The 72,089-nt window shown below is 36.5% G+C and overlaps 5 protein-coding genes and 1 pseudogene across 7 annotated transcripts; 5 read left to right on the top strand and 1 right to left on the bottom strand.

The window, feature by feature from the left end:
- The first annotated feature begins 301 nt into the window (after window positions 1-301).
- On the top strand, window positions 302-1,574 carry LOC133878131 (extensin-like). The gene is made up of 2 exons (XM_062316639.1): window positions 302-1,262; window positions 1,391-1,574. The coding sequence occupies exon 1, from the start codon at window positions 345-347 to the stop codon at window positions 1,224-1,226; it is 882 nt and encodes a 293-aa protein (XP_062172623.1). The 5' UTR covers window positions 302-344; the 3' UTR covers window positions 1,227-1,262; window positions 1,391-1,574.
- Window positions 1,575-12,393: 10,819 nt separating this feature from the next.
- Window positions 12,394-13,224, top strand: LOC133877696 (vegetative cell wall protein gp1-like). The gene has a single exon (XM_062316076.1). It carries the CDS (start codon window positions 12,394-12,396, stop codon window positions 13,222-13,224), a length of 831 nt encoding a protein of 276 aa, XP_062172060.1.
- A 13,356-nt stretch (window positions 13,225-26,580) lies between these two features.
- On the top strand, window positions 26,581-35,637 carry LOC133878266 (leucine-rich repeat extensin-like protein 3). Of its 3 annotated transcripts, none has more exons than XR_009901866.1 (3): window positions 26,581-26,864; window positions 31,175-31,209; window positions 35,417-35,637. XR_009901866.1 is itself a non-coding variant. In XM_062316798.1 (2 exons), exon 1 carries the CDS (start codon window positions 34,310-34,312, stop codon window positions 35,255-35,257), a length of 948 nt encoding a protein of 315 aa, XP_062172782.1. In that variant the 5' UTR covers window positions 34,081-34,309; the 3' UTR covers window positions 35,258-35,293; window positions 35,417-35,637. The 3 variants fall into 3 exon arrangements, 1 of the variants encoding a protein (XP_062172782.1); XR_009901865.1 differs by lacking the exon at window positions 35,417-35,637 and adding an exon at window positions 31,606-32,376; XM_062316798.1 differs by lacking the exons at window positions 26,581-26,864; window positions 31,175-31,209 and adding an exon at window positions 34,081-35,293.
- Window positions 35,638-41,151: 5,514 nt separating this feature from the next.
- LOC133877694 (uncharacterized) lies at window positions 41,152-43,917 on the bottom strand. The gene is made up of 5 exons (XM_062316075.1): window positions 43,631-43,917; window positions 43,372-43,469; window positions 43,163-43,275; window positions 41,991-43,093; window positions 41,152-41,716 (listed from the first exon to the last, which is right to left on the bottom strand). Exons 1-5 carry the CDS (start codon window positions 43,915-43,917, stop codon window positions 41,152-41,154), a joined length of 2,166 nt encoding a protein of 721 aa, XP_062172059.1.
- A 1,391-nt stretch (window positions 43,918-45,308) lies between these two features.
- Window positions 45,309-48,596, top strand: LOC133877693 (uncharacterized; annotated as a pseudogene).
- Window positions 48,597-61,044: 12,448 nt separating this feature from the next.
- Window positions 61,045-65,013, top strand: LOC133878076 (UDP-galactose/UDP-glucose transporter 3-like). The gene is made up of 7 exons (XM_062316567.1): window positions 61,045-61,269; window positions 61,827-61,924; window positions 62,042-62,172; window positions 62,412-62,442; window positions 63,221-63,324; window positions 63,486-63,607; window positions 64,329-65,013. The coding sequence occupies exons 1-7, from the start codon at window positions 61,166-61,168 to the stop codon at window positions 64,735-64,737; spliced, it is 999 nt and encodes a 332-aa protein (XP_062172551.1). The 5' UTR covers window positions 61,045-61,165; the 3' UTR covers window positions 64,738-65,013.
- Window positions 65,014-72,089: the final 7,076 nt, after the last annotated feature.

Raw genomic sequence — 72,089 nt, 5'->3', positions numbered from 1 at the left:
TTTTTTTTCTTTTATATATATATATATATATATAGAGAGAGAGAGAGAGAGAGAGAGAGAGAGAGAGTAATGTTGCTTGCATTGTCCATCTAGACTATTCTAGGCAGAAGTACATGATTCATTTAGAGGCTACTCTATCGATAGGAGCCCACTACCCTCAAACTTAGATTATAGATTAGTAAAAGGTTTTGAAGCTTCATTTACCATTAATTAAACAAATGCTACCGTACACATTGAAGGAATGATAGTATAAATTGTGACCCCTCTGTGCTTATTTACAGGCAGTCCAAATCTTTGAGGCATAGAAGTCGCCTGACTGTTGGGGTTTTCAGTATTGCTAAAAAATGGCCAATCTTTGGCCTCACCTAGTCTATGCATTGGCATTGTTCTTATTAGCCACCAATGTAGCAGCAGAAGACAAGCTACAACCACCACCATTATTCCCATCCCCATTTCCACTACCTAAGCCTCCCCCACCATCTCAATCACCTCCTCTTACATCACGTAATCTTCTACCGCCATTCTCATTCCCATTCCCAATTCCACTACCTAGGCCTCCACACCACAGGCGTCCCCTACCACCACCACCACCACCACCACCCCAATCTCCATCACCTCCCCCACCATCTCCGTCACCACCACCACCATCTCCATCACCTCCGCCTCCTCCCAAGAGGTCACCTCCTCCTCCTCCCAAAAAGTCACCTCCCCCACCATCTCCGTCACCACCACCACCATCATCTCCATCACCTCCTCCCCTACCATCTCCGTCACCTCCGCCTCCACCCAAGAAGTCACCTCCTCCTCCTCCCAAGAAGTCACCTCCCCCACCATCTCCGTCACCTCCTCCCCCACCATCTCCATCACCACCACCACCACCACCATCTCCGTCACCTGCTCCTCCACCATCTCCGTCACCTCCGCCTCCTCCCAAGAAGTCACCTCCTCCTCCTCCCAAGAAGTCACCTCCCCCACCATCTCCGTCACCACCACCACCACCATCTCCGTCACCTCCTCCACCTCCCAAGAAGTCACCTCCCCCACCATCTCCGTCACCTCCTCCTCCACCATCTCCGTCACCTCCGCCTCCTCCCAAGAAGTCACCTCCTCCTCCTCCTCCTTCTCCCAAGAGGTCACCTCCTCCTCCACCCAAGAAGTCACCTCCCCCACCACTTTCATCACCTCCTCCTCCTTCGAACGAGAATCCGCCACCACCTCCCAATTAATGTTGACTAAAACAAACATTCTCCGTACTAAGTTGTGTAAGTATATCGTATTGAAGCACTTTATCTAATATGCCTAGTCCCCTTTTTTTTTTTTTTTTTTTTCCCGCCTCATAATTATCTTATCATTATGATTTGTTTTCTTTTTTTCTTTGTTTTTTTGGCAGCTAATAAAGTCATAAAAAGAATAATTGGTGCTGAAGTAATCAGATGCCATCGTCGGGGACTGGTTTACTACTACTGTTCAATGCCAAACAAGGCAACCTACTTGAGACAAGTGGGCATATATAATATACAATAAAGGACGTACATGATGCCATGCAGCTCATGTGCAAAATATGATTTTATTCTCTTGAGTTGAGATATAATAAATTTGTGATTCCTATAACTGGACCCTACTTGTTCATCCATGCACATATGCTTAAGTGTCTTTTATTTTTCTGTAATCGGATCATGTTCGTCCATTCCATTTGTGGTTAAGCCGTTGTCTTTCACATTTTCACTTACTTTTCTATTTTACCAAAAATAATGTGACATACCTTTATTCCACAAAACTAATATAGGAATATCTACTAACCATTTTATATATATTAACAAAGGTTAATTCAATGGCTATTAGACCCTACCATGTCAGCTTAATTTTTGAGATATTCATAACATATTTGTGTAGCATGTAGCATTACTCTTTAAGTCACAAACTCTAAAAAATCACTATAAAAAAACCGGTGATTAGTGTCGTTTTAGAAAAAACGACTCTAAATTCTGCATTAACAACGTTTTCGTTAAATGTCGTAAAATTAGTGTCACTCTTACGTAAAAGACGCTAATTAAGAAATAATTTTCGTTATTTGATAAATAATGCCGTTAGATTATCAACGTTTATACATAAACGACGCTAATCTAGGAATTTTTTTATCGTTTTGTTTGAAAGAAATGTAACCAACGCTAATGTAGAAATATTTGACGTCACTTCCACAATAACGACGTTGAATATCGTTTTTTCCACAGTAACGACGTCATATCTCATTGTTTCCGCACATCACTATTAGGAAATATACCCTATTTTTCAAGACTTGGGAGATGCGAAAAATAAGAAGAAAACAAAAAAAAACAATCATTTAAGACACCAAGATTTAAGTGGTTCCCCCAATGCAAGGTACATTTACTGGTGAGCCAATTTGCTGAAATATCTTAAAATGAGTCCCAATAGCCTCACCAATTTGGTGAGTGAATAGTACTCGTCAACAATAGTGAGCACTGTTCACTAACCAAAATAATAAAAAACTATTAACATTTTATCTTTCTTCATTTTCTTGTTCTTTTTTTTTTTTTTTCAAAAAAAAAAAAATCTCTCATGCATCACATTCACTCATACGCAACCTCCCTCTCGGTCTATCATCTCCCTTATGCTCACCTCCAAGCTTTTTCCTCCATTTTCTCGGTCTCTCCCCTATCACCAAGCACGACGCCGTCAAGTCTCGTTGTCACCGTTCATCGAGTTCCACGTCGTCATCGTCCGTCGAGTCTCATCGGTACCTCTCTATCCCTCTCCCCCTCTGGTTTGGCCGATAAATGTGATGGTGATCTTGGGTTGTCTTGAATGGTGGGTTGGATTCTGTGTTTCTGAGAATGGTGAGTTTGGGTAAGGATTTCTCCTTAAATGCCGATTTTAGATTTGGAGTCATGGATATGGTTGTTTTTTATTTTTCTATTTCTGAGATGGTTTTTGAGATGGGTTTTGAATGGATTTTCGATTTCCTTAAATGGTTGAGTTGTATTGTGGTCTTGTGGTTGCGTTCAGACATCTCTGTTTTTGGATATGCAGCTATATGTTGGAAGAACCAACATTATATTGAGTTGCCCTTTTCACTTAATAATTTCATTCCAATTCCTAATATATAGCTCACAAGATATTGCACTTATTATATATGTAGAAGAAACCATATTCTCCCCTAAAAGGAGCTAGAAAAAAATAATTGCTCATAGGTTTCCTCCATAACTTTACATAGAACACACTTGGCCCATTGGCAATCTCAAGGTCGACTGGCTTCTCCAAAGGTTCTGATCAATTTCCTCCACATAGCAAGCCACATAATAAATAAATAAATAATAATATACCACGTCAATACCCCACCATGCTTATGTGGCATTGTCAGTCCATCATTTGATTTTTTTTTTTTTTTTTTATAAAGTTGATTCAATAGCGAATTGACAGTGTGAAATCAACATACTGAAACATAGTGGAATATTAATGTGGTACATAACATTACTCATCAATAAATGGAGCCAAACAACCTTGTGTCAAGCCACAATAGGCCCAAGGCAAATACAATCCCAAGTACTCCTAATAAAAAAGGAGCCCAGGGTCCCCCCAGCCCGGCCCCTTCCAAAGAAAAAAAAAAAAACTGCCTTCAAATTTGTTAAATATTTTAGGTTTTACGTTCTTTTCTATTTTTTTTCTTTTTTCTTTCTATTTTTTTTTCTTTGTACTTTTGCCCTTAAAATAAAATAAAGTAAATGTTGTCCAGCCCCATAAAGTTAAAATTTTGGTGATGCATGTCGCTACTTGCATGCATAGGGAGACTTAACCCAGACATCCCTATGATCAACTCTATATATATATATATATTCTCCAAGACGCCTCAAAAATTCATTCAAATCAGTTTGGAGGAATTTCCTCCAAGATGTTAGAGTGGTGGCTGTTAGAAAGACCATCTGCTCGTTGTTTTAAGTATAAGACCCATTTAACAGTCACTTTTAAACATGTTTAGCTTGTCATTGACAAACAATCACATAACCCAGTAAATAGTTATGTGATTATGTTCTGAAAAATCAAAAACACACATGGATGATCTTCTCAATTGTCACTTTAACAGTTTTGAAATATATAATTCCTTTAATATATAAGATGTTTGGAGGAAAGCTTTGTGCAAGGAGACATGACCATTAATTATTTAGGCCTTATACTGCATACCGGGAGAACTACCTAGATATTAGGAATTAGGATCCTTTACAATTTTAAAGAAATTTTAGATTCTTATATTATGTGAATTTCAACTATTTTTTACATTGAACGGCGTGAAAAATACTACATATTAAAGATATGACAATTATCGAGGCAAAAAAAAAAAAAAAAAAAAAAAAAAAAAAAAATTAAAAAGGCTAGCTTTTTCTTCACTTTCGAAGAGATGCTTTTTATTTACTAAACCAAAAGACGGTGTTTTTGCTCAATGCTTTTATACGACATAAAGTATAAAAACCTAATAAAAATATACTCAATTCTCATTGTTACATTTTTAATATGAAGCATTTTTCATGCCGTTTGATGCATGAAACGATCTAAATTTACATAATTTGAAAATCTATAATTCTATGGAAATTGTAAAGAATCCTAATCCATATACCAAACAGCCATTTTTTTTTTTTTTTTTTTATCTATCTGATTCACACAAAAAAGCTAGCTTGAAAAGCGATCTATAATGAATATCATGCATGTGCTTTTGGATAGTTTATTAGGTACTCAATGATGCTGTTCTAAAGAAAAATCCTTTTCCTTCACTCTCCTGCAACTTGGAGATGATATCAATCCCATTAGTTTAATGAAAAACTAAGGCATGATACCCATATATAAGGTGGATCCTCTTATTTTATGACATATCATAGGAATTTATCCTTGTTGTGTTTATTTGTTCCATTGAGGGTGGATTATTTGTACAAGGAGGTTAATTAATATTTCTATGCTATATGTATAACTAATGGTTGTATCTTACTTTTATGCAGTAATGCTAATGGGTTCTTTTCTAAAAGTAATGATATTAACCTTCTATGCACATATCTATGTATTTGATGCAGATGATGAATTGTGACTGCACAAAAGGGTTGTAAGTATAAATTATTTACTGAGGGTAGTACTGGATTTCAATAGTGTTGTGTTTATGTTTTCTTTTAATTGGATGCGTGTGAATGATTATTACATACTGTTAATAATCAACCTATAAATATTGGGTTTTAACGTAGCTCAAGAGGTTCAGGATGGGAATAGTGCCTAAAACCGGAAATCATAATTATTAATATTGGGAGTCAATGTCTTCTAAAGTGCTAGGAGAGTGACGTGGAACGTACTCTGCTAGTGTAGAAATAAGCTAATCAAAACGTAATGTAGAGGGAACGGCCTCGAGAAAGACGCTAACCGAGTAAACGGCTTCAAACGAGTGCAGTGCAATGAGTATATTCAACTGTTTAAAACTTTGCATGGAAAACTGATCTCATCATTATGTTATCTCTATCCTTAAAATAACGTATAATCCATGATATTATTGATTGATAGTTAGCTCACTTATAGAACTATGAGGTTGTGGTAATAACCACCGTCTCATAGATTTTTGCGCAGGTTCTGAAGATTATGGATTGGATTAACTACTAGCTTAAGAGATTTAAAGCTATTGTAGTTAGGTTTTAGTGCTTTGTACCTATCAATGTTTGTACTTTTTTGTAAATAACATGTTTAGGAATTTACTTGTATTTAGTAAGTTTTCATGTATGCTTTTGTGTCATTTGTGACACGTATTTTATTGTAATTAGTGTAAAGAACATTAAAGGACTTTTAATGTACATCTAGAGGAATTTCAGTTAAAGCTGATAAGCATCGAATGTTGCACATTCAAGCCCCTTAACTTATATATGTTAATTCCATAGCATTGTTATTTGTTTGATTTTGTGTTGTTTTATTGTTTTCAGGTTTTAAATAAAGATACAATTAATTCCATTAATTTTGGGCTTAAAGCACACTTTGAGAAGACCTAGAAGATATGTTTAAGCTTAACCAATCATATAGGATACCTATATGATGTGGTTAAGTTTAATCAAATCAAGTGAAGGATTAAATCGGAATTTCTCTACTAAGAGTCAAAAATCGGATTGGATTCAAATTTGGATTCTGCATATGTCTCAGTGTTTGAATCATAAATTTTGCGTCAAATATCGGATTACAATGAAATTGGTGGCGTTGGAAAGATAATAAAATATTCAACAAATATGTCAGAAATAGCTTTTCTCTAATTCGAACATTTACTATGCTAAAATTGCCTCGCAATAAAAGACCGCAATTCTGGCCGAATTTGGAATCCTTTTCCTACTTGGATTAAAGTTTCAATTTCCTACTTGGACAAGAAGACTCAAGAGACGATTTTTCTGGAATTTCAAGGGCTTCTAGGACTTGTGAGCTCCCTATAAATAGACCCATAAGCTTCAAGAGAATGTGTGCTTGGTGCTTGGGCTTGTGCTTAGCTTTAGACAAAAATTCTTCTTGGAGGCCTAACAAGTTGAAGAGGAGAATACCATGGCAGGAGGCCATCCCAGTACCACAATGAGCGGTTAAATTCCTAAAAGGGTGTTGATGTAGCCCTTTCCAAGTAACGATGGTTAATTGTATTTTAAATTTGGGATTTTCTATATGCATGATGGTTGTATAACTGTGAGAATTGATCTTAATTTTATATTCAATCATTATGAATTTCTTATCTTGTCTTAGAAAGTCTTTTAAATTGATTGAACTCAATCCTTCATATTTTCTGTGATTATGTGAATGATTGTTATACAACGGTTTTAATTGATATATGATCAAGAGGATTAGATAGTCCATGCCTAGGAAAGACGGATTGTACAGTTTAGTGTAATTTAGGTAGACAGTCCGTGCCAACCGAAGATGGGTTATACTATTCCATTGATTGTGTGTATATCCTATTAAAGACGTAGCTAGTCCATGCCTAGGGAAGACGGGTCGTACCGCATCTTAGTGGTTAGGTGGACGGTCCGTGCCAACCGAAGATGGATTATACTTATTCTTTAGAGTTTATTTCTTGACTACTCGAGTGAGACGAGCCCTATATCATGCATAGTATGAATTTCCCTTGTTAATTTATGATTGACCATTTTTATGCGGTGAGTTGTGAAATCAATCCCCTATTCTTTATCTCATCCCTACTATTTTTACTTTTATGTCTTTTACTTTTATGTATTTCTTTTTATAAAACAAAAACCAAATCAAACATCTTTTTAATTAAGTTATATTTAATCTCGATAAGCTTGATAATAATACCTACGCAGTCCTTGAGGTTCGACACCCTCAACATAGCCCTATCCTATAAGGATTCGTACTATTGCGAGTGGTAATTTTATTATTGATATATTTTGGTAAACAAAAGACCACATCAAAAGCTCTGAATGTATTGTAAGGGAATTGTCCCTGATGTTTGAAAAAGAAAAAAGAAAAAAAAGATATTCGTATTTTTCTACTGCGAGATTTATCGCCTCTGAAGTAGTAATGACACATAATTACTTACGCCTTTTTGTAAAAATCGGGTTGTTACAAGAATAGTGGAAGTGGAAGTTTCTGGATTAGAATTGATGTGGAGAGGGGATTATCGGGCTTGGTGTAAGTTGGGATTCGAAGAGATTAGAGTGGGCTGGTAGAGACGTGGGAAATGATGTGATGGGCTGAGTGAGAATAGGTCCAATAGAATTAGAATCAGAATTTTATGTGGCTTTGTTTTGAAAGGGAAAAATTGTATACTAAAAACACACATCGACCTCGACGAGGTTAGAGTTTATGAGAATTATATGGACGTAAATTTGGCCAACAGGCACACCCAAAAATGCGTAGATGAGAGTAATCTGGGGAGGATTGAAAAAAAATTTCATAAGCGGATGAATTCTTTAAGAGAGGAGCGGGTAGACGATTTATTAGAAAGCCAGCGGTTTAAAAAGCATCATCCCAGTGAGTTAAGGGAACATAAGCATGTGAAAGGAGAGCGAGTCCAGTTTTAACAATATGGCGATGCTTGCATTCTATGGCACCATTTTGTTGGTGTGTATGGGGACATGAGAGACAATGGGAATACCTATGTTCTGTAAAATTTTGGAGGGGGAGCAAAATTTGCCTCCCCTATCAGATTGAATGATTTTGATTTTTGAAGAGATCAACCGCTCAACATTCTTTTGAAATTGAAGAAAGATGTTGCACACATCACTTTTATTGGACATTGGAAATAACAAAGTATATCTGCAATGAGCATCCAGAAAAGAAACACAATATTTATTTCCTTGAGAAGAAAGCATAGGAGATGGTTCCCAAACATCAGTGTATATCAACTCTAACGGATTATTAACACGTGTTGAGGATAAAGGAAAAGAAAGATGTTTGCTTTTTGACAAGTGGCAGGTAGAGCAACTCACGTAAGCATTATTTTTAAGAACTGGTAAATGAAACTTAGAGATAACTTGGAAGCAAACACGGAGTGTTGGATGACCAAGCCCTGAGTGCCAGTGACCGAGTGAGGTGCGTTCTCCAACCGAGGCAGAAGGTGCGCTGGAGGAAGAGAGCACAGAAGAGCACAAGATGCGATTGTGAGGAGGAGGAGACGGACAGCAGTGAGAAGACAGTGGATTGGGTGAGACGGATGAAGGGAGCTTGTACACGTGGCGGACCGTTAATTTTTGGACATAAAACTTAACTGAGGTACTAATTTGATCTTTTCCCAAAATTGAGATACCATTTGTGATGCGAATTGAAACCCAGGAACTAAAAAATAAAATTGTCAAAATTTAGGGAACAAAAATGTGTTTAACCCTAATTTGTTTTGGGACTTTCCAGAACATGGAAATATTGAGTAGAAATTAAATAATTTGAAATAAAAAGTAGATCGAATTCACATTTTGCCTTAAAGTCTCCAATTCGTTTAGGACTGAATATCTGACCATAAACTTTTAATACATTTTTCTAAAAGTTTACCTAAAAGTGTGTTGGCGGTAGGGACTACATCTGAAAATTCATTTGTGTACGTTGGGAATGAATTCCACTCAACCCAGTCTAAAGAGGAGACAGTAGGACTCTGAGAAGTCTAATCTCGGGAGATAGATGCTTTGCAGCTATTTCCGAGAAATCAGGTATCTTTTATCTCAGTAGATATGGATTATAACTCTACTCTAAGTTGAATTAAAGTTAGAGTCATAATCCGATTAGCAGTCATATCCCTCTACCTGGATAGAACTTTTAGTCCAAGAATAGTTTGATCAGTAATCCTATTCCTGGTGGAATTGGGACTCATGGTCTAATCAGATCAGAAGTCTAATAAGGGATCAAATCAGAAGTCTAATAAATGATCAAATCAGAAGTCTAATAAGGGATCAAATCCGGCCGGTGTGCATGGATTTCTGACCGGATCTCTCTTCCTTTGTCTTTCTCTGTCGTCGGCCGGTGTGCGTGGGTGCCGGATCTCTCTTCATCTCTCTCTTTCTCTGTCGCCGGCCGGTGTCCGTGGGTGCCGGATTTCTCTTCGTCTCTCACTTTCTCTGTCGCCGGGTGGTGCGCGTGGGTTGGAGTGGGTTGACAGATTTCCGGCCGGATCTAATTTCCTCTCTCTCTCTCTGTCGCGGGCCAGTGTATATTGTTGTAGACCTGCTATGTTTGATGTTGTTCTCAGTAGTCTTTGTTTAATGTTGTAGATCTGCTTTATTGCTATTGTTCTGAATGTTGTGGGTTTTGAATATTTGTTTATTGTTGTTCAAAGAGTGAAAAAGGTTTGAGTATTTCTGATTTTTGTTCATTTTGTTTTAGTTAATTGGTTTGAATTGTTTGCAATTTGTTGTCTGTGCAGAGTGAGACTAAGCAAGAATGTGGTTCATCAAAGGGGTAAGAAACCGATCGGTTTGTGTACTGAGAGAAAGAGAGAGAGAGATTGTGGAGCTGAATATAGGGAGAGAGAGATTATTAATTCTGGACTAAAACGAATATAATACCATTATATCATTAATAAAAATAATACCAAAAAAAAAGTTGTTAATTCTGGACTGTTTTGCCCAAACCGTCCAAAGTCCGACTTCCCAACGAAAAATTCTAGACGGTTTTTTAATCCGTCTGGACTTTATTCCAGATAGTTTTTTACCATTTCTAGACGGTTTCAAACTGTCCAGAAATGGAGATTTTTTTTTTTGTAGTGAGAAAAATAGTCTAAATGTTACAAGTTCATGCTACTTCTATATTAATAACAATAAATCTAATTTATCATCTTGTAACTCTTGTCTCTTCAGTGTTTGTAACTCTTGTGACATTGTCTCTTGAGTTCTTGTAACCCTTGTCTCAATATGCCTCCGCAAACACAACGGTAAATCACGGATGTTGAGGTTTGATCTCTTGAACATCTAAGGGCTAGGAAAAAAATGGCTACTATGGCCGGGATTGGAACGTCGGTTTCTATAACCGAAACTTGGAATGCAGCAACTTTAGCCAGCATCGACTACTATGGCCAGGACTTGAACATCGATGACTTTGGCCGGCTTCGGCAACTTTGGGTGTCTAGTATTTGTTGGTAGAGGAAACAATGGTAGTGCGACATGTCATCTTGACAAAGAGAGACTCACGTGGGTGTGTTAATAGAAATAGCTCCATCACAAAATGAGAAAATGTGGAAGGATGAGAAAACCCAAGGAAAAAGGAAATTGGCACACGATGGATATTTGTGGGCATTTTGATTTCGGTTTATGATATAGGATGCAAAAAAAATGAGTGAACCAAAAAAAAAAAAAATGGCACATGATTGAATACTGGCGTTAGCCTATAGCTCTGTTACCATGTAAGATCACATAATCTATGAAAGAGATGAGAACAAGAAAGAGAGACAGAGAATTAAGGTAGTTCGGCCTATAGCCTACATCCACCCGTCAAAACCTTTTGTTGGCTACATCTTTCTTAATTCGTTTGATTGTATACAAGATTCCCTTTATAGAGAAATAGTTTAAACGTTGCAAATCTATTCTACTTCTACATTAACAACAATATAATAAATCTTGTAACTCTTTGTAATATTGTCTCTAGTTGTTGTAACTCTTGTCTCAATAAACAGTCACTAAGGAACTTGTTTAGTCTTTGACAAGTAATTAATTAATCACATAAGCCCAATAAATAGTTGTCATTATGTGAAGAAAAACACATGGATGATCATGATTTTCTCAATATTGTCCCTTTAATGGTTTTGAAATAATTCTTTTAATAAGAAGTTTGGAGGAAAACTTTGTCCAATGAGATATCCTTTTTCATCTCTACTATCTTCTCAGCAAGCTGCCCAATCCCTTTGAATGTTGAATTTATCACTCGAACACATGTCTATATATGATATATGTTTCAAGTTAATTAGTTGTCCAAGGTGATAAGTTGAAGTACTGGAAAATCATTCGGATAAAATTGAGCAAGAGGAAGTAATTTCTCCTTGTTAAAAGCAACAAACGAGTCATCTTGGCTCAAGTACGCAACACAATGTATTAATTTAGAATTAACCTCATTAAAACTACTTTTAAATTCTTGGAGTTGCATATGTCTTTCACTTTTATATTAAATTTCCAATTGCATTATGATTTACTTAGGAAAATCTATTTGGTTAACTAGTACTTGGAACGGTTTTTAGTGTTTGAGAAGTGAAAATTGCTTTCTAAAAGTTTTCCAAACACGCGAAATATATCTTTTTCCTGAATTAAAAACATAGAATAATTTTCAAAAATATTATTTTCATATTCTCTAAAAACGTATGTGGTTTTTCTTTAAAAAAGACTATCAAAAAATAGTTTTTGAAAGCACATTGAGTAGTTCTTTTTTGCATTATAGATTTACAGCTTTCTATTTTTATGGATGTATCATATACAGTTGCCTCAAAAGTAGGAGAAATTACTCGATCTGTAAATCGGCAACTTCCTATTTCTTACTTTTTATTGATGAAACAAATAGAATATACCATTCTATAAAGCTATAAAGCTTTTAAAACGATTGACAATTGATCTCCTAATCTTAGTCTAATCTAATACCAGACTAGTCCCTCTGCTATGGCCTACTGTACACTTGAGTCATGTCATTAAATTCAACATTTAAGTATTTTAACTAAAAAATCTCCTTTCCTTTAGTGAACATATATATATATATATATATATATGGAGTGTTAGAAAAACACCCAAAATTACACACTCATTACATATCCCCTCATATATTTAGAGGCTACTCTATCGATATGCTTGCATTGTCCATCTAGACTATTCTAGGCAGAAGTACATGATTCATTTAGAGGCTACTCTATCGATAAGAGCCCACTACCCTCAAACTTAGATTATAGATTAGTGACAGGTTTTGATGGCCAATCTTTGGCCTCACCTAGTCAATGCATTGGCATTGTTCTTATTAGCCACCAATGTAGCAGCAGAAGACAAGCTACAACCACCACCATTATTCCCATCCCCATTTCCACTACCTAAGCCTCCCCCACCATCTCAATCACCTCCTCTTACATCACGTAATCTTCTACCGCCATTCTCATTCCCATTCCCAATTCCACTACCTAGGCCTCCACACCACAGGCGTCCCCCACCACCACCACCACCCCAATCTCCATCACCTCCCCCACCATCTCCGTCACCACCACCACCATCTCCATCACCTCCGCCTCCTCCCAAGAGGTCACCTCCTCCTCCTCCCAAAAAGTCACCTCCCCCACCATCTCCGTCACCACCACCACCACCATCTCCGTCACCTCCTCCTCCACCATCTCCGTTACCTCCGCCTCCACCCAAGAAGTCACCTCCTCCTCCTCCCAAGAAGTCACCTCCCCCACCATCTCCGTCACCTCCTCCCCCACCATTTCCGTCACCACCACCACCACCACCATCTCCGTCACCTCCTCCTCCACCATCTCCGTCACCTCCGCCTCCTCCCAAGAAGTCACCTCCTCCTACTCCCAAGAAGTCACCTCCCCCACCATCTCCGTCACCACCACCACCACCACCATCTCCTTCACCTCCTCCTCCACCATCTCCGTCACCTCCGCCTCCTCCCAAGAAGTCACCTCCTCCTCCTCCTCCTTCTCCCAAGAGGTCACCTCCTTCTCCACCCAAGAAGTCACCTCCCCCACCACTTTCATCACCTCCTCCTCCTTCGAACAAGAAGCCGCCACCACCTCCCAATTAATGTTGACTAAAACAAACATTTTCCGTACTAAGTTGTGTAAGTATATCGTATTGAAGCACTTTATCTAATATGCCTAGTCCCTTTTTTTTTTTTTTTTTTTTTTTTTTTGGCAGCTAATAAAGTCATAAAATGAATAATTGGTGCTGAAGTAATCAGATGCCATCGTCGGGGACTGGTTTACTACTACTGTTCAATGCCAAACAATGCAACCTACTTGAGACAAGTGGGCATATATAATATACAATGAACGACATACATGATGCCATGCAGCTCATGTGCAAAATATGATTTTATTCTCTTGAGTTGAGATATAATAAATTTGTGATTCCTATAACTGGACCTACTTGTTCATCCATGCACGTATGCTTAAGTGTCTTTTATTTTTTTGTAATCGAATCATGTTCGTCCTTTCCATTTGTGGTTAAGCCGTTGTCTTTCACATTTTCACTTACTTTTCTATTTTACCAAAAGTAATGTGACATACCTTTATTCCACAAAACTAATATAGGAATATCTACTAACCATTTTATATATATTAACAATGGTTAATTCAATGGCTATTAGACCCTACCAAGTCAGCTTAATTTTTGAGATATTCATAACATATTTATGTAGCATGTAGCATTACTCTTTAAGTCACAAACTCTAAAAAATTACTATAAAAAAACCGGTGATTAGTGTCGTTTTAGAAAAAATGACTCTAAATTCTGCATTAACAACGTTTTCGTTAAATGTCGTAAAATTAGTGTCACTCTTACTTAAAAAACGCTAATTAAGAAATAATTTTCGTTATTTGATAAATAATGCCGTTAGATTATCAACGTTTATACATAAACGACGCTAATCTAGGAATTTTTTCATCGTTTTGCTTGAAAGAATTGTAACCAACGCTAATGTAGAAATATTTGACGTCACTTCCACAGTAACGACGTTGAATATCGTTTTTTCCACAGTAACGACGTCATATCTCATTGTTTCCGCACATCACTATTAGGAAATATACCCTATTTTTCAAGACTCGGGAGATGCGAAAAATAAGTAGAAAACAAAAAAAAACAATCACTCAAGCCACCAAGATTTAAGTGGTTCCCACAATGCAAGGCCATCTACTGGTGAGCCAATTTGCTGAAATATCTTAAAATGAGTCCCAATAGCCTCACCAATTTGGTGAGTGAATAGTACTTGTCAACAATAGTGAGCACTGTTCACTAACCAAAATAATAAAAAACTATTAACATTTTATCTTTCTTCATTTTCTTGTTCTTTTTTTTTTCTCCAAAAAAAAAAAAAAAAAAAAAAAAAAATTCTCTCACGCATCACATTCACTCACACACAGCCTCCCTCTCGGTCTATCATCTCCCTTATGCTCACCTCCAAGCTTTTTCCTCCATTTTCTTGGTCTCTCCCCTATCACCAAGCACGACGCCGTCAAGTCTCGTCGTCACCGTTCATCGAGTTCCATGCCGTCATCGTCCGTCGAGTCTCATCGGTACCTCTATATCCCTCTCCCCCTCTGGTTTGGCCGATAAATGTGATGGTGATCTTGGGTTGTAGTTTTTTATTTATGATTTGGGTTGTCCTGAATGGTGGGTTGGATTCTGTGTTTCTGAGAATGGTGAGTTTGGGTAAGGATTTCTCCTTAAATGCCGATTTTAGATTTGGAGTCACGGATATGGTTGTTTTTTATTTTTCTATTTCTGATATGGTTTTTGAGATGGGTTTTGAATGGATTTTCGATTTCCTTAAATGGTTGAGTTGTATTGTGGTCTTTTGGTTGCGTTCAGACATCTCTGTTTTTGGATATGCAGCTATATGTTGGAAGAACCAACATTGACACTGAATTATATTGAGTTGCCCTTTTCACTTAATAATTTCATCCCAATTCCTAATATATAGCTCACAAGATATTGCACTTATTATATATGTAGAAGAAACCATATTCTCCCCTAAAATGAGCTAGAAAAAAATAATTGCTCATAGGTTTCCTCCATAACATTACATAGAACACACTTGGCCCACTGGCAATCTCAAGGTTGACTAGCTTCTCTAAAGGTTCTGATCAATTTCCTCCACATAGCAAGCCACATAATAAATAAAAAATTAATGATATATACCACGTCAATACCCCACCATGCTTATGTGGCATTGTCAGTCTATCATTTGATTTTTATTTTTTATTTTTATAAAGTTGATTCAATAGTGAATTGACAGTGTCAAATCAACATACTGAAACATTAGTGGAATATTAATGTGGTACATAACATTACTCATCAATAAATGGAGCCAAACAACCTTGTGTCAAGCCACCATAGGCTCAATGCAAATACAATCCCAAGGACTCCTAATAAAAAAGGAGCCCAAGGTCCCCCCGGCCCTGCCCCTTCCCAAAAAAAAAAAAAAAAACTGCCTTCAAATTTGTTAAATATTTTAGGTTTTTATTTTTTATTTTTTATTTATTTATTTATTTATTTATTTATTTTTTTGTGTACTTTAGCCCTTAAAATGAAACAAAGTAAATGTTGTCCAGCCCCATAAAGTTAAAATTTTGGTGATGCATGTCCCTACTTGCATGCATAGGAAGACTTAACCCAGACATCTCTATGATCAACTCTATATATATATTCTCCAAGACGCCTCAAAAATTCATTCAAATCAGTTTGGAGGAATTTCCTCCAAGATGTTAGAGTGGTGGCTGTTAGAAAGACCATCTGCTTGTTGTTTTAATTATAAGACCCATTTAACATTCACTTTTAAACATGTTTAGCTTGTCATTGACAAACAATCACATAACCCAGTAAATAGTTATGTGATTATGTTCTGAAAAATCAAAAACACACATGGATGATCTTCTCAATTGTCACTTTAACGGTTTTGAAATATATATATAATTCCTTTAATATATAAGATGTTTGGAGGAAAGCTTTGTGCAAGGAGACATGAACATTAATTATTTAGGCCTTATACTGCATACCAAGAGTACTACGTATATATTAGGAATTAGGATCCTTTATAATTTTAAGGAAATTTTAAATTTTCAAATTATATGAATTTTCACTGTTTTTTACATTGAACGGCGTGAAAAATACTACATATTAAAGATATGACAATTATCGAGGCAAAACAAAAAAAAAAAAAAAATTCAAAAGGCTAGCTTTTTCTTCACTTTTGAAGAGATGCTTTTTCTTTACTAAACTAAAAGATTGTGTTTTTGCTCAATGCTTTTATACAACATAAAGTATAAAAACCTAATAAAAATATACTCAATCCTCATTGTTACATTTTTAATATGAAGCATTTTTCATGCCGTTTGATGCATGAAACGATCTAAATTTACATAATTTGAAAATCTACAATTCTATGGAAATTGTAAGGAATCCTAATCCATATACCAAACAGCCATTTTTTATTTATTTATTATTTTTTTTTTATCTATCTGATTCACACAAATAAGCTAGCTTGAAAAGCGATCTATAATGAATATCATGCATGTGCTTTTGGATAGTTTATTAGGTACTCAATGATGCTGTTCTAAAGCAAAATCCTTTCCCTTCACTCTCTTGCAACTTGGAGATGATATCAATCCCATTAGTTTAATGAAAAACTGAGGCATGATACCCATATATAAGGTGGATCCTCTATTTTTTTGACATATCATAGGAATTTATCCTTGCTGTGTTTATTTGTTCCATTGAGGGTGTATTATTTGTACAAGGAGGTTAATTAATATTTCTATGCTATATGAATAACTAATGGTTATATCTTACTTTTATGCAGTAATGCTAATGGGTTCTTTAGTTCATGGTATAAGAAAAGTACATAAATACACGCTTCTGGAGTATCTTTGTACTTTTCTTGTTACTGGAGGAGTATCTACATTCGCACTCTTAAAGCTAAAGGTAGTGATTATACCTATGAGAAAAACAACTATTTTTTTTTCCTTCATAAATTTTTTCGTGCTTCTTTACCAAAAATAATGTTACATACTACATAAATATTCTATAATACCGATATAGGAATATCTACTAACCATTTTATATATATTAACAATGGTTAATTCAATGGCTGCTAGACCCTAGATACCATATCAGCTTCGTGAGATATTCATAGTATATTTGTATGGCATGTAGAATTACTCTTTATGTAATTGCCACGAACTCTAAAAAATCACTATGAAAAAACCGGTGATTAGGGTTGTTTTAGAAAAACGATGCTAAATTCTGCATTAACGACGTTTTTGTTAAATGTCGTAAAATTAGCGTCACTCTTATGTAAAAAACGCTAATTAAGAAATAATTTTCATCGTTTGATAAATAATGCTGTTAGATTATCATCGTTTTTACATAAACGACGCTAATCTAGGAATTTATTATCATCGTTTTGTTTCAAAAGAATCGTAACCAACGCTAATGTAGAAGTATTTGACATCACTTCCATAGTAACGACGTCGAATATCGTCTTTTCCACAGTAAAGACGTCATATCTCGTCGTTTCCGCACATCACTATTAGGAAATATACCTTATTTTTCAAGAAGTTTGAGATGGAAAAAAAAAAGAAGAAAGAAAAAAAAAATAACAAGCACACATGACATCAAGATTTAAGTGGTTCTCTCAATGTGAAGTACATCAACTGGTGAGCCAATTTGCTGAAATCTCTCAAAGAGTCCCTGTTGCCTCACCAATTTGGTGAGTGAACCGTACTCACCAATAATAGTAAGCACTGTTCACTCACCAAAACAATAAAAAACTATTAACATTTTATTTCTCTTCATTTTTTTTTTTTTTTTTTTTTTTTTTTTTTTTTTTTAATTTCTCTCACGCATCATATTCACTCACGCACAGCCTTCCTCTTGGTCTATCACCTCCCCTGTGCTCACCTCCAAGCTTCTTCCTCCATCTTCTCGGTCTCTCCCTTGTCACCAAGCACAACGCCGTCAAGTCTTGCTATCACCGTTCATCGAGTTCCATGCCGTCATCGTCCGTCGAGTCTCATTAGTACCTCTCTCTCCCTCTCCCTTTTAGCTGCTTTGGCCGACAAATGGGATGGTGATCTTGGATTGGAGTTTTTTATTTATGATTTGGGTTGTCTTGAATGGTGGGTTGGATTCTGTGTTTCTAAGAATGGTGATTTTGGGTAAGGATTTCTTCTTAAATGCCGATTTTGGGTTTGGGTTTTGGGTCACGGATATGGGCGTTTTTTATTTTTCTATTTTTGAGATTGTTTTTGGGATGAGTTTTGAATAGGTTTTCGATTTCCTTAAATGGTTGAGTTGTATTGTGGTCTTGTGGCTGCATTTAGAAATATGTGTTTTGGATATGCAGCTATATGTTGGAAGAACCAACATTGACAATGAATTATATTGAGTTGCCCTTTTCACTTAATAATTTCCTCCCAATTCCTAAAATATAGCTCACAAGATATTGCACTTATTATGTAGGAGAAACCATATTCTCCCCTAAAAGGAGCAAGAAAAAAATATTGGGCAATTAATCTCAACGTCGACTAGCTTATCCAAAGGTTCTGATCAATTTCCTCCACATAGCAAGCCACATAATAAATAAAGAGTAATGTTATATACTACACCAATATCTTACTATGTTGATATATATTGCACTGTTAGTCCATCATTTGATTTATTTATTTTAGCAATGTTAATTCAATATTGAATTGACAGTGTCACATCTACATACTGGACTATTAGTGGAATATTGATGTGGGTACATAACATTACACATCAATAAATTCCTACGAATCATCCAGCGAAGCCAAACGACTGCAAACAAATCCTTTCCTTTTTAAATGAAACGAAAATGAGCCGATTAGTGAAAAAAGTATAGGACAAATTGTTCAAAAATTTAAAATGACAATTTTACCGTTGATTATTATACCGACCGGCTTTCCCAAACAACCTTGTATCAAGCTACCATAGGGCAGAGGCAAATACAATCCCAAGGACTCCTAATAAAAAAGGAGCCCTTGCCATGACCAGTGACGGTCCCAAGGTCCCCCCCCCCCCACCCAGCCTCTTCAAAAAAAAAAAAAAAAAATTGCCTTGAAATATGTTAAATATTTTAGGTTTTACTTTATTATTATTAGTATTTAATTTTTTTACTTTAGCCCTTTAAAGAAACAAAAATCAATGTTGTCCAACCCCATAAAGTTAAATTTTTGGTGATGTCCCTACTATCACGTACAATGAAAAAGAAAAAAAAAAAAGAAAAAAGAAAAAAAAAACACTGTGCTATGTATAATTAAGTCTATTTATTAGCTGTCGCAATCATATAGATTAATTGCCATTAATATTTGATATCTAGTGGCAGTTGTATCCATTGTAATTGTCCTACGTGACAAATAATAGATGTTAATATTCGTCCGGTATATACTACAAATGAAGATTCTTTACAATTTTAAAGATATTTCAAATTATTAAATTTTATGAATTTCGGCCATTTTTTATATCGAATGATATGAAAAATACTACTTGTTAAAGATGTGACATATTATCGAAGAAAAATATATATATATATATTCAAAAAGCTTTTTCTTTACTTTTGAAGAGATGTTTTCTCTTTACTAAATCAAAAGAAAGTTTTTTGCTTAAAGCTTTTATACGATATTAAGTATAAGAGCCTAATAAAAATATGTCCAATTTTTATTGTTAATTAGGTCAATTAATTAAAGCTTTCATTAACAACGACGTACATTAAGGGGAGGGCATGTATGCATGTTGCTCTAGAAGTACATTAATGTCGCAGATATAGTTAGGAATCTTATCTTCCATTTGTCACTGCTTGCTCCAATTTCTTCACGTAGTAAATTAAATGATATCTTCTTCAAACATAAGATTAATTTTATTTATTTTTTATTTTTTAAGATGAACAATTTTGAAGAAGAGAATTATAAAATTAGCATCTTAAGCTAGAATTAAGTAGCTGGGTAACATTTTCTTAACTTTTTTAAGGCCTCCATGTGAAGATTAATTACAAATAAAATATAAATAGAGAAATAGCGGAAGCAATAGAAAATGAGACAAGAGAATTTTAAGGTAATTTGGTGTTAGACACCTACATTCATCATTAAAAATTACTATAATAACCGGCCCCAATTATCTATAAGGAAAAAGGTGGTAGGTTAAGACAATATAAATAACTAATCAAATTGCTAGAATTTGATTACAATCACACATACAAGAAATAACCTAATAAGAAAAATATAAATCTAATATAATAAACCTAGATTCTAACACTCTTGATGAAACACCATAGTCAAGGCATTAAAAGACTTGGTTTAGGGTGGAGTTAGCAAGTCTCGGGCTGGGAGGGGCAATTCATACGGAGTAGCACCTTAGGCTCGGCCGACCCTAATAGAAAGGACAACCAGCTAGCGTAGCCATATATATATATATATATATATATATATATATATATAGATCTTCCAATGTACGTAACATAGATATTTTGAATTACAATTATAATCAAACTTAAGAAGCTAGCCTTCCCATGTATAGATCTTTCAATGTAACAACATAGATATTTTAAATACAATTATAATCTAACTTAAGTTACGTACGGAGCACGAAATGACTGTGATTTTCAGTAATTTTTTTTTTTTTTTTTAAATTGTTAACAACTTAGACAGCAATTGTGAGAGTTCATAGGGACTCACCTATCAAAATAAATTTTAGGTTGCTCAACCACCTATCCGGACATGCAGATTTCATAGAGGTTCGCCCGCATTGTTGGCGATCTCTATCCAACACAGAAGGCCTTAGAAATAGGCATTTAGCCTTTCAGGTGCCTATGAGGTACTCTTTTTTCTGTCTTTGCCAATTGTACATGGCAAATTATGTTGCAAGCAAACCAAATGAGAGAGAGTACATGTAAAATAAAGGGATAAATTAACTATGATAGAATATCACCACATAAATATTGATAGAAGATCGTAGAGGTGCAAATGAATTAGTCTGTTTGACAACTCGTTCGATACCCGCTTGTTTAAACTCGATGCTTGACAACAAAAATTATATTGTGACTAGAGAAATCTACTTGATTATTAAGTGACACATACCCGACTCACTTGATGAGACTCAATTAAAGCTAGCGAGCCTAACGTGTATAAAGCTCAACTCAACTCGCTCGCTTGACTCAATCAAGGCCAGCTAGTTTAACTCATATTATAAATATGTTGTAACATATTTAAGTATATAACTAAGTCTGCTAATTAATGTGTTAGTATATGTTAACTATAGTTATAACAATAGTATATAATATTATGACATATGGACATATGGTTAAGTTGTCAATTGACTGATTTAATAGTTAATTAGTACATAGTTATATTGAATAGTTAGCATATAAGTACATAAAAGTATACATAAACATCATATATTACACATCATACATAGTTGACTATAGTTATGTACTATACTTATACTATATATAGTTAATTAGTTATATATATATATATAGTATAATATTAGACTAATTATTTGCTAATATTATACTTATTTATGATGATGCCTATTTGAGCCGCGCTCGAGTTTGTCGAATACTCAGCTCAGCCGGCTCAGCTTGAATGACATTTTCAACAAGCTCGAGCTTGGATAAACATTTCATAGCTCGACTCTAAATACATTTTATACACGTGATTCTAAATACTCAACTATCATACTTCTTTCATTCTACTGTGCTGATGTTAAAATGCCTATCAGCTCTTGAATTTTTATTATTTTTTAACAAAGACTGATGAAAACTGCCACATTAGTTCAGTAAAATGAGAGTGAGATATGAGTTGAATATGTAACATTACTCAGAGTATTAAAATCTTGGTGTCTCAAGAGCTGGTGATGAATTTTGGGATTTGTAAGATGGATTTGGACTAACCCTTTATGTATATTGTGAGCTTTTGTACCATTTGCTAACTCTGAAATAAATTAATAATTAATTAAAAATGATTAATTTCTTCTGCACTGCTGATATCAGTAGGTTAATTAATTATTTAACCTTGTTATGTTTTATGTTTCCAACTATTAGGTAGTGGCCGGTGTTCCATTAATTAATGTCTTGTATTTTATGCAGACCACAGAGAAATCTAAAGTGGAAAATGAGTAGGATGCCGAAGGTAAATGCATGCACTTAACCATTCTAAAGGGCTCAATCCCATGGAAAAAAGGTCCACGTTCTCCTACAGCAATAACCAAAGAAAGAGACGTGACAAGAGATCGATGGAAATGAGATTACAACAAATAAATAATTGAGGCCAAAATGTTAGCTTGAAATATGAGGTTTCTACTAGGGGACAATATAATTTGCTCTCCACTTGCTCTCAATAATTTGAAGAATGTTCTAAGAATTGGTATCAAAGCCATATATAGTTAGCCTCGAGTGTCTTGGTTTAACACATTTGGTTTGGCTCCTGGTAAAAGAGTGTGATGGCTCTTGATCAAGAATGTGTAGGTAACACTCTTGGCCTAATTTATAAAGGCAAAGTGAGGGGAGAGATTACTTGTGAGTGTTCTGTCCCGCTGGGCAATATTGTCCCACATTGGGAAAGTATAAAGAAAAAAAGTAGTATGTTAATATACCTAAATGAACCCAAGCCCATATCTTAGACTTTTGGGCTAGAAGTGGTGGCCTAATATGTATATATATCAAGTACTTACTCTTGTTTGACTCTCTTGGTACTTCTTTCCCTAACAATGATATTCCCATAATCAATCATTTCTTTATTTAACCAAAATCCTCATTGTAGTTTGCTTATCAATTACCAATTATGCATTTAGAATAATCTTTTAAGCCCAAAACAAATTGCATAGGACATAATTTGCATACTTGCATCAACATAATTTTCTGCCTTACCATATTGAGAGACAATTTAATTGAATAAACAATAGGCTTTTGCCCATAATAGTCTTATGTGCAGAAGTTTTGACAGAGATTTTCAAAGATTTTGCTATTCGAATAGTTAACAATTTCGACAATAAATGTGATAATAGCTTAAAAGTGCTTATTTTCCTATTAAAATAAGTATTGTCATACTTTATTATGATTTAATTATTGCATTTTACATTTAATTGTGAAATATTATTTAATTATAAATCTTGAGCTTAAATGATATATTAATGCAAGAGTTTGTGCTTTGTAGGAATCACAAAAGAAATAAAAAGAAAGATGATGAAAAGAAGAGGAGTTCCTATTTAATTAAAAGAAGTCCTTGAAAAAGAAGACAATAAGTGGACCCAGAAGAGAACTCTTACCTGTGTGAAGAGTGAAGACTCCTACTTGCATAAAAGGTATAATGTAATTAGTGATCCAAATAAAAAAAAGACCTTTGAATAAAGAAAAAAATGAGCTGGATCAAATACGGCTGCACACACGATAATTGAGGGAAAAATAAGAAGATGAGATGTTTTTCTTTATAAAAAGGAGCACAACTCTGGAAGAAAGAAGGCGATGTTCAACATTTTATCAACTTTTCTTTGTTTTTATTTTCTTCTTAGTTTATTTTATTTTACTAGCATAATGTTTAGGACTTTGATGATGAAATATATTTTCATAGTCATATGTAGCTACATCTCTAGCTAATTATATATTAATCTTTCTGAATGCAAAGGGCATAAACATCATGTCACCAAGCACACATTTGGGATCGCAACATTATGCCTACTTCTTGGTTATTGTCAAATAGGTATATTTGGATAAAATAGTGCTTACGTTTGGATTGGAGTTTTTTATCAACTTGCTACAGTATTCAGGGTTTGTGATAGAATACAATTTTTTAATGTGCTTAACCGCCTTGCTTAATCAAGCTATGGCTCAATGTATTTATAGCAAACGTATAACTGAATTACAAACAGAATAACAATACCTATAGAGTTGCACTAGAACTTTTCAGCTTATCTTAGATAGCTATGATATTTGAATGTGCGTATATAAACTGAATATGAGATATATGATAATTCAAATATCAGTTAGTAATCTATCTAGTGCTATTGTTTAAATTCAAATGTTGTTGATGAGAGTTATCCTTAATATGCCCCCTCAAGCTCGGAGGGAGTGAAACAACTCTAAGCTTGTCCCTTAGTGTTGAAAATCTCAAAGAAGACAGTGGCTAGGTGAAGACGTTTGGAACTTGGTCTTTAGGGGTGATGAACTAAATGTTAAGGAATTTGGAAGCTACCATTTCACGAACAAAGTGAAAATCAGCTACATGCCTGGTGCGAGCATAAAAGACCGGATTTGAGGAGAGGTAGGTTGCACCAATATTGTCACACCATAACACGGGAGGCACACGAACTGAGATGCCGAGTTCTGTCAATAAAGATTGCAACCATGTGAGCACGGCAGCAGCATTTGCTAAGGCTTTATACTCTGCCTCAGTGTTTGATCTTGCAACAGTAGCTTGCTTTTTGCAGCTCCAAGAAATAAGATTTCTGCCTAAATAGACACAATAGCCTCCAGTGGACCATCGGTCATCCCAGGAACCAACCCAATCCGCATCAGAGAATGCTTGCAATGAAGAAGGAGGAAATTGTGGAATGCGTAACCCAAAGTTGACTGTCTGTTTAAGATACTGCAAGAAATGCTTAGTAGTTTGCCAATGTGGTAACAATGGTTTTTGCATAAATTGAGAGAGACGATTTACAGTGAAGCCAATGTCTGGTCTTGTAAGTTGCAGATATTGGAAAGCACTAATTGTACTTTGGTAAAGAGTAGGGTCATCAAAAATTTCACCATCAATTGCACATAAGTGAATTGAGGTTGCCATGGGAGTGCTAATAGTCTTGGCATCAGTCATTTTTGTGCGGTGCAGTATGTCCAGAATATACCAGCGTTGAGAAAGGATGATTCCATCTGACTCCTTGGACACTTCAATACCCAAGAAAAAATTCAAATCATCGAGTTGCTTGATTGCAAATTCTGATTCCATTAGGTTTAGCAATTCAGTAATTGCTTCTGGCTTAGAACTTGTGATGATAATATCATCTACATATATTAGAATATATGTTATGAAATTTGCAGATTTGAATATAAATAAAGACGAATCTGATTGAGAAGCCGTAAAACCAAATTCAATAAGCTTTGAGCATAATCGAGAGAACCACGTACGTGAGGCTTGTTTTAAACCATATATAGCCTTTTGTAGACGACAAACATAGTCAGGAAATTGGGGATGAGAAAATCACAGGGGTTGAGACATATATACTTCTTCAGATAACAATCCATGTAAAAATGCATTCTAGATGTCTATTTGTTTTATAGCTAACCAAAGGAGAGAGCAATGGAGAGGACCAAACGTATCGTGGTGGGTTTGATTACCGGGCTGTAGGTCTCTGAATAATCAACACCTGCTTGTTGATGGAATCCCTTGGCGACTAATCGAGCTTTGTAGTGATCGATTGAGCCATCGGCTTTCCTCTTGATGCGGAAGACCCACTTGCAACCAACCAAATTTTTGACTGTAGAAGCTGGAACAAGACGCAAGGTTGGCTCTATGGCCGTGAGATCACCTGTTGCAATTAAAGCATGAGCAATGGGATGATGGGAAGAACCATCTTTGAACACGTTGGATTTGAAGATGTTTTTTGCTAGGGGTTGCATGGGATGGGAATTTATGAGCTGGGTTGGGATTTGTTTGAGGCAACGTATCAGCCTGGTGCAATGAAGGAGATGAGGGAATTGTATCATTCTAGATTTTAAGTAATAAAATAAAATATCTTAAATTAGAATTTAAGACTAAGTAAAGTAGACAAATCTAGAATTGACTTTCGATCTACAAGACTCGACGCTTGAACGGCTTAATATTGTAGGAAACAATATTCGCATTCTGTAGTTAATAAAATACGTGGCTTTAAACATGATATTTTAATCGCCGATAAAGAATAAGGAATACATGAATAATTATGAAACCTTGGTCTTATTATTTATAAACCATAATTTTATAAATAAAGAATAATATTATTAGACTCTAATAATATTATCAGATTAATTAATAGACAGACTGAATTAATCAGCAGATTAATTGATATAATAATATCGATGATTAATATTATGACGTGATATTTACTATATATATATTTATGGTGTTATAATATTATTGAGATAATAATATTGACAATGAAACGAACTAAATTCAAAACGGACTTAGATTATAATCTTAATGAGTTAGATTAAATTGATAAAGATTTGAGGTGATAATATCTGCGTTAAAAATGTAACTAATAGATTTTGTAAAACATCTACAAATTAATTCAAGTTAAATTATCTAAAGAACTTAACCGTAAATTAATCAAAATTCCTGTTGATATTTTGTAAACTCATCGTTGTATTTGATGACTCACCCTTTTATCTTTATCACACTCACGATGACTTTCATGAGTCACCTACGCCAGCTCACTGCCCTTCTAGCTCTTCTTGCATAAAACAGGACACGAGAGAGTGAGACTCGAGAGACCCGTGACCCGCTGAACTGGAGAAGAAGACCCGGTCCTCCATGTACGTTTTCCGGCCGTTACTGGTGTGATTTCCGGACAGGCAGAGCCGAACCCGACGGCTTGAAGGCTGATTTTCCGGCGACTTCAGGATGCGATTTTCCGGTAGATTCTCCGGCGATTTCCAGAGGATTTTTTGAGAAAATCCCCAAGGTATAAATCCTGTAATTTTGTGGATTGATTTGCCTATTGTTGAATTAGGGTTTGATGATTTTTGGGGGTTCTCGATTGATTGTGTTTCGGCTATGCATGGTATTTAGGAATTGATGAGTATTCTGGTTTGGGTGATTTGTGGAATATTGGCAGTGAGTGTGTTTCCCCTGTTTTGTGGATTTTATATCCCCTGTGCTGACTAAGTTTCTGTATGTGGATTTAGATTTGGTTATTGATGTTTGGGTATTATGACCAAACTCTGTTCGGGGTAGAAATTAGGGGATGAGTTTCCGTGTGTGTGTGTGTACCATGGAGATTTTGGGTTCTAGAGTTAAACTAAATTGTAATTATTGTTGGATGTTGGTTTGATTGTATTATTGTGAGATTTGGATTATTGTTGATTGGCCTGTGATGCATGAGATTCACCGTACATGCCTTGGTTCCCTGTTGTGAGTGAACCAATGATGAGTATTGTGATATTTTGAAATGGGTTTTTGAATTATATTATAAGCTTATTGTGGGCTGAGTTAGGATTGTTATTAGATTTGGTTAAGATGATTATTGGGTTGATGTTGTTGGAGGTTTATATATATATGAGTGAATTATAATTGATGATGGGATTAGTTGGACCCTTAAAAATTGGTTAAGTATTGATGTTATAGTGTTAATCAAAGATGGAAACGTAGGTAAATTAGTATTTTTAAAGAAACTCAATTTTGGTGTTTTATAGAAAAATGGTTGAATATTATTTGGGTGAATTTTATAATCTAAGGAAAATTTATGAGTATTGTTGTTGAGTTGTTATATGGTTTGATATGAAATTAATTATGCAAATTGAGTATGCTGTTTTACTTTGATTTCTAATATATGTTGGTTCAAATAATTGTTAAGAGTTAATATGTTTTAAAACGGATGTTTTTGTTAGATGTGTTAGTATTTTTGCAGAAAATGAGTTTAGGTGTTATGATTGAAAAATAATATTAGAACTTAACTATGTTATGTTAAGTAACAATTAATGTAGATGATGTTCCAAAGATAATTGCTTCTATGTATGCATATATGAATGATTAGGGCTCATGTTTAGGCATAACTCATAAGTTTCTAAAAGTAATGATATTAACCTTCTATGCACATATCTATGTATTTGATACAGATGATGAATTGTGACTGCACAAAAGGGTTGTAAGTATAAATTATTTACTGAGGGTAGTACTAGATTTCAATAGTGTTGTGTTTATGTTTTATTTTAATTGGATGCGTGTGAATGATTATTACATACTGTTAATAATCAACCTATAAATATTGGGTTTTAACGTAGCTCAGAGGTTCAGGATGAGAATAGTGCCTAAAACCGGAAATCATAATTATTAATATTGGGAGTCAACGTCTTCCAAAGTGTTAGGAGAGTGACGTGGAACGTACTCTGCTAGTGTAGAAATAAGATAATCAAAACGTAATGTAGAGGAAACGGCATCGAGAAAGATGCTAACCGAGTAAACGACTTCAAACGAGTGGAGTGCAATGAGTATATTCAACTGTTTAAAACTTTGCATGGAAAACTGATCTCATCGTTATGTTATCTCTGTCCTTAAATAATGCATAATCCATGATATTATTGATTGATAGTTAGCTCACTTATATAACTATGAGGTTGTAGTAATAACCACCGTCTCATAGATGTTTGCGCAGGTTCTGAATATTATAGATTGGATTGACTACTAGCTTAAGAGATTTAAAGCTATTATAGTTAGGTTTTAGTGCTTTGTACCTATCAATGTTTGTACTTTTTTGTAAATAACATGTTTAGGAATTTACTTGTATTTAGTAAGTTTTCATGTATGCTTTTGTGTCATTTGTGACACGTATTTCATTATAATTAGTGTAAAGAACATTAAAGGACTTTTAATGTACATCTAGAGGAATTTCAGTTAAAGCCCTGAATGTATTGTAAGGGAATTGTCCCTGATGTTTGAAAAAGAAAAAAGAAAAAAAAGATATTCGTATTTTTTCGCTGCGAGATTTATCGTCTCTGAAGTAGTAACGACACATAATTATTTACGCATTTTTGTAAAAACCGGGTCGTTACAGGAATAGTGGAAGTGGAAGTTTCTGGATTAGAATTGATGTGGAGAGGGGATTACCGGGCTTGGTGTAAGTTGGGATTAGAAGAGATTAGAGTGGGCTGGTAGAGAAGTGGGAAATGATGTGATGGGCTGAGTGAGAATAGGTCCAATAGAATTAGAATCAGAATTTTATGTGGTTTTGTTTTGAAAGGGAAAAATTGTATACTAAAAACACACACCGACCTGGACGAGGTTAGAGTTTATGAGAATTATATGGACGTAAATTTGGCCAACAGGCACACCCAAAAATGCGTAGATGAGAGTAATCTGGGGAGGATTGAAAAAGAATTTCATAAGCTGATGAATTCTTTAAGAGAGGAGTGGGTAGACGATTTATTAGAAAGCAAGCGGTTTAAAAAGCATCATCCCAGTGAGTTAAGGGAACATAAGCAAGTGAAAGGAGAGCGAGTCCAGTTTCAATAATATGGCGATGCTTGCATTCTATGGCACCATTTTGTTGGTGTGTATGGGGACATAAGAGAATGGGAATACCTATGTTCTGTAAAATTTTGGAGGGGGAGCAAAATTCGCCTCCCCTATCAGATTGAATGATTTTGATTTTTGAAGAGATCAATCGCTCAACTTTCTTTTGAAATTGAAGAAAGATGTTGCACACATCACTTTTATTGGACATTGGAAGTAACAAAGTATATCTGCTATGAGCATCCAAAAAAGAAACACAATATTTATTTCCTTGAGAAGAAAGCATAGGAGATGGTTCCCAAACATCAGTGTATATCAACTCTAACGGATTATTAACACGTGTTGAGGATAAAGGAAAAGAAATATGTTTGCTTTTTGACGAGTGGCAGGTAGAGCAGCTCACGTAAGCATTATTTTTAAGAACTGGTAAATGAAACTTAGAGATAACTTGGAAGCAAACACGGAGTGCTGGATGACCAAGCCCTGAGTGCCAGTGACCGAGTGAGGTGCGTTCTCCAACCGAGGCAGAAGGTGCACGGGAGGAAGGGAGCATAGAAGAGCACAAGATGTGATTGTGAGGAGGAGGAGACGGACAGCAATGAGAAGACAGTGGATTGGGTGAGACGGATGAAGGGAGCTTGTACACGTGGCGGACCGTTAATTTTTGGACATAAAACTTAATTGAGGTACTAATTTGATCTTTTCCCAAAATTGAGATACCATCTGTGATGCGAATTGAAACCTAGGAACTAAAAAATAAAATTGTCAAAATTTAGGGAACAAAAATGTGTTTAACCCTAATTTGTTTTGGGACTTTCCAGAACATGGAAATATTGAGTAGAAATTAAATAATTTGAAATAAAAAGTAGATCGAATTCACATTTTGCCTTAAAGTCTCCAATTCGTTTAGGACTGAATATCTGACCATAAAATTTTAATACATTTTTCTAAAAGTTTACCTAAAAGTGTGTTGGCGGTTGGGACTACATCTGAAAATTCATTTGTGTACGTTGGGAATGAATTCCACTCAACCCGGTCTAAAGAGGAGACAGCAGGACTCTGGGAAGTCTAATCCCCGGAGATTGATGCTTTGCAGCTATTTCCGAGAAATCAGGTATCTTTTATCTTAGTAGATATGGATTATGACTCTACTCTAAGTTGAATTAATGTTAGAGTCATAATCCGATTAACAGTCATATCCCTCTACCGGGATAGGACTTTTAGTCCAAGAGTAGTTTGATCAGTAGTCTTATTCTTGGTGGAATTGGGACTCATGGTCTAATCAGATCAGAAGTCTAATAAGGGATCAAATCAGAAGTCTAATAAATGATCAAATCAGAAGTCTAATAAGGGATCAAATCCGGCCGGTGTGCGTGGATTTCTGACCGGATCTCTCTTCCTTTCTCTTTCTCTGTCATCGGCCGGTGTGCGTGGGTGCCGGATCTCTCTTCATCTCTCTCTTTCTCTATCGCCGGCCGGTGTGCGTGGGTGCCGGATCTCTCTTCGTCTCTCTCTTTCTCTGTTGCCGGGCGGTGCGCGTGGGTTGGAGTGGGTTGACAGATTTCCGGCCAGATCTAATTTCCTCTCTATTTCTCTGTCGCAGGCCGGTGTATATTGTTGTAGACTTGCTATGTTTGATGTTATGGGTTTTGAATATTTGTTTATTGTCGTTCAAAGAGTGAAAAAGGTTTGAGCATTTCTGATTTTTGTTCATTTTGTTTTAGTTAATTGGTTTAAATTGTTTGCAATTTGTTGTCTGTGCAGAGTGAGACTGAGCAAGAATGTGGTTCATCAAAGGGGTAAGAAACCGATCGGTTTGTGTACTGAGAGAAAGAGAGGGAGATTGTGGAGCTGAATATACGGAGAGAGAGATTATTAATTCTTGACTAAAACGAATATAATACCATTATATCATTAATGAAAATAATACCAAAGAAAAAAAAATTGTTAATTCTGGACTGTTTTGCCCAAATCGTCCAAAGTCCGAATTCCCAACGAAAAATTCTGGACGATTTTTTAATCCGTCTGGACTTTATTCCAGATAGTTTTTTACCATTTCTAGACGGTTTCAAACCGTCCAGAAATGGAGATTTTTTTTGTAGTGAGAAAAATAGTCTAAATGTTACAAGTTTATACTACTTCTATATTAACAACAATAAATCTAATTTATCATCTTGTAACTCTTGTCTCTTCAGTGCTTGTAACTCTTGTAACATTGTCTCTCGAGTTCTTGTAACCCTTGTCTCAATATGCCTCCGCAAACCCAACGGTAAATCACGGATGTTAAGGTTTGATCTCTTGAACATCTAAGGGCTAGAAAAAAAATGGCTACTATGGCCGGGATTGGAACGTCGGTTTCTATAACCGAAACTTGGAATGCAGCAACTCTAGCCAGCATCGACTACTATGGCCAGGACTTGAACATCGATGACTTTGGCCGGCATTGGCAACTTTGGGTGTCTAGTATTTGTTGGTAGAGGAAACAATGGTAGTGCGACATGTCATCTTGACAAAGAGAGACTCACGTGGGTGTGATAAGAGAAATAGCTCCATCACAAAATGAGAAAATGTGGAAGGATGAGAAAACCCAAGAAAAAAAGAAATTGGCACACGATGGATATTTGTGGGCATTTTAATTTCGGTTTATGATACAGGATGCAAAAAAAATGAGTGAACCAAAAAAAAAAAAAATGGCACATGATTGAATACTAGCGTTAGCCTATAGGTCTGATACCATGTAAGATCACATAATCTATGAAAGAGACGAGAACAAGAAAGAGAGACAGAGAATTAAGGCAGTTCGGCCTATAGCGTACATCTACCCGTCAAAACCTTTTGTTGGCTACATCTTTCTTAATTCGTTTGTTTGTATACAAGATTCTCTTTATAGAGAAATAGTTTAAACGTTGCAAATCTATTCTACTTCTACATTAACAACAATATAATAAATCTTGTAACTCTTGTAATATTGTCTCTAGTTCTTGTAACTCTTGTCTCAATAAACAGTCACTAAGTAACTTGTTTAGTCTTTGACAACTAATTAATTAATCACATAAACCCAATAAATAGTTGTCATTATGTGAAGAAAAACACATGGATGATCATGATTTTCTCAATATTGTCCCTTTAATGGTTTTGAAATAATTCTTTTAATAAGAAGTTTGGAGGAAAACTTTGTCCAATGAGATATCCTTTTTCATCTCTACTATCTTCTCAGCAAGCTGCCCAATCCCTTTGAATGTTGCGAATTTATCACTCGAACGCATGTCTATATATGATATATGTTTCAAGTTAATTAGTTGTCCAAGGTGATAAGTTGAAATACTGGAAAATCATTCGGATAAAATTGAGCAAGAGGAAGTAATTTCTCCTTGTTAAAAGCAACAAACGAGTCATCTTGACTCAAGCACGCAACACAAAGTAATAATTTAGAATTAACCTCATTAAAACTACTTTTAAATTCTTGGAGTTGCATATGTCTTTCACTTTTATATTAAATTTCCCATTGCATTATGATTTACTTAGGAAAATCTATTTGGTTAACTAGTACTTAGAACGGTTTTTAGTGTTTGAGAAGTGAAAATTGCTTTCTAAAAGTTTACCAAACACGCCAAATATATCTTTTTCCTCAATTAAAAACATAGAATAATTTTCAAAATTATTATTTTCATATTCTCTAAAAACGTATGTGGTTTTTCTTTAAAAAAGACTATCAAAAAATAGTTTTTGAAAGCACATTGAGTAGTTCTTTTTTTGCATTATAGATTTACAGTTTTCTATTTTTATGGATGTATCATATAGAGTTGCCTCAAAAGTAGGAGCAATTACTCGATCTGTAAATCCGCAACTTCCTTTTTCTTACTTTTTTTTAATGAAACAAATAGAATATATCATTCTATAAAGCTATAAAGCTTTTAAAATGATTGACAATTGGTCTCCTAATCTTAGTCTAATCTAATACCAGACTAGTCCCTCTGCTGTGGCCTAGTACTGTACACTTGCATACCTGAGTCAGATGCTTCGACGCTGACTCGCTGATTGTGCGTACATTTCTTTCTTCGACGTTATATATATTTTGAGCCATGTCATTAAATTCAACATTTAAGTATTTTAACTAAAAAATCTCATTTCCTTTAGTGAACACACACACACAGATATATATATATATATATATATATATATATATATATATATATATATATATATATATATATATATATATATATATATATATATATATATATATATATATATGGAGAGTGTTAGAAAAACACCCAAAATTACACACCCATTACACATTCTCTCATATATAGGGTGGATTCCATGTGATGGTGGACCACACTACATGTGAGGAGGTGTAAAAATTTCAACTTTTTTTTGGAGAAGTACTTGATTGTACACTCTCATCCCACTCTTATCCAACCCTTGTCTACATGGACCAATAATATTGTTAAAAAAACTAAGCTCCCACTACACCCTTTATATTATATCTCACATTATTGGTCCATGTAAATAAGGGTGGGATAGTGGTAGGATGGGAGTATACAACCAATCATTTTTTTTTTCTTTTATATATATATATATATATATATATAGAGAGAGAGAGAGAGAGAGAGAGAGAGTAATGTTGCTTGCATTGTCCATCTAGACTTTTCTAGGTAGAAGTACATGATTCATTTAGAGGCTACTCTATTGATAGGAGCCCACTACCCTCAAACTTAGATTATAGATTAGTGAAAGGTTTTGAAGCTTCATTTACCATTAATTAAACAAATGCTGCCATACTCATTGAAGGAATGGCAGTATAAATTGTGACCCCTCTGTGCTTATTTACAGGCAGTCCAAATCTTTGTGGCATAGAAGTCGCCTGACTGTTGGGGTTTTTATTATTGCTTAAAAATGGCCAATCTTTGGCCTCACCTAGTCTATGCATTGGCATTGTTCTTATTAGCCACCAATGTAGCAGCAGAAGACAAGCTACAACCACCACCATTATTCCCATCCCCATTTCCACTACCTAAGCCTCCCCCACCATCTCAATCACCTCCTCTTACATCACGTAATCTTCTACCGCCATTCTCATTCCCATTCCCAATTCCACTACCTAGGCCTCCACACCACAGGCGTCCCCCACCACCACCACCACCCCAATCTCCATCACCTCCCCCACCATCTCCGTCACCACCACCACCATCTCCATCACCTCCGCCTCCTCCCAAGAGGTCACCTCCTCCTCCTCCCAAAAAGTCACCTCCCCCACCATCTCCGTCACCACCACCACCACCATCTCCATCACCTCCTCCTCTACCATCTCCGTCACCTCCGCCTCCACCCAAGAAGTCACCTCCTCCTCCTCCCAAGAAGTCACCTCCCCCACCATCTCCGTCACCACCACCACCACCATCTCCGTCACCACCACCACCACCATCTCCATCACCTCCTCCTCCACCATCTCCGTCACCTCCGCCTCCACCCAAGAAGTCACCTCCTCCTCCTCCCAAGAAGTCACCTCCCCCACCAATTCCGTCACCTCCTCCCCCACCATCTCCGTCACCACCACCACCACCACCATCTCCGTCACCTCCTCCTCCACCATCTCCGTCACCTCCGCCTCCTCCCAAGAAGTCACCTCCCCCACCATCTCCGTCACCACCACCACCACCACCATCTCCGTCAGCTCCTCCTCCCCCATCTCCGTCACCTCCGCCTCCTCCCAAGAAGTCACCTCCTCCTCCTCCTCCTTCTCCCAAGAGGTCACCTCCTCCTCCACCCAAGAAGTCACCTCCCCCACCACTTTCATCACCTCCTCCTCCTTCGAACGAGAAGCCGCCACCACCTCCCAATTAATGTTGACTAAAACAAACATTCTCCGTACTAAGTTGTGTAAGTATATCGTATTGAAGCACTTTATCTAATATGCCTAGTCCCTTTTTTTTTTTTTTTCCCGCCTCATAATTATCTTATCATTATGATTTGTTTTCTTTTCTTTTTCTTTTTTTTTGGCAGCTAATAAAGTCATAAAAAGAATAATTGGTGCTGAAGTAATCAGATGCCATCGTCGGGGACTGGTTTACTACTACTGTTCAATGCCAAACAATGCAACCTACTTGAGACAAGTGGGCATATATAATATACAATAAAGGACATACATGATGCCATGCAGCTCATGTGCAAAATATGATTTTATTCTCTTGAGTTGAGATATAATAAATTTGTGATTCCTATAACTGGACCCTACTTGTTCATCCATGCACGTATGCTTAAGTGTCTCTTATTTTTCTGTAATCGGATCATGTTCGTCCATTCCATTTGTGGTTAAGCCGTTGTCTTTCACATTTTCACTTACTTTTCTATTTTACCAAAAATAATGTGACATACCTTTATTCCACAAAACTAATATAGGAATATCTACTAACCATTTTATATATATTAACAATGGTTAATTCAATGGCTATTACACCCTACCAAGTCAGCTTAATTTTTGAGATATTCATAACATATTTGTGTAGCATGTAGCATTACTCTTTAAGTCACAAACTCTAAAAAATCACTATAACAAAACCGGTGATTAGTGTCGTTTTAGAAAAAACGACTCTAAATTCTGCATTAACAACGTTTTCGTTAAATGTCGTAAAATTAGTGTCACTCTTATTTAAAAGACGCTAATTAAGAAATAATTTTCGTTATTTGATAAATAATGCCGTTAGATTATCAACGTTTATACATAAACGACGCTAATCTAGGAATTTTTTCATCGTTTTGTTTGAAAGAATTGTAACCAACGCTAATGTAGAAATATTTGACGTCACTTCCACAGTAACGACTTTGAATATCGTTTTTTCCAGAGTAGCGACGTCATATCTCGTTGTTTCCGCACATCACTATTAGGAAATATACCCTATTTTTCAAGACTCGGGAGATGCGAAAAATAAGAAGAAAACAAAAAAAACAATCACTCAAGACATCAAGATTTAAGTGGTTCCCTCAATGCAAGGTACATCCACTGGTGAGCCAATTTGCTGAAATATCTTAAAATGCTGATATTTACTTTTATGCAGTAATGCTGATGGGTACTTTAGTTTATGGTATAAGATACACGCTTCCGGAGTATCTTTGTACTTTTCTTGTTGCTGGAGGAGCATCGACATTCACACTCTTAAAAGGTAATGATTCATGTCAGGTAAATCAATTACCACTACATCTCCTCTCCTCTCCTCTCCTCTGCTCGACTACACCAAAATCCATCTCTCTTTAATCTTTATAGTTCCCGATCCCATTTTTCATCTTCCACGCGCGCCAAGAAAATTCAACAAGTACGTACGTACGTACGTGAGTGAGAGCTTTGTGAAAAGTCTCAGATATTAACTAGCTTCAGTTCGTTTGTACGTTAGTTACAAATTTAGTAAGTTAGTTTTACACGTGTAATATTATTATTAGTTCATTTCTGGCATAAATACAGTTAATGAAATCAGTTCTTCAGACTTCAATCTTCTCTCGAGATCATTAATTCCATCTCTCTTTCGTTTTCCTTTCTTCTTCTTCATTCCTCTGAACATCAAGAATCTGATAAAAATAGCCTTTACAATTACTCTGCAAGAACTGATATGGAGCCGCTGGAATTCGATAGAGACGGATCTCCACCGCCTCCTCTACCCGGAACCGGAGAGTCCTTAGTGATTCTCGCAGTCCTGGTCTCCTTCTTCGCCGTCGTCGCCGTGGTATAAACATCTCAAAAATTCTACTTTATCATCTTATTTTCCATCTTTGCTTAGCTTATAGTTCAATCCAGCTTTAAATTAATTTTCTTTTTACAAAATAATCTTATGTTGTTTTCTTTATGCGTGCGATGATTAATGTAATAATATGCTCATAGAAATGCACCTCTGCTGTAAAAAAGAAAACACTGTCGATTCACATTCGGGCTAAAGGCTGAATTTTTCTTGTCCCTGTGAACTTGGGTTCAACGACTCATCCCTTAACTTAGAGATCTTGTTGTTTCCTTGATTCTCCTTCTTCTTCACAACCGCTTTCTCCCTCCTATTCTCCCTGTTACGTTCTTGGTCCTCTGTTCCTTCCTCTACTTCATTTCTCCAAAACCCATCTCAGATTTCCTCACTCTCGACCTGTTCTTGGTACTTTCATCCACATCACTTAAGCTCACAACCAAGAAATCATGATTTTCCCTCATTTTCCTGCATTTTCTCCCTCATATTTTCCTACATTTTCTCTGCAACCAAACAAACCCTCAAAGAAAAAGAAAAAGCTTACAGCAAATTCCACCGCAACAGAATGCCGACGCCGAAGCTCTCCTCCAGGATTGAGCGTACTGCCCCTTGGATTGCATTCGCCGCCGGCACTGGGAGCTGCTCGTGTGAGCGGCGCCGGCAGATTAAGATCGAAGAGAAACGGCTTCTCCTTCATTTTCTTTTTTCTCGTCCTGCCCGGCTACCACCACGTCCTCGTTCTCCATAAATATTTTCGAGTCTCCTATAGTTGGCATCAATCAAAATCGACTTTTTCTCGCCAGTTGCTGAAAAATTTCCACTGAAAGTAGATAATGTCTGAACAGTTACTGATCTGAGACCCAAACGGAGGGACGATTCATTGAACTGGAAATGGGTCTCTTGGCGAACTGATGGTGTACGTGGATTTGATGACCCAGGGGATCCGGCTACTTTGCGGTACTGCGGAACGGCTGGGATTTTTACTCCAGCCAGCCTGTTTTTAGTTTATTTTTATTTTTATTTTTTTTTTCTCTCTTGGCTTTGTGGGAAACGTACAGCCGTTCCATTTTTTAGTTTTCGGTGAGCTCCGTTAGCCAGCCTCTCTAAGGCTTTTTTTTTTCACTGCAGATTATGCTTGCTTCTTCTCATTTTTATGCCACTGAGGGTCCTTGAGCCATGCATCTAGTGGCTTACCAATAGAGTAAACGATAAAACCAATTTCCCTCAACTTCAACTTTTACATTGCCCTTTTTAATCGGAAAAAAAGAAAAAAGAAAAAAGAAAATTCCCCTCAACTTCTCCGCATCCACAATATTCTGGCCGTCGAAAACAAATGCAGGCTTCTGCATATTATCGTAAATCCTCTGGTAATCAAGCTTCTTAAACTGATCCCACTCAGTCAGAATGCAAACACCATGAGCATCCTGTTGATCGATGCAATTTCCGATCCGGTGACGTGGCATTCTCATCCTCTTGTCTATGACCTGCAAGACAGCAAACATCCGCCGGGGCTTGCTCGACAGAGCCTCCTCCGATGCCCAAATCAATAAGAGGTCATGGGAGTGAAAAGAGGGAGAGAGCAGATAAGAAGTCATACCGGGCTTGTTTGTTAAGCTCCTGTGCATTACAGAATAGTGTTGGTCACTATTCACATATTTTTTATTTTATTTTTACATTTTTCAATAATAATCAACATCAAAACATTTTCACTTTTTATATCACATCAATAATTTTTTATTATTATTCAAATAAAAAAAATTCACTACAATACAAAATTTTTTCACTTTTTTATACAAATTCTTTTTATTTTATATCACATCATCACTTTTTACTAATTCCAAAACTAACAACCCACTATTCTGTTCTGTTCTGTTCTTTGCCAAACAAGCCCCCATTTCTCAATACCATGTACATACATATGTTGCCCCTTTTTCCTTGTTCGTGTGCGGAGGAAGTCCTCCTTTAATAAATGATTGGTCATGTCTTCACATTGGCACGATGCTCCATATTGACACTTGATACAGTTTTTGACTTGATTTGATTGGATTGATAAATACTAAAGATCTTAATAAATACCGAGGCTTTAGTTCTTCCCGACCCGAGGCTCCGAGATTTACCGTGTGTGTTCGGCTTGTGCCCAATAGCTAGGGTTGGCCCCGAACGTATACCTTGGGGACGTACATCCTGAGGGCCCAATCCAGGCACACCTGTCTTAGGGAATAAATAATTCCCCAACACATCCTTTGTTGCCTCGTAAGCATCTGAAACGACACTAACTTGTTCCACATAAGTAGAGCTCGATCGCTGAAGATGAATTGGAACTTCTTCATTGAAAGATCTCTTTGGATCTGATCCTCAGACACTTGCGGGTCATATATGCTCAGTCGGGCTTTGAAAAAGAACTGAAAAACAGGCGACCACTCGATTCACAAATCGTGGATGTGAATGAAAAAAAAAAAAAAAAAAGCCAAAAAGCTAGAAGCTACCTAACGGAGGTCACGGTCCCATAGGCCAAGAGAGAGAAAAAGAACTAAAAAACAAGGCTAGCTGCATGAAATATGAATCCCAGCCATTCCAAAAATTACTGCACATATGCAGTACTTTTAAGTACAGCACAGTAGCCGGATCCACCCAGATAGTAAAGAAGGTGAAGAAGATGACAGAGGAAATGATTGTGAAGGAAAATACCAGTAATCTTGTGGGTTTCAGGGAGAAACTTCTCTGCTTCTTCATCTATGCTTGGGTGTCGACAGAGAAGATGTAGTGGTCAGAATTTGAGGGAGAAGGGGGAAGAGTGTGTAAACAGAGAGTTTTGGGAAGAAAGGATGGATAATTCACTAGCTCTTGGAGAGGCCAATCTCTCCAGAATTCAACAAGCTGCAATATTGTTTTTTCATATCCTTTCTACCTCGAGCTTTCTTCTTAAATAACCAATTCGGTTAGAAAAATATTCTAACTGAATTAGGACAGCTCACTAGATTCTATACAGCTCATCATGTTCCTACAGCTTCTAGAATGTAATAACAAAAGCAAAAGGACGCATGCTGTACATGATATCAAAACGCCCCAGCCTTAAACATAAAACGCAAATGAAAAATAAACCCCTGCTGTGATTCCTCCTAGAACCTTCATGGGTAAGTGGGCCAGCTGATGCATACCAGGCCTAGGCCCATAACAGGTTCCCCTCCTTTAGAGCACCTTGTCCACAAGGTGAGGAAATTGTTGCTGGAGCTTCCAGAGAGACTCCCACGAGTCATCTTCAGGCAAAGTTCCTGCCCAGTGAATCAAGACTTCCGTAATCGCACGACCTCGGTACTTTGCGATGCGGCGATTCAACACAAGTTCAGGCTCAGGTTGAAATTCACCATGAGCATCCACCGGCGGCAAGGTGGATAAAGGGGTGATGGATTGGCCTAGTTTCTTCTTCAGGCAAGATACGTGGAAAACAGGATGCACTTCAGCTGAAGATGGAAGGTCGAGTTTATAAGCAACGTTGCCAATGTGCTGGATAACCTGAAAAGGGCCAAAGAAACGTGGCGATAACTTCAAATTCTTCCAGATTGCCACTGTTTTTTGGCGGTAAGGCTGTAAGCGGAGATACACCCAATCTCCAACTTCAAATTCTCTTTTGTAACGGTGCTTGTCGGCATAAACCTTCATGCGATTCTGGGCCAGCAGTAAATTCTCCTTAAGAATATTAATAATGGCATTACGATCCTGGAGTTGAGAGTCCACAGCCAGATTAGCTGAGGTACCCGGAATGTAGGATAGCAGGGAAGGGGGGGCATAGCCATAAATGGCTTGAAAATGAGTTAATCCTGTTGAAGAGTGGTGGTTAGTATTATACCACCACTCAGCCATTGGTAACTAGCGGCTCCACTCCTTTGGTTTAGTTCCAGCATAACAACGGAGATAAGTCTCAAGGCACTTATTGAGGGATTCGGTCTGGCCATCTGTTTGAGGGTGATAGGCTGAACTGAATACCAAAGAGATACCCTGGAGATGAAACAATTCCCTCTAGAAGGTGCTTGTAAAAATGGGGTCCCGGTCAGACACTATGGAGTTGGGCATACCGTGAAGTTTGAAAATGTGGGTGAGGAAAGTTTGGGCAATTGAGGTAGTTGTATAAGGGTGGGATAGGGGAATAAAATGGGCATATTTAGAGAAACAGTCAATGACGACCAGAATGACAGAAAAACCATGTGAAAAAGGCAATCCTTCGATAAAATCCATGGCAATATCTGACCAAGTGCGAGTGGGGATAGGTAAGGGTTGGAGCAAGTCGGGAGGGTGGATTGTTTCAGGTTTGTTGGTTTGGCAAACTTCACATTCCCGCACAAATTGCTTAATGTCGCTGCGCATGCCTGTCCAATAAAAGTCACGTTTCGCCCGCTGAAATGTCTTGTGATATCCCGAGTGACCAGCACTGGGGTTGGCATGGATAAATTCCAGTAGTTGCTGTTGAAAGGCGAGCCCCGCACAATCCAAAGACGGCCTTTCATGAGAATGATGCCTTGCTACAAAGTGTAACCCGTTGGAGTGGACAAGCCTTGTTGAAGGGATAGCAAAAGTTGATGTGTCTCTGGATCATGGAGGTAAGTATCCTTAAGCTCAGTTATCCAAATGGCAGTGGGGAATGATAGCAAGCAAACAGAAAATTCTGCTTGGGAATCTAGAGTATCTGCCTCCCGTGGTTCATGCAACTGAGATAGTGCATCCGCTACTTGGTTCTCCTTCCCTTTCTTGTATTCAATGACAAAGTCGAATCCCAATAACTTGGAAATCCACCTTTGTTGGGAAATCGTGGCTGTGCGTTGTTCTAACAAAAACTTGAGTGCTTGCGGGTCTGTTTTAACTTGAGTGCTTGCGGGTCTGTCACCAAGGAAAATAGCTCTTTTTCGTATGTAGAGAGTTGCAAAGCTTGGCCTTTAAGAGCCTGACTGAAGAAGGCAATGGGATGACCTTCTTGCATTAAAACCGCCCCAAGCCCCGTACCACTGGCATCACATTCAATTGTGAATTGCAGGGAAAAATCCGAAAGTCTTAGAACTGGTGGAGAAGTAATGGCGTCTTTGAGCTTGAGAAAGGCAGCCATGGTCGTATGAGTCCAATTAAAGGAATTATTTTTGAGAAGAGCCGTTAAAGGGGCAGCAAGCATACCATAGCCACGGATGAATTTTTGGTAGTAACCGGTGAGGCCCAAAAATCCCCGAAGAGATTTAATTGAAAGGGGAACCGCCCATTGCAACATAGCATGAAGTTTAGAAGGGTCGGCCCGAACCCCATTGCTGGAAATAAAATGCCCAAGATAGTCAATCTCGGAGACTCCAAACCTGCACTTAGAAGCCTTTGCAAAAAGAGTGTTAGATTGCAACACACTTAAAACCGTATGTAAATGATTCAAGTGATCATCTAAAGAACATCTATACACTAATATGTCGTCAAAAAAGACCAACACAAACTTGCAGAGGAAGGGCCGGAAAATGTCATTCATCAAGCCTTGAAATGTGGAAGGTGCATTCGTCAAGCTGAAGGGCATTACGAGAAATTCGTAATGACCTTCGTGAGTCCGGAAAGCTATTTTATGAACATCCGCTGGGTGCACTCGAATCTGGTGATAACCAGAGCGGAGGTCCAGTTTAGAAAAAATTGTAGCGCAATGGAGTTCGTCCAAAAGTTCATCAATCACCGGAATGGGGAATTTGTCTTTGATGGTGTCATGATTGAGAGCACGATAGTCGACACACATGCGCCAACTTCCATCAGCTTTGCGAACCAGCAGTACCAGGGAGGAGAAAGGACTCTGACTCTGTTGAATGACCCCAGAATCCAGCAAGTCCTTTACTATATGCTCGATTTCAGCTTTTTGAAAATATGGGTAACGGTATGGACGAATAGAAACGGGCTTGTCTTCCTTAAGTAAAATCTTGTGATCATGGCTGCGTGGGGGAGGAAGCCCCTGAGGTTCCCCAAAGACATGCTGAAACTAGTGCAAAAGCTGCTGTATAGGGGTAGGAACAACAGAGACATTCGACTCTGGCTCAAAAGAAGGAATGTGCAAGAAGAAACCCTTAGCAACAGATAAACAACATTTTGAAAAATGAGCACCATCTTCCAAAGAAGACCCTTTTGAACTCAGACCTTGTAAACAAATATTATTTCCAGCTAAGGTATACTATAGAGTCAGCTTGGTGAAATCCCACAGAATCGGACCTAAGGTCCGCAGCCAATCAATACCAAGAACAACATCACAACCTCCTAACGGAAGAAGATAAAAGGCAGTTGTAATGACAGTACCCTGAACCTGTAATGTCAAAGCATTGTATTTTCCCGAACTAGAAATCAAATCCCCATTAGCAACCCGTACCCGAAGATACAAAGGTAAAACCTCACCCAAGGAAAAATTACCGAAACCAGGGGGTCAAAGAAATTATGGGTGCTGCCAGAGTCGATCAAAATGACCACTCTTTTGTTGCGAATAAACCCAACTAGTCACTTGGTTTTTGGGGCCATAGAACCAGAGATGGCATGAAGGGTTATTTCGGGTTCTACAATTTCCTGAATCAAGGGTTCTAAGGATTCAACTTTATCATAAGGGTCTACATAGTCCGCATCCTCAACATTATCAACGAGAGTCTCAGCACCATGCAACAAATAAAGGGTAGGAGACTTACACTTATGTGAAGGAATCCACTTTTCATCGCAGTTGTCACAGAGTCCCTTCTCTCGACGTTCCCTCATCTGGGTAGATGAAATACGTTGAACTGGAACAGCAGGAGCCATTCGAGGAGAGAACTGGGAAGGTGAGGAAGAACCACTTGATTGGGAACGAGTAGAAAAGGACCCCTTGAAAGGTTTCCTTGAGCTGGTCAGGAACTCTTCCTGCAACTTTACTTATCCAAAAGCTGACACCAAGTCACGAGGAGCAAGCATTCGGAGGGGCAGGCGTATCTCATCCTTGAGACCACTAAGAAAACAACTGAGCTTGTTATTGTTCGAAAGGCCCCTGAGACGGTTGGATAGAGATTCGAACTGCGAAGTATACTCGGCGACGGTGGAGGTGTGACGGAGCTGCATCAAAGACTCCATGGGATCGTCATATACGGGCCCGAAACGAATAAGAAGGGCTTGAACAAAGGAATCCCATGTGGGAAATTGCCCGGCCTCATCTGCATCTTGGAACCAAACCAAGGCCTCTCCTTCCATATGAAAAGAAGCCATACGGATGCGTTGATACAAAGGAGTTTGATAGTAGTTAAAAAACTGATTGACCTTATACGTCCAACCGGATGGATTTTCCCCATCAAAACGAGGAAAGTCAAGCCATAAAGCTCTGGTGTGAATGTGACATTCCTCCCGGTGATTGTCATTCATGTCGTCATCATCCCAACCATCCTGTCGATCAAATTTATCCCGGCCCTGGCGACGGTCAGGGTCATAGTAGTCCCAGCCAGGACGTCTGGAGGGAGGATAGTCGTCCCTTTCGTTGCGAGCATCAGGGCGTTCGAAGCCAGGAGGATGACGGCCACGCCATCCGAGATAGTTGGGAGGTGGGCCACGACCGTCCAAAGGGCTGTCCTTAGGAGGGGGATGGGCCTGGTTTTGGAGGACCGTGTGGAGAAGCTCTGTGAGAGCATTAAGTTTCTGGTCGACAGTAGCATTGAAGGATTGTTGCTGGGCATTCACATTTTGTTGCTGGATGAAACCCTCATTACAGTCGTGGATAGATTCCTAGAGTTGAGCAAGGCGGGTACCGTCGGCCATGGAAAGGGAGTGAAAAAAAAAATTTGGGCTGAAGAAGCAAACAGAAGGGAAGAACCGCCGGCTTTGATACCAAATATAGTGCTCAGAATTTGAGGGAGAAGGGGGAAGAGTGTGTAAACAGAGAGTTTTGGGAAAAAAGGATGGATAATTCACTAGCTCTTGGCGCTTCGAGAGGCCAATCTCTCCAGAATTCAACAAGCTGCAATATTCTTTTTTCATATCCTTTCTACCTCGAGCTTTCTTCTTAAATAACCAATTCGGTTAGAAAATATTCTAACTGAATTGGGACAGCTCACTAGATTCTATACAGCTCATCATGTTCCTACAGCTTCTAGAATGCAATAACAAAAGCAAAAGGACACATGCTGTACATGATATCAAAACGCCCTAGCCTTAAACATAAAACGCAAATGAAAAATAAACCCCTGGTGTCATTCCTCCTAGAACCTTCACGGGTAAGTGGGACAGCTGATGCATACCAGGCCTAGGCCCATAACAGAAGAACGCTTTAAAAAAGAGTCAAAGACAGATAGTACAGATTTGGTGGCATGACCGACTAGAGCTCGGGAGAGATAGACGGCCGACGAGGTGTACTGGAGAGAGAGAGTGCTGGAAATGGAGAGAGAGAGAGAGAGAGAGAGAGGAAGCTACCAGATGTGACTCAAACGAAAAACGTTAGCCACCGTTTGTTGTTTTATTTTTCAGTTTTGTTTATATATAAGTGAAATGATGTGTTTTGAAAAAAACAAATTTGAGTCCTCTATTTTTTTTTATAATAGATGTGCTTTAGTTTTATACTACAGCATTGAAGCCAGATCCCCTTTTCGGTACCTGTGGTTTGAAAACTTCATTTTTTTGATACTTCAGTTTCTTTTTTCTTCACAAATGGTACCTAAATTTTGGGAAAAGACGAAATTGGTACTTCCATTTATTTTTCCATTCAATATTTAATAGTCTGCCACGTGTCAACCAATGAGGATTGACACGTGGCACAATATAAAAAAATAAAAAAATAAAAAACTTTAAAAATTAATTAATAAAACTTTAAAAATAAATATATTAAAAACTTTTTAAAAAATAAAAAATAAAATAAAAAAAAAAAGAAAAAAGAAAAGAGGAGCCACCCCTTTGGTCAGCCTCGGGTGGGGGAACCACCCTCATGGGGGTGGTTTGGCCACCCTATGGCCTTTAGAGAAAAAATTGAAAAAAAAAAAACAAATATAGGAAAATAGGTTTTGGCCCTTGGGGTGGCCGAACCACCCCCAAGGGCCAAGGGCGGGTGGTTCGGCCACCCCCAATGGCCAAAATGGCAAAACCCTATTCTTCTTCTTTTTTGGCCATTTGACAATGGGGGTGGCTAGGGCCAAAACGGCAAAACCCTGTTTTTATTTTATTTTTATTTTTATTTTTTTGGCCGTTGGGGGTGGCTAAACCACCCCCGTGGCCCGTGGGGGTGGTTGGGCCACCCCTAAGGGCCAAAACCCAATTTCCTATATTTTTTTTTTTTTTCAATTTTTTTCTCTAAAGGCCTTATGGGTGGCCGAGCCACCCCCATGGAGGTGGTTCGGCCACCCCAGGCCAGCCAAGTGGGTGGCTGAACCTCCCCTTTTTTTCTTTTTCTTTTTCTTTTTATTTTTTATTTTTTAAAAAAGTTTTTAATATTTTTTTTTAAAAATCAAATAAATGATAAATTTTTTAAAACCACGTGTACCAAAAATACATTTAACCCTAAAATTTTAGAAGTTGAATCTCATACACCGGTTATCATTTATCTGAGTTCAAAAATTGATGACATGGAATTATAAAATTTACAGAATGTGTATCCATCACCATCAACATTATTAGCTTTTAAGAATAGCTTGTGCATTGGGCACCGAGTCCCAGAGGGTCATCTTGGGGTTTACTGGAGAGCTGGGGCCCTTCTAAAGATAATTACTGATCCAGGTTTGACTATGGTTCCCTTTATGATTTGCATTCAGAAGTTGCATGCCTCTCATTAAAACTTTATGTAATGCCACACGCACTTCATATCAATTTTCAGGTTTTCATCTGAAGATGCCATTCATAACCTACTATGAACCTGTTCAAGTGGTTCTTCAGACAGATCAGGTAGATATGGGAATGAAGATTGAGTATTTCCTCCTGCCATGCCAGTCTATTAATGCCTAAACTTGTCTTGTACTTGTGTCAAATTGCAGGTGAGAGATATTCCGTGTGGTACTAAAGATGGTGTAATGATCGACTTTGAAAAGATAGAGGTATTGCTCGATCTTTGGTAACATTACAATTTTACAAGCAGTCTTTGATGTTTTGAGTTTATATATATATATATATATTGATTATAATGCCCTTAATTTTCAGGTTGTTAACCGTCTTCGTAAGGATTATGTGTATGAAACACTGCTGAACTATGGAGTGCACTATGACCACACATGGATATATATATGACAAGATTCGTCATGAGATCAATCTGTTCTGCAGCTCCCACTCTCTTCAACAAGTTTATATCGATGTGTTTGATCAAGTATGTATAATAAACAGAACATACCCGCAATATGTTGTGATTTTTAATTTATTTAACTTTACCGTATATTAATTCTTCCCGGTGCTGCTATCCATAATTATATATTCTCCTTTATATAGTTGTGAAACCTCATGGTACGATGCACTTAGTATACTTAGTGTTTCCTTAATTTGTTGTTTATTGAATCATTATCTATTTATTTGGTTGATGTTATATTGACAAAGTATTTAACTCTTGCAGATTGATAAAAAGATGAAAGATGCTCTCCAGGTTGACTGCACACGTTATGCTCCAGGTATTGAAATTATCAGTGTGCGTGTTACAAAGCCTACTATCCCGGAGAGCATAAGACACAATTTTGAACAAATAGAAGAGGAACGTATTAAGGTTAACTTTCATTTTCCTTAATACATGCAAGAGAATGTTCTTTTAAACACACATACAAACACATCTCTATATGTTATAAAGACAAGGTTATATTAATGTGTTAATGTTTCTGTAAATGTGTTAATTAGGTCTTAATTGCTGTTGAGAGACAGAGGGCAGCTGAGAAAGTGGCAGAGACAAAAAGAAAAATGGCTGTCAGTGAAGCTGAGAAGAATGCAAACGTCAGTAAAATCATTATGGAACAGAAGTTGACGGAAAAGGAAAGTACCAGAAAGCAGCAAGAAATTGAGAACAAAATCTACATTGCTCGGGAAAAGAGTTTGGCGGATGCAGATTACTACCGGTGAAATTTTCATTTTCTTTACAGTTGAAAAGATATGAACATTATTTTATAGAAATGACTAATGGTATTGCTTTTTCTACTTTTCTAGTGTAATGAAGGAAGCTGAAGCAAACAAGGTGAAGCTTACTCCGCAATATCTTGAGCTTAAATTCATCGAGGCCATAGCTGATAATACAAAAATCTTCTTTGGGGAAAAGGTATAATTAATCTCAATCTCTCTCTCTCTCTACTGTGCGCTGGTGCATGTGCATGAGCATGTGTGCAAGGTTTACTGAATATTAGCTCATCCTTCCAGGTACCTAACATGGTTTTGGATCAGAGGCTGCTGCTTGGGAACTTCCTGCAACAGGTGTCTGGGGACCTGTCAAGAGAGGCGTCTAAGGAGGGGAATTTTGAAGCTTAAGTTTTGATTGTCAATTCTATAGACGTGATGTAATGATTGGGAATATAGATACCCTTAGAAATAGATCACACAAGTAGGGAATTAATATAGATACTGTTAGAAATAGATCACACAAGTAGGGGTAAAAGGAAAATTTGTTTTGATTGAACCGTCTTTTCCGGGCAGGTTTTCACTCCTGATGCGATGAAAAACCATGTCCAATTTCTGGTATGGAATCTATGGATAAAAGCTAAGAAACATTTTTGACGCCGAAACAGAATAACGATTATTCTGCAGGCTAATCAACAAGTAGTTTGCATAGAAGAAAACAGGAAAATTACCACAAGAAAAACAGAGACAAACTCTGAATTTGATAAAATTATGAATAATCAACAACTGTCTGAAAAATGCCCACAAGCCGGACTTATATAGCTGAAAATTAAGTCTTTAGCAGAATTTTACCAAAAATAGCAAAATCCCGAAAACCCTAATAAAACGAAATATGGAATAAAATAAGCAGTCTGCCAAAAATCTGGTCCAAATCAGGCTCAGAATCACCTCCTAAACAATAAACGAAAAATTACCATAAATAGTAAAAAAATATCTAAAATTAAGGTTTTGAAAAGGAAAACAGTGAATTTTGGGCTCGAAACGAGGCGAACTGAGCATAGCTTGGTGGCCACGACATGCGCGCCGAAGAGAGCTTTTCGAATTCGGGTCATATGCACGAATCGGATACTCGTAGCCAAAGTTTTGGCCAAAATACTGTAGCGAACCCGAAAATTGTCCCAATTAGGTCAGATTATAATTTCTTGCTAATTTTGAGCTATTTTGCCTGCTCCAGGTAATTCAACGCCATCAATGTGCAATTTGACAGCTCAGCATTGTCTAACTCAGATCCCTCTGAATCAATTTTGCAGGTTGACGTTCAGTCTTTTGCCCCGAGATTCTACTAGCTAGCATCTAGCTCGAAATTTTTTTATTCTTATTGTTGAGTTATGGATACTTTATGAACTCCTCGATCTCTAGATCTTGGTCTCTCTACGCGCACACACATATACCAGGTGTCATTTTGTCCGCCTGAGATCAATAAAAATATGTCAGCGTGTATTCAAATTCAAGCTTTTTTTATTTTTCTTTTTCTTTTTTTTTTTTTGTTTTGTTTCGTTATTATTATTATTATTATTATTATTATTATTATTATTATTATTTTTTAACAGTCTCAAGCTTGTTCACGAGCTACTCAATTTATTTAGTCATTCAATATACAAAGTAAATGTCGCGATTGTTTTATTTTTTTAATTTTTTTTAATTTTTTTAAAAAACTAATACTAATTATTAGTTACTTAATTATGGTTAAGATTTATTGTTTGAGTAATTAGAGAAATTAACTCAAATCTTAAATGATCTAATCTTAATTTTATATGTTTATATTATAGTATATTTATACATTCATATACATACAGATGCACTTATATCTATATCCAGGCTCACAATTATAATAATTCAACATATATATTAAATTATGAAGAACAATATATATATATATATATATATATATAAATACTTAACATGTTCTCATTACAAAGTTAAAAATAATACAAATGAAGTTATACGAGCTTATACGGGTCGAGCCTAAATTTTTACGAGTCTGAATTTTTCGTTCAAGCTTTGTTTGTTTAATAAACAAACCGATCCTGAGCCGAAATCGAGAATGTTTACGAGTAGCTCTACTTGCTTACATCCCTATGCCTAATGAAATATAATATTCTCTATTTTTATGGTTCATATTAAATTCCGCATGTCTAATCATACATATATTGCAAAAGAACATTCTAATTGTCAGTTATTTATGAGAAATGACTATTAATTGCAATTCGAGATGTTCTTGAAGAAATGATAGATGTCACTATTCATTATAAAAGGAGGAAATAAAAAACCATTATTGATAGATCTAGATTTTGCATGTTCGATTTTTGAGTCACTGATCACCTGCAAAATAGGAGAAGGGGTCGTCAATGGGTCGCTAGTCCAGATACCGGAGGCGCTCTGATGCTCAAGTCATTGTTTTCAACTTTGAGGAAAAAATATGAAGAAACTTTTTAACATCAAGAATAAGTGTATCTTAATTATAGAGAGAAATGAGACCTTATATATTCTCTTGAGCCTTAGTAATAGTGGGCCTTATCATAGGCTCTCTTCGCCCTTAGTAGATGTAGGCTTTATTTTAGGTTATTTTAGCCCCTCGGGCTCTAGTAGAAGTGGTCCTTTAGCAGGACCGATCTAGTAGAAGTTTGGACTCTTTTTGTTTTTTCTTTTTTTAAGTACATAGTTACAACTTGTTAAACCCTCCTAATGCATTCTCAATAACCAACAATTGATCCCAAACTTTTACCAAATTTTTTTTTTTTAAAAAAAAAAACCTAGGTTCCATTAGACAAAACATCATATTTTGAACTCACAAAACGGCGATGATTGATAGGGGCACCTCCGGTCCTCCACCACTTCTTGTATTGGTGTCTGTGGTTTGTTTGTTTGTTTTTTTTTTTTTTTTTTTTTTTAGAACTTAAAACCTTATTTGGTGAGGAGAAAAGCTTAGCAAACAAAAGCTCATAAATCCTCAAAGAAAGTGTATTAAATGAGGGTGACTAGGTCCTAGCATGATAAATTTTGACTTTTAACTTGATGTACACTTAAACAATAATAATTTAGTGACCGTCTCTTTCTAGAATATGAACTATCATACTTATGTTCATAGGATTTTAGCTTGAAACAACTAGATCATATATGACCAATTTTGTCACAATGATGACAAGTAGAGACAAACCATGCGACGGGACATAAATACTAAGTAATTATACTAGAGATGGAGGTTGTGGATAAACAAAACACGTGTGTATATATATATATTAAAGAATTAAGACATGAGACAACGAAAGAAGAAAAAGGAACAAAAGCTTACAGGGGCTATTTTATATATAGGATTGACAATTTTAATGCTTAGGACTGGTTTGAATCTATGTTTAAAAAAAAAAAAAAAAAAAAAATAGAACCCTACAACGGATGAGAGAAAAATTAGGATTAGGATGGTTGTAAGTACACTTGTGTAACGCCTCACTTTTTACAAAAAATGTAAGTGAAAATTTTTTGATTTTCACGTAACAGTACCACATCATTAGAGTTAAGAAATTGGCAGCAGAATATATTTTCTCTTAAAGATATGGAAATAAATAACATTTCTAAGCTAACTGAATTATCTCAATATATAAAAATACAAACCATTTGTTCTGATATAATAAATACATCTAAAATAGTAACATATGTGCCACATGCGGCACTAATAATACTCAACCATAGTTTATCCTAAATAATATTTACATACTAAAGGTCTCGTCCATAAACATAAATTAGCAGCTCTTTTCTTCCTTCCTGCAAAAACTGTTATTATTGCCACATGCGGCACTAATAATATTAAACCACAGTTTATCCTAAATAATATTTACATACTAAAGGTCTCATCCATAAACATAAATTATCAACTCCTTTCTTCCTTCCTGTAAAAACTCGCATGTGATTGTGGTTAACACCACAATCTCATACTGTGGTCAAGTGAGTCAACAATCCTCAACTACAAAATGAAATACTGAATCATTTAAAAGTACACCAGGCAATCAAATAATGACAATTACATACACAAACACGCAATCATATTTATACATCTACTTTAACTCTTCACTTATTTGGAGCCGTACCGCTAGTTAACACATTATTTAGAGCCATATATTTTTATTACTGAGTCATACCTCCTTTACTGGAGTCATACGCCCTTTATTGGAACCATACTTCCCATACTGGAGTCGTACCTTCATTACCAGAACCATACTTCCAATACCGGAGCCATACCTCTATTACTGACGAGTTCTTTACTCTCAACTATAACTTATGTACAATCCTTCAATTACAATAATAACCTATGCATATATTCCAAACAAAGCATGCTCTACTCAATACATGTGAAATGCCAAACAACTCGTATACAATTAAATGAAACAGAAAGCACAACGTCATCAAAGACCACCAACACGTATCATCTCCAGTGAGTAAATAATACTCACAGTTATTTTCTGCTTCCAAAAAGTGTTCACAGATAATTGTTCACTGCAATGTATATTAGTACAAATAATAGTGAATTAGTATAATTCACTAAAAATGCATTTAAACACTATTCTAATTTCTGACCTTTAAACGTTAATATAATTTTGGGAAAAGTACACATAACCCCTTCAAACTACCACATCATTGTCAATGTACCCCCCAAACTACCAATTGTGTCAATCTCCCCCCTTAAACTACCAGAAAATATCAATGTCCCCCTAATGACAAAAATGCCCTTCATAAAATTATTAAAATAAAATAAAAACTAAAAAAAATATTAAAAAAATATAAAATAACAAAAAATTATTCCAACAAAAAAATTAAAAATTAAAACTGTTTTTTATTATTATTTTTAAATAATAATTTTCAGTTTTTTTTTCTTTTCTTTTTTTTTTTTAAAAAAATTGTTCTTTTTCGTTTTTTTAATTAAATAAAAACTGGTTTTTTTTTTTTCATTTGTTTTATTTTTTTAAAATAAATAAATAAATTTCAGTTATTTTTTGTTTTTTCGTTTTTTTTTTCTTTTAAAAAAAAATTGTTCTTTTTCGTTTTTTAATTTAATAAAAACTGGTTTTTTTTTTCATTTGTTTTATTTTTTTTAAATAAATAAATTTCAGTTATTTTTGTTTTTTTGTTTAAAATTTTTTTTTATTTTTCGTTTTTTAATTTAATAAAAACTGGTTTTTATTTTTTATTTTTTTCATTTGTTTTTATTTTTTTTTTTTAAAAAAAAAAAATCAGTTATTTTTTGTTTACTTTTTAAAAATAAAAAAATAAAAAAATTTGTTCTTTTTTTTTTAAATATTTTTTTTTTAGTTTTTTATTTAATTTAATTTAATTTTTAATTTTTAATTTTTTTAAGTTTTTTAGTTTTAGTTTTAATTTTTTTGAATTTATGAGGACATTTTTGTCTTATTCAAAAAAAATTAGGGTCATTTTTGTCTTTTTGTTGGTCTTAGGGGGGACATTGACATTTTCTGGTAGTTTAAGGGGGGAGATTGACACAATTGGTAGTTTAGGGGGTACATTGACAATTGAGTGGTAGTTTAAGAGGGTTATGTGTACTTTTCCCTATAATTTTCTATGGGCTGCTAGGCTGGTTCACTTGGGCTTCACTCTGGGCCGTAAGTTTTCTTCCACATGTGTGGGTTGCTGGGCTAGTTCCACATGGGCTGAGCTGTTATATTGGAATAAAATGAGTCCACTAATATTAGATATTAATTTTCATCTATATCAAGGGTAATATTTTTAGCGAATGTTTTCGTGCTTTTAACGAAGTTCAAAAATTATGAAGTTTGGAGGGTAGCTAAAGGACTTCGAATTTGAGTTTCCTAGTTTTTGAATCAACTAAAATGAAGTTCGTTTGACACTATTTCTATTATTTTAAAGTTAAAGGTCTGTTTGAATTTTTATTAAGTTGAAACTCGGCTCGTTTAGAATGTTCATTAGGAGCTCGGCTCAAGCTCGTAACGGGTATTGAATATTGTGCTCGGCTCGGCTAGCCAAGGGTAAATTCTTGTCCAAGCTCAAGCTCGGTTTTTTGACGAGCCAGGCACTTGGCTCGCCCAGCTCGTGAAGAAATATTTCAGTATAACCTAAACCAAGGTAAGCCAACACCCGCAAGAACAATATCCTCATAATCTCAACATAAATCAAGCCTAAGAAAATCCTACGAAATTAACATCATTTTTGAGTTTACTCATGGTGGATATAACGAAATCGAAAGTAAGAGCTTGAGATTTACATTTTCTTGACAAATTCTCATACATTGTTTCACAATTTTCTTCTTCTTCTTCTTTCTTGATCTCTCACTGCACCTGGTCTCTCTCTTGGGTTGTCTCGATCTCTCAATCTTTGAATCTCTCTCGCGTTCAGATTCAGGCGGCGGGCGCAAGAGGAATGAAAATGAGAAGAAAAGAAATGGGAGAGAAGAGAGAGTGGGAGAATGTAGCGTGACTAGGGAAGAGAAATTAGAGTCTTCGAGAAGACTAGGCATTAGGCCTGGCAGATCACGTGGGGTGCACCGTGCACAGTGATGGACTGATTGAGAACAATGAAAAGACACTGAACGTGGATGAGGGTGGCCCACGTGTAATTAAAAGAGTAAATTAACGCTCCATTGTACCTAATAGGAAAGGTGGTGGCAACACAAACGGGAAATGGCCCTTTTTATTGTTTTCTTTTTCTTTCTTTCTTTTTTATTTTTTTATTTTTATTTTTTTTATTTTTATTTTTATCAAACTCCTTTGCTTTCACTCAAATTAAGGAATTATAATATTATATATCGCATCCATCTACGAATTTTTTAAACAGGGTTCTTGAGAATTATTTGTTTACAATTAACAACATATGCGTATAAATATGGCATTTGCTTGCAAGTTCTATGTGAAGAAATATTTTTAAAATTTTCCTTTTATTTATTTGTAATATGATTAAGATCTTTTGTAATTTTTAAACTATATTATTGAGAAAAAAAATTTAAATCAAATGTCTTTGGTATCATTTTTTTTTTAGTAATTCTAGATGTCATACCTATGTCTATCTTGTGTCATTCTAATAATGATGTGGCTTTTAAAATCACAATTTGATCATAATTCAATAATGATCAATCACATGAGTAATGTTATAAGTCACTCTTTTGTCACTCTTGTATCTCTCCAAAAATTATGTGGCTTTTAAAATCACCATTGTTAGACCATATCACCCATTGCTAGATCATATCACCTATTGTTAGATCATATCACTGATTGTCTATACTTGAGCTAAAATAAGTTATAAGTGTCCATCTAAATTATGTGCTTAGAATCTTAGATCATACTTAAATTTAATCAAATGAATTGTTAGATCATATCACCTATTGTTTTTAGAACATAGTACAGTGTCAGATCATACTTAATCATACAATGATACAAAATAAGTACTGTTGATATAATTATTACATTATATAATAAATATATAATGTGCCATGTCACTGAAAATTTAATATTATATAAATTAATAGATCATATGATTATATCAAAATTATGTACTTATTGTATATAGTTATAATTTATAACCTACCATTTATAGTTTACAACTTTACATTATTATGAATTATATACTTATGAGTTAGAATTTAAGAATTATGTGACAGTATATGACTATAATGTATAGTTATAGCATTATTGGCTTATATATATATATATATATATATATATATATATATATATATATATATATATATATATATATATATATATATATATATATATATATATATATATATATATATATATATATATTATGCACTTATATTATACATTTAATCATATTGCATATGAATCTTTATATTATACCCATATAAATTGTTAGATCATATTACATAATTTACATGATTTGATCATATTTAGTCACTAGTCATACAAAATAAGTGTTGTTATCTTGTTGATATGAATGATGAATCTTATGTTTATTGTATAACTTACATTATATAATGAAGATACACTATACCATATGATCAGTATATCACTTAACTTCTAAGATTTAGTATCATATAAATTGTTATATTAGTTATAACTTATAACCTAATCTTTATAGTTTATATTACTATGAATTGTATACTTATGAGTTAGGATTTAAAAATTATCTGACATTATGTGACTATAATTTGTAGTTATGTTATGGCCTTGTAGGCTTATATATATATGAATTGTAATATACTTAATCATATCCATATGAAATGTGGATCATGCTTAGTCAATAGTTATACAAAATAAATGTTGTTGATATGAATCACATGATTATTACGTAATTTACATTATATAATGAAGATACATTGTGTCATATCAATATATCACCTAACTTCTAAAATTTAATATCATATAAATTGTTATATCATATGCTGATTCAACTACGTACTATTAAATACTTAATGGTTAGATTATTTAAGATATGACCATATGATTAACTTTTGTCATTAAATTATATATTATATAGATACTTATAGATATAATTATTTAATTATATTTTATACCAATTAATTATTGTTACTTAATAATTAATATTCAATATATACATATACATATATACTATATAAAATTACAATGACTATTGTTAAATTGTTACTTAATACATAATATACTATACTATATAAATTATATGTAATAATTAATATATACGAGTCAGGCTAATAAGCGAGCCGAGCCCTTATACGAGTATGTTCGCGAGCTTTAAACGAGGGAGTCGGGTTTTATACGGGTATGTATCGTTTAATACACGAGTATGGTTTCATGTCCACGAGTAGCTCATTTAATAACCGTAGTTGATTAATAAATATTTATTTTCATAAATATTCATATTCATTCTTTTGCCTTATTATTAGGTCTTAAATTCTATTTTAAGATATAATATTTTAAAATTTAAAATTTGGAGCGTTATAACTTGTGAGTATTGTGTCCCACTATCATATTGAGATTTTATGAAGAAAAATAGCAGTTAATATACCTAAGTCAACCCAAGCCCTTTATTTTAAGCTTTTGGACTAGATTGTGGTATCCCATCCCGCTAATTTTGTTTTGGGCTCGTATTGAGAAGTTTTTAATCACTTTATCAAAAACTTATAGATAACTTTGGCATTGACCGTTTCTATCTTGATTATCCTAAATTGAGGTCTCCGTTTATCTAATAAAGGTAATATATTCATGATTACCTTGTTTTCTTAAGATAAGTATACGAGGGTAAGGATAATATTCTTATCCTTATGATATGTTAAATAAATTGGGGATATGCCATCCTTATCTCAGTATAAGGATAATCTCAATATTGGGATTATCTTCACTTATTAGCAATTATCTTCAAATTGTATTTTAATTTATCTCGCAAGTATGTTTTTATCGGGAAATGCTAAAAAAAACCCTCTACACACCAACCCCTCACATGGGTGGGACCCACCACACATGGGCCTCACCTCATGTGAGAGGGGTATTGAATAATGTTATAAGCATTATCATTATATATTTAATAATCATTACATCATTTATTTTTATTATTTTGTAAGTTATATAGTTTATTAAACATACAATATAAATATATATTGTTTATATGTTATATAATGTAATATTAATTTTTAAATGAGCTCACCCATCTTTTTTGTATATTAAATAAACTATATAACTTACAATAAACTCGGTCCAGCCGAGCTTAATTTTTAAAACTCGTCATGAGCTCGAGCTCAGCTCGGGTTCGTGATAAATTTAAATGAGCCGAACTTGCACATGCACTACTAGCTCAAGCTTGGCTCGTTTACAACCCTAATTCATAATTTAACGTAATCAAGTGGATTTATTTATTCTCAAGTATTCATAATTTACAAGAGAAGAAAAACACATCAAAATCATGAGGAAAAAAAAGTATTTGTAGATATGAAAGTATCCATTTTTCAAGAGAAAACGTCAAACTAACTCTCTATGCTTTGGACATTATCGATTAGTTTCTTAATTGGTCTTCAATTTTATTAAGGATTAAATACTTTATTGGTATCTGAGTTTTATGTGTTTTTAAATTTAGTACTTCAGTTTTATTTTGTATCATAGGTGATACCTGAATTAGGGGTAAAAACTCATTTAGTACCTCTGTTAGATTTTTCGTCCAAATTATAACACATCGCCACGTGTCATTCGTTGAGGTTGACAAGTGGCACTATATATATATATATATATATATATATATATATATATATATATATATATATATATATATATATATATATATATAATCTTTAAAAAAAATGAAAAGAAAAAAGAAAAAAAAATGAAAAGAAAAAAGAAAAAAGAAGAAAGAAGAGGGGTGGCTCTTGGCCGATCTGGGGTAGCTGAACCACCCCCCCCCCCCCCCCATGACAGAAAAAAAAATATGGATTTTGGCCGGCCACCCCGAAGCCAGCTGGTCCATGTGAGAGGGGTATTGAATATGGCTTGAATCTAGGTATTGAATATGGGTATTGAATCTTTGCTAGCTTTATAGGTATTGAATTTGACTTTAGTTCGATGGTTTCTCATATTTTGACCCGAACCACCCCACCCCAGATCGGCCAAGGGGGTGGCCGGACACCCCTTGGCCAAAATGGAGGTGACCGGCTACCCCCATGGTGGCCAAGGGGGCCACCCCTCTTCTTTTTTCTTTTTCTTTTTCTTTTTTCTTTTTTTTTTTAATTATTTTTTAAAGATTTTTATTCTTAATTTTTTTTGTTTATATTGTGTCACATGTCAACCTCAGCGGTTGACACGTGGCGAGGCGTTAAAATTTGGACGGAAAATCTAATAGAGGTATCAAATTGATTTTTATCCCTAATTCAGGTACCACTTATGATACAAAACAAAACAAAACTTAGGTATTAAATTTAAAAACACGTAAAACTCAGATACTAATGGGATATTTAACCCTTTTATTAAATATATAACTCCTTACATTTTAGACCATTATCAAATAAATCATTTCATCCATATTTCGTTAATTTTCTAATAGAATGATAGGAGTACTTTAGATTCGCTAGGTTTAATTCCATTATAATAGGTATAATGGAATTTACGCTTAGCTTTAATCATACTTCCTCTCTAAGATAATTACGGGTTTTAAGAACCCTTAATTATCTATACAAGGGTTTAAACAGTATGTTCGATCGATCATCTCCTATGATGAAATTGGGGATATGCCATCCTTATCTCAGCCATAAATTAACATATATATGGCATTTGGGAGCTAATCATGATAATTAGATTGCATATATATAATGAGTAAGGCTACACATCATCCTCTTGTCCTCTTTTTGTCCCCCTAAAATTGATGTGGCTCTTAAAACCACTATTGAATTTATGATAAATCATCATTGGATTTTGATCCAATGGTGATTTTAAGAGACACATCAATTTTGAGGGGACAAAAGGAGGACAAAGGGATGATGTGTAGCATTTCTCATATATAATTAGTTGAACGTTTAAACGAGTACGTAACATTTGTGGGACATTTGGTAAATTCAAATGACACGTGATCAACCTTAATTTGATCACTAATTATATACAATCTAATCACTTATTAGATTCCCTTAATGGAGCTAAGTCAACTGACCCCTCCCCCCCCAAAAAAAAATTTCCCTTATCCATATCCCACATTCGATCTTCATCTCTCTCTAGATCATTATCAGAAAGATATTGCTACTTAACAATTTCGGCAACAAATATAAAAGAGTTTGAATGACTCTTACTTGTCCGAGCAGGTTTCAAACAATTCACCTCTATGTTTGAACATGTGAATTGCTTTATAGAATTTTTTTCATATTTATTACTCAAATTATTAGCAATCGAAAAAACAAAAATTTTGTTGAAAAAACATTATATATATATGTTACGAGTCTTCGAAGAGTTTGAGCATTGGTGGCTTTTAGAGCATTTGGAGGCCAAAGTTCTATGATTGCCTTAATGTCTTTAATGAATAGTATCTTATTGTGGGAAAATGAGAGTTATATTATATTAATTAATTGGTCTGACATAAGATACCGTTAATTAATAAAACAATAAGTTAAGAAAAGAATATACCTTTTTTTTTTTAAAAAAAAAAAAAAACTAAATTTAATTGTCAAAATTGAAATTGCATGAAAACTCAAAGACTAATTTTATTTTATTTTATTTTATTTTATTTTTTTTTGTGGCATTGCCCTTACTTTAGGACTTAGTGTTAGAGTACATCAAGAGATCAAGAATATTCAAGTTATAGTTGAAAACTATAACGTATCCATAGTACGTTGGAGCCTGTGACTAAAAACTATCAACTAGTTGGAGACTGCAACATAACTATAATTAAAATTGAGTAATGCTACACATCATTCTCTTGTCCTCCTTTTGTCACCCCAAAATTGATGTGGCTCTTAAAATCACCATTGAATTTTTGATATATCACTCTTGGATTTTGATCCAATGGTGATTTTAAGAGCCACATCAATTTTGGGGTGATAAAAGGAGGACAAGGGGATGATGTGTAGCATTACTCATTAAAATTTATCACTTATTTATATTTACCTAATTTTAGTTAAAGTCTATTTGTATTATCTAATTATCTTATTTGATATGTTGTAAACCTCTATCAAAGAAATAAGAGCAACAGCCCTTTGAAGTATATCCGGTATACGTAGATCATACACTGCATTATAAACATCTCTCAAAGAAGAAACCTCCACGTGGAAATTCACCTGAAAGAGAGCTCCGCGTTCGCGCAGCCAATGAGAAACGCCAGGTAGAATCACCAACCCAATAAGAAACGCTCCCCTCCCGTTATATAAACGCCTCCATCGTCACATTTATTTTCAATTTCGCATTCCTTCCTTCTCCACTATCCCCGAACGATCGAGAGCCCATTCCCCTCTTTTGTCTCTATTTTATCATTAAAAATTAGTTTTAAAAATTTAAAAGAAAAACCGCCGGATCTGGGTGGTCTCCGGCGCCAGGGAATGGAAGCTCAAGGCGCCGGACTGCCCCGTGTATTAGTGTTAGGCATTTGCGTCATCGGCATTTGGTCTGCCTATATCTGTCAAGGTGTTCTTCAGGAAACAATGTAAGTCTCTTCTGTTTTTTTTTTTTCGGAAATGTTGCTTTGATGATTTATTGCTGAGTCGATCTCTAATAGAAAACCGGGTGAGCGCAAGTGACAGTGTGTTTGGAGATTTCCAGATCACGCTGTGCTTTTGTGAATTTAGGTGTAGTAATTGTTATGTGATTTTCTTTACAGCAATTGCGTGATTTGAACGAAGTTTCTTCTTAGGCTTTTTTATCAAAGGCGAACATAAGTTCCAAATTTTGAGATTCTTAATCTGCATTACTCTAATAAAACGCTTATTCTTAATCATTCTTAATCTGCATTGATAAACCTATAGGTTTCTTAATCTGCATTACTCTAATTCAATATCATTCTTAATCTGCATTATTCTTAATATCATTTGAATATATCATTTCAATTCTTAATCTGCATTATTCTGATATTATTTCAATATCATTCTTAATCTACATTACTCTAATTCAGTATATGCTTACTGCTACACAGTTTTGTGGAACTTATTCACTATGATTGCCGCCAATGATATATATATCAATTATTTTTTTCTCACTATATAGGTCTACCAAGCGATTCGGTCCAGATGGGAAGAGGTTCGAACACCTTTCATTCCTTAGTTTGGCGCAGAATGTAGTATGTTTTATCTGTTCATATATACGTGAGTTCCACTCTACCTTCATTTTTTGGTTGTATCTTTTGCTAATATGTTACGTGTAGAAAGTGCATATATATATATTGAAGATATAATTTCATTGTTATCCTGTGTATTGAACAGTGATAAAGCTTTGGTTTACTGGTAGTTGTGGCGGTGCTCCTTGGCGGACATACTGGAGTGCTGGCATTACCAACACAATTGGTCCTGCTATGGGAATCGAAGCATTGAAGTACATCAGCTACCCGGCCCAGGTATGTTTCTCTTTATTCGACAGTTTTCTCATGTTTGGAAGAAAGGGTTATTGGTAGTCTCAACTAACCACAGGTGCAGCTGGTTTCTTTGAATCTATGAGTGTTTTGAATTTCTCATTTTTATTTGCTTCCATATATACTACTTAGCAGTGGCCATATTACTTTTGATCATTGTATCTTGAAGTGCATATTTCTTGATTAATGCTGTAAATATTGATGTTTTTGTTAATTAATTGCAGGTCCTGGCAAAATCTTCAAAAATGATTCCAGGTGAGATATTTACAAGTTTATACAAACTGAATTGAAACAAGCATGCTGTATGTTAAGCGTGCTTTTACTGGTGAAACTGTATTCTATGTGCCCTCAATCCTTCTGTTTGTAACATGTAAAGGAAGGAGAAGGATTGTTTTTTTTTTTTTTTCTTTTCTTTTCCTTTTTGGTCGGAAGAAAGATAGTTATTAGAGGACTTAGTGAAACTGTATATATTCCGTCTTCCTTAGATAGAGGTCTCTTGTTTGATGAGATCTCTTGGTTGAAAGGAATAGAGAATCCTGGAGCTCAGCTAGGGTACCAAATATTAAGGCCTTGAATTGTCAAAAGTAGTTAATCCAAACCATGTTGTATACCAAATAGTGCTGAATATTGTGGAATTTCATGCCTTATTTTGCCTTGGTTTGTTTGTTTGTTTGTTTGTTTTTGTTTAGTTTGCTCTTTCTTTTCCGATTCACACAAATAAGCTAGAAATGTGATCTATAATGAATATCATGCATGTGCTCTTGGATAGTTTATTAGGTACTCAATGATGCTGTTCTAAAGCAAAATCCTTTCCCTTCACTTTCCTGCAACTTGGAGATGATATCAATCCCACTAGTTTAATGAAAAACTGAGTCATGATACCCATAAGGCGGATCCTCTTATTTTATGACGTATCATAGGAATTTATTCTTGCTGTGTTTATTTGTTCCATTGAGGGTGGATTATTTGTACAAGGAGGCTAATATTTCTATGCTATATGAATAACTAATGGTTATGTCTTACTTTTATGCAGTAATGCTGATGGGTACTTTAGTTTATGGTATAAGATACACGCTTCCGGAGTATCTTTGTACTTTTCTTGTTGCTGGAGGAGTATCTACATTCGCACTCTTAAAGGTAATGATTATTCCTATGCGAAAAACAACTTTTTTTTTTTCCTTCTTAAATTTTTTAATGCTTGTTTTTTAGGACTTCTTTGGAAGAGTAAATGATTGCATCACTTGATTTCCAAATCTGATTTTTATTGTTTGTCTCATCTATAATTGGGTTGATTTCAGACTAGTTCAAAGATTATTAGCAAGCTGGCACATCCGAATGCACCTCTTGGGTATTGCCTATGTTTCCTGAACCTTGCATTTGATGGATTTACAAATGCTACTCAGGATTCAATATCCGAAAGGTATGCTGAGAAAAACCTTTTCTCAAATTTTGATTTGATTCGTTGTTAAGTTACAACCAATTGGTTGTATGTGATATTGAAATTTTACTATAGCATTTTTCATTTTTTTTCTTCTTGTGTAGAAGTCAATAAGCAACCAAAGAAAATGCATCTCAATTAAGTTAGTTTTGTACTTTAACCGAAAAAAGCAATTTGTTGGTGATTTGCAAGGCCAAATCTATGTACCTCCCTGCCACGAAAGAACTTGATTAATTTGTGAAAAATGCCGTCAATGCTGTAGAAATGTTAGCAAAATGCCTGAAAGGCTACTTATATTTCTATCATTTTGTGTTCTACCTGTAAGAAACAAAATGTATGGAGTAAGTCTACTTTAACATGATAAATTGATGTTAATAAATCTTTAAGCAAAATCACAATCATATAAACCAATCTCAGAAGAAATTACCTACATATAGCAGGTCCAGACCACTAATTGCCAGTTTACCTTTTGGCCAAGAAGTTGGCTTTTATCCCTCTTGGCCCTTCTACGGTTCTACCTATATATATATTGTCCTGTTCACCTTAAACAGCCACCTGTTGAAATTCCTGCAGTCTGCAACTCCTTTTCCCCTATTGTTCTATAATGAGATGACTTCTATTACTGAGGCTATCTCATTTTCTTACCAATCTATCTGAAAAGGTATATAGATAATTCTCAACTGTATTGGTTTCTCTGACTTAGGTACCCAAAAACACGTGGCTTGGATATTATGCTAGGAATGAACTTTTGGGGCACCATTTACAACTTGATCTACATGTTCGGCTGGCCAGGTGGCAGCGGATTCGAGGCAGTCCGGTTTTGCAAGCTGCATCCGGAGGCAAGATGGGACATTTTACTCTATTGCATTTGTGGGGCAGTGGGCCAGATTTGCATATTCCTGACCATAAGTCGATTTGGCTCCCTTGCTAATACCACCATCACCACCACCCGCAAGTTTGTCAGCATCGTGGTTTCTTCATTGCTGAGCGGCAATCCCCTGTCAACAAAGCAATGGGGGTGCGTTGTCATGGTGTTCTCTGGGTTGTCATACCAGATCTTGCTCAAGTGGAGGAAGCTGCAGAGATCGCAGAAGAAGAGAAAGCCCAAGTGAAGAGGAAGTGTAACAATTTTTGAACTTTTAACATCTCCCTCTTTTCCTTTTTGGCCATTTTATCCGTCTTTGCTATATCATTTATAGTAACCATAAAGTTCGATGGTTTCTAATTTAGATGATGATCCTTACGAAAATCAGTCAATGTAATTGTAGATTCTTTATCGAGAAGCACAATGTTTTGTCATGCTCTTGTTGGCCATGCTACTTCAAATTCTAGGTACATATCTTGTAATCAATAGTGGAATAATGATAACTTAAAACAGGTATTTGGTACGTTCTTATAAAGTCTGGCAGATTGGTTCTTTTTAACTATGTTTGAGTATGCCACGATGGTATCTATTGAGACAAACACATATCATGCCATCTAGGGTTGGAAATTTTTTACACGACCTGCAAACAGTACACGAAGTTATAGAGTTTGGGTTTAAGCTAAACGAGTTGATGGCATGATCCGTTTAGTGACACATTTATAAACGGGTTAGCCTGTCAACAGTATTAATAAAAATTCAATACTTTCAATCTCATAGGTTGCTAAACAATTAGCTTCACTTTTTGTTTTAGGATCTTCACTTCTTTTTGCTAATTGGAACAAAGCATCTCTAATCCATGGGATTTGAAATTTTATGACTTTAGTATTTCATAAAAATTCAAAACTTTCAATCTCATAGGTTGCTAAACAATTAGCTTCACTTTTTGTTTTAGGATCTTCACTTGTTTTTGCTAATTGGAACAAAGCATCTCTAATCCGTGGGATTTGAAATTTTATGGCTTTAACACTTTCAATCCGACTTTCCCAATGTGTTTGTGAGAGAGGCTTAAGAGTTAAACCCATCGCTTGTTACAAGGTTAAGACTATGACAACCACATGGTGTGTAAAACACTTCTTGTTCTCATGAATCATTAATATCGAGTTCAAGATTTTTAATTTCATTAAAAATACATTTTTTAGTAGTATCATCCACTTTTATAAATTCTATAAAATGTTCATCTATTTTGATTGTATTTGTTGAAATATCAACACATCTTAGTATGAGAGGCATTTGTTCTTGATGATTTGCATCAGGAGTACAATCAAGCATAATTGAAAAGTATTTTGTATCTTTAATTTTTTTAATAATATTATTTTTAATTTCAGTTGCTAACAAATGTATCAATTCATTTTGTATATTATGTCTAAGATAATGATTATGAATTTCGTCATCTTTAATATGTCGAATATGTTCTTGCATTACTAGATAAAATTTTGCTATCATTTCAATTAGACTTAAAAAATTTCCATTCTTTTCATTATTCCCTCTCTCGGACCCAGCAGATAGAGCGCTCTTCGACCATCTCTCTCTCTCTCTCTCTCTCTCTCTCTCTCCCTCTCCCTCTCCCTCTCCCTCTCTCTCTCTCTCTCTCTCTCTCTCTCTCTCTCTCTCTCTCTCTCTCTCTCTCTCTCTCTCTCTCTCTCTCTCTCTCTCTCTCTCTCTCTCTCTCTCTCTCTCTCTCTCTCTCTCTCTCTCAGATTTTGGGTCTCTCTTGTTGCAGACCCACCGACTGCCACCCATCGGAGCACCCGCCCCTCTCTCTCGCCGTTTTCCTGCTGTAAATTTTCTCCTCCTCTCTTTGTCCACGCTTTTCATGATTTTCTTAAACTTTGTTTGGTTGCTTGGAAAACGGAAGAAAAGAGAAGAGAAGAAATCTGAAAGTCATGATTTTTTTGATTGATTAAGTTATTGGTATTAATTAATTTAATTTCTTTGGTTGTTTGGTGCTAAAGTTTAGGCTTTCTTTGGATTTTTTAAGTGTTGGGTTTTAGTTTAGCCTTTGACTCTGTTCTTGCTGTCTACGAAGGTTTCTACAACCTGAAGCAGGTTGGGTTATTTTCAAAGTTTTGAGCTTTAAGTTCCATAATTTCTTATGGGTCAATTTTTTTTTTTTTTTTTTTTTGTTATTCGTAGAAGTTTGCTATTTGATTGCTTTGTTTTTGGTTGGTGAGAGAATTGAGGTAAAATAGAGAATGAAAAGCAGAGTTGTGTGTGTTTTTCGCTTTGTTGTTCTGTTTCCAAGAGAATGTGAAAGATAAATTGAACTAAGTCTAATCGTTGGACTAACAATAAAAAAATTGTTGATTTTCTTAGCATTTTCTTATATCCCTCAGGACTACAATATATGGTGTTTTAGATGGCTAGAGATTGGTCTGTGTCATTGCTAGGTTCTTTGTTGGTACAGTTTCCGGTATGGTGACGTGTCGCCTAAGGATTCGCTGCCTGACTTTTTACCGAACACTTCAACCCTGCAAAAAGGAACAAACAACTCGTCGGGGGTGCCGACCACGCCCACTCCGATGCCTAAGTCAGTCTAAAAGGTTTTCTGTATAGAATCCTTAATCTTAATCTCAAGAGCTTAGAGAATTCGTTTCTTATACCTGGTGTGACGATCTTTATTTATAGGCCGGACCTTCTTGACATTGAGTTGGATTAGGAGTTTGAGGAGTCCTAGCCCGGTTTGAATTTTCATCATATCTTCTGGGAATTTGAATAGGAGTGTTGAATCCGCAGTTGATTGCGTTTGTACTTCTTTAAATTCGATTCCATGTCAATAATCATCTTATCCCATAAATCATGGATCTGTAGTTTATCCCTGATCTCCTGGGATTCTATCCTTATCGAATTCTGAGACGGGTGTGGCGCATGGCACCTTCCTAAGAGACTGTAGCACATTTCAGCTGACCTCCGAGGTGATGATATCCGAGACGTTTCTGCTTTTACCTGGAGATCTCGGGATATATCCGCACCATAACAGGGTTGTGTAAGTCCGAGATGTTTATACTCTGAGATGTTGACTCATCCAATGGATATCACCCCGAGAAGATACCGCACCGACTCGATATCATACCGAGGTGTTATTACTCCGAGGCACAAATATCCGAGATACGTTCACTCCATCTTGGCTGGGAGATCTCGGGATATTTTACACACCGTAACCTGGAATTTTAAGACCGAGACATCGTCATATCTCCGAGATGTCTTCGGACCTAAACGTCCTTCCCTTTACTGGATAGAACCATGCGGAACAAGTAGCCGAGACATAACTCCGAGATGTCATTGGATCCACGTGTCTCTAGGGTTGATTTTATCCCTAACAGTTACCCCCCTAATTCTCTAATTTCAGAAATAAACGGAAATAAGAGAATTACTTTCCAGCTGCCAGTCTGTATCTGATGTTTGCGCAGGGCGCGTCTTTTCAACAGTTCAAATTTTAAATTTGACCGCTTCTTTTCCCAACGTCGACGTCATCTCTGCACAGCCGCCTTTTTGTCATCATTAAATGGTATCGTCGAGGCAGCGTATTTAATGCTGAATTTACGGAAGGCGCGCCTTTTCCTCTTCGGAAATTTTGAATCGACAGCGCCCTTTGGCATTTCGGACGCGTGGTAGTGGAGGCGTTTAAAGTTGGGATATTGTACTGTTCACTCACTGATACTTCTTTTTCTCGATACTCCATTGTCGTCTTCCTCCCTAAACTTTTCCTTTCTCTGTATTTTTCTGTTTCTGCCTTTCTTCTTTCTTCCATGGCTCCCAAGAAAGCTGTCTCAGCCTCGTCTCGGGTTCGGACAAAGAGACCCGACGGCTCTGTGGATCTTTCTCCTTTGGAGAGCAGGGTCGATTCCATCATCTTCGCGAAGCATGAGGGTGTCCTTCGCTCGAACTATGAAATTTCTCCAACTGTGAAGATGTTCTATCAGGCGCCTGGAGCTCGGTTCATTAATGGCGGCGATATTACCCTTTATGAGAGGATGTTTCTTGCTGGGCTTCGATTACCGTTTCCGGAGATTGCTCGAGACTTCGTTCTTTTTCTGATGATCGCGCCCAGTCAGATAATGCCAAATGCTTGGCGGTACCTGTTCGCCTCTTACATCCTATGGAGGCTTGTGTTGAAGAAGGAGATGAACATCCTGCAATTCTTCCACATCTATAGGCCGAGGCAGACTGCAGAGGGAATGATTGAACTCTGCAGCCGTCACCCGCCTGTTTTCATCAAGCTCAAGAGTGGGCTGACGAACAACAAGTTCTGGGAGATGCAGTTTCTCAGAGTTTCCGGGGAGTGGGAATGCCCCGAAGGTACTCTCCTTCCTGAAGATCGTATGATGCCTCGGACTTGGCAGTTGTTGCGACCTGACCGAAGTGACCCCCCTTCGCTCACTGTATCCGAACTGGAGGATGTTAAGGAGATAAGTGGGTGGTCCGCTGCCAGAGTCAAGGCCGACAAGTTTGAAGAAGTCGATTTTGACAATCTCGTCACCGAGGAGAATATGAGGCAGTTTCTCGGATATGACATTCCGAGAGACAAACAGTTAATCACCAAGAGGGGAGCTGTCAAGAAGAGGAATGAAGCCCCTCCATCCCCGAGACCTATGACTAAGAAGAGGTCACCTGAGGAAGTTCTCGGGGATGTTCCTGCACAAAAGAAACAGAAGATTCCTTTGGCCGCCTCGGGTGCGAGGAGAACTCCTCCTTCGGCTCCATCACCTAGGGTAAGCGTTGAAGAGGGGTCTGCCAGCTTTCGGGGTTTCATTCCCGAGGCTAGTCCTGCTCCTTCCTTTGTTTCACGGGATGAGTCTGGCTCCGAGGCTTCGTTCCATGGTGAACAATGTGCGGTACCTGAGAGGTCTGGAGAAGGAGAAGGAAATGTACCTGAGGCCCGAGATGTCCCAGTTGCGCGTAGGGTAAAGCATCCGGCCAGGAAACGGAAGCTTACAGGCCAGGACCGAATGGCTCAAAGACTTGCGGACGCCGGGCGACTGTGGGGTAAAGCGGTTATAATACCTTCCGACAAAGAGGAAGTGCGTCAAGAGCCTGTCGCTTCAAGTGGTGACTTTCTCGAAGAGATGGATGAAGAAGTCGGCACCCCCCTAGACGAGCCTTTGGCTGAAGAGTCTGAAGTAGAAGGTACTCCCCGAACTCCTTCTTCGGAACGTCCAGAAACACCACCACCCCCTGAAGAAAATCGTGAAACGGGGTACTCCACCCCCCGAGTTTCATGTTCTGCGCCTATACAAACCGAGACTCCTACTGGACTGTCCGAGGCTGAGGACGTTGAAGAGCCTTGCCCCTCTCGGGAAGTGATTGATCAGGGGGTGCCGGGATCTGCTCCTGGAACTCAAAGTCCCGATCAACCCGAAACAACTCCCCATGTTGGAGTGGCTGAGGAGTCTCGGATCGAATCCGAGAACGTTACTCCTGAAGCTGGCGTGCTCCCCGAGACTTCTACTAGGAGCGAGTCTCGTGCTGAGGCCAGCCCAAGCACCGGGGCTGTACCTCAAGTGGGTCCTAGCTCTTCCTCCAGGGTCTCGGCCGGTTTCGAGATTTTGGGCAGGGGTCTTCTGGGTCATCCGATGGAGGCCATAAAGAACTTAATCCCCGAGGGATATCTGGGGAATGCAGGGGCGTCTTCTCCCGAGAAGATCGCCCAAGGCATTCTCATCTCTCATTATCAGGTAAGTTTCTGGAGCTAGGACTTTTTATTCTGTTTGCATCCCGATTCTGACTTTGCTTACTTTTTTCTTGACAGCTTCTTGTGAAGATGACTGCCCTCTGGCAGAAGTGCGAAAATTGTCCTGCGCCTCCGCCCACTCCTTCCCCCGAAGTTCAAGCCCGCATCTCGGGTTTAGAGGATGAAGTTGCGGCGCTGAAGTCTCTTCTTCAGTCCAAGGACGAGGAACTCGCGTCCCGGGAATCAATTATATCCGAGATGCGTTCTGCTAAAGCTCGTTTGAGTAACGAAGTGGCGGAGGCCAACGGTCGATACGCTCGCTCTATTGAAAGTCTTTCTTCCGAGCTGGATCGTGCGGACCAATTGTCTATTCGTTTGTCGGCTGTGCAGAATGAATGCTCCGAGGCGTGCAAGAATGCGTTGAGTGCCGAGGCTGAAAAGGACAAACTCAAAGATGAGGTTGAAAGACTTACAGCCGAGAGGGATAAAGCTCTCAAGGCGCAGGATCACTCGGAGAGTCTCTTGATTCGTCTCAGGGCTAGATATGACGCCGATCGGGCAAAGCTTAAACGTTATCAGAAGCAGTTGAGCTATGCGCCTTATCTTCGGGATCAGAGTTGGGGTCGGGGTTGTCATTGGGGTTTCGAAAATTTTCGAACTTTGGTGACAAATCCTCAATATAAATTTGATCCCGAGACGGTTGATCCGATGTTGGTGGGTTTTCCAGAAGAAGCCATTGATGAGATGGAGGAGTTTGGTAAGGACTTCATGCCCGACGTTCCGAATTGGGGTCTTGACGCGCCAGTTCCCGAAGAAGACCCTCTTGACGATCCTGCTAGCTAGAAGCTGTTTTCTTGAATTTTTATCTTCTCTTTTCTTTACCTGTACATTTTTCTTTGTATAAAACTTAGAATATGATATCTTTTGAATGAAATTTCTACCTTCTGCTTAGGCATTTTCTTTTCTGTTTTCGGTGTCGGATAAACCGAAAAACCTTTTCTGCTCTCGGTGTTTGACAGACTTTCCTGCTTACCTTAATGAGTTACCCCCCACAATCTTAGTCTGCGACCGCAGGCTAAGTCGTTTGAGGTGGGTAGTTAGATTGTTGAGCTTTACCTTTCTTTTAATTTCTTTATCTTTGAAGGCTTCAATCTTTCAACATTTGGAGACCTCTAACCGAGAGGTTTTCTTGTCTTAGTGTTCTTTTCATGACCACTTCGGGTTGTCTAAGGAAAGGACGTGGGCAGATTCTTTCCTGGATGCTCTTGTCCTTCCGAAAACCTGCAATCCTGCATTGATAGCCTTTATTGGACTGGCATTGATAGCCTTTATTGGACTGGCATTGATAGCCTTTATGTTTTTCTTGCTCTCGGTTTTGGAAAGACCGAGAGACTTTTCTGACAAACCGAGAGGCTTTTCCTGCTCTCGGTACTGAGTGACCGAGAGACTTTTCCTGCTCTTGGTGTTGAATGACCAAGAGACTTTTCTTGCTCTCGGTTTTGGACAAACCGAGAGGCTTTTCCTGCTCTCGGTACTGAGTGATCGAGAGACTTTTTTTGCTCTCGGTTTTGGACAAACCGAGAGGCTTTTCCTGCTCTCGGTACTGAGTGACCGAGAGACTTTTCCTGCTCTTGGTGTTGAATGACCAAGAGACTTTTCTTGCTCTCGGTTTTGGACAAACCGAGAGGCTTTTCCTGCTCTCGGTACTGAGTGACCGAGAGACTTTTCCTGCTCTTGGTGTTGAATGACCAAGAGACTTTTCTTGCTCTCGGTTTTGGACAAACCGAGAGGCTTTTCCTGCTCTCGGTACTAAGTGACCGAGAGACTTTTCTTGCTCTCGGTTTTGGACAAACCGAGAGGCTTTTCCTGCT

Source organism: Alnus glutinosa, chromosome 9 (assembly GCF_958979055.1).
Source record: "Alnus glutinosa chromosome 9, dhAlnGlut1.1, whole genome shotgun sequence".
NCBI lineage: Eukaryota > Viridiplantae > Streptophyta > Magnoliopsida > Fagales > Betulaceae > Alnus > Alnus glutinosa.
The sequence above is the reverse complement of the archived record's forward strand: the minus strand, read 5'-3'. Positions and strand labels throughout refer to the sequence as shown.

What these genes read in the sequence shown, in the direction of transcription:
- LOC133878266 (XM_062316798.1), top strand. Translation starts at nt 34,310, where the DNA reads ATGGCCAATCTTTGGCCTCACCTAGTCTATGCATTGGCATTGTTCTTA.
- LOC133878076 (XM_062316567.1), top strand. Translation starts at nt 61,166, where the DNA reads ATGGAAGCTCAAGGCGCCGGACTGCCCCGTGTATTAGTGTTAGGCATT. An exon ending in GGTGTTCTTCAGGAAACAAT is followed by an intron (nt 61,270 to 61,826) that starts GTAAGTCTCTTC and finishes CTCACTATATAG; the next exon opens with GTCTACCAAGCGATTCGGTC. An exon ending in ATCTTCAAAAATGATTCCAG is followed by an intron (nt 62,443 to 63,220) that starts GTGAGATATTTA and finishes ACTTTTATGCAG; the next exon opens with TAATGCTGATGGGTACTTTA.
- LOC133877694 (XM_062316075.1), bottom strand. Translation starts at nt 43,917, where the DNA reads ATGGCTCCTGCTGTTCCAGTTCAACGTATTTCATCTACCCAGATGAGG. An exon ending in TCTATGGCCCCAAAAACCAA is followed by an intron (nt 43,470 to 43,630) that starts GTGACTAGTTGG and finishes TTTGATTTCTAG; the next exon opens with TTCGGGAAAATACAATGCTT. An exon ending in AGGTTGTGATGTTGTTCTTG is followed by an intron (nt 43,276 to 43,371) that starts GTATTGATTGGC and finishes TTTGTTTACAAG; the next exon opens with GTCTGAGTTCAAAAGGGTCT.
- LOC133877696 (XM_062316076.1), top strand. Translation starts at nt 12,394, where the DNA reads ATGGCCAATCTTTGGCCTCACCTAGTCAATGCATTGGCATTGTTCTTA.
- LOC133878131 (XM_062316639.1), top strand. Translation starts at nt 345, where the DNA reads ATGGCCAATCTTTGGCCTCACCTAGTCTATGCATTGGCATTGTTCTTA.